The sequence below is a fragment of the Cervus elaphus genome, chromosome 16, assembly GCF_910594005.1.
Source record: "Cervus elaphus chromosome 16, mCerEla1.1, whole genome shotgun sequence".
Classification (NCBI taxonomy): domain Eukaryota; kingdom Metazoa; phylum Chordata; class Mammalia; order Artiodactyla; family Cervidae; genus Cervus; species Cervus elaphus.
In genome coordinates this window covers 32420039-32492127 of record NC_057830.1, presented here as the reverse complement: position 1 = coordinate 32492127, position 72089 = coordinate 32420039, and positions in this window count along the sequence as shown.

Here is a 72089-nt window from a genome sequence, read left to right as displayed (position 1 = left end):
GTCTTTTCTGTTCTTCCTTCATTTCAAAGTTTCCTTCATTTTGCCTTTCCTAAAAAGCTCCCTTTAGTATATCATGCAGTCATGTCAGCTAACAACAAACACTTAGCTTTGGCTTCTCTGCAAACATCTTAATTTTGCCTTTGTTTTTGAAGGATATTTTCACTGTATAAAGAATTCTAGTTGGCAGTTTCAGTCTTTCAACATTTTAAAGGTGTCATTCTACTGTCTCCTGGCTTCTACTGTCTCTACGGAGAAGTTAATGATGACCTAATTGTTGCTTTGTTGCTCCTTTGAAGGTGATAATTTCCTCTCATATGGGCTGCTTTTGAAACTTGAAGTCATATATGTTAGTCTATTTCTATTGTTTTCCAAATAACTATTAATAGCTCCAAATAGCATTTGCCCCCATGCTGCATGCTCAGTCACTCAGTAGTGTCTGACTCTACAGCCTCATGGACTGAAGCCTGCCAGACTTTGTCCATGGGATTTCCCAGACGAGAATACTGGAGTAGGTTGCCACTTCCTCCTCCAAGGGATCTTCCAGAACCAGGAATCAAATCTGCTTCTCTTCAGTCACCTGCATTGGCAGGTGGGTTCTTTACCACTAGCACCACGTGGGAAACCCCACTGTTTTCCAAGTAGCTCTTACATTTTCACCCTATAGTTCTCACATTTTCTATCTCTCTCTGTACTTTTGCTTGGATATTTTATTGGTATATCATTCAATGTGTCTGTCTACATGCCTGCATTTAATCTGCTCTTAAACATATATATTGAGTTCTTAATACCAGATGTTGCATTTTTCATTTCTGTAGCTTTTATTTGGTTCTTTTTTAAGGATACTAAGTCTCTGGTGGGGAAACAGTGGAAACAGTGTCAGACAATTTTTGGGGGCTCCAAAATCACTGCAGATGATGATTGCAGCCATGAAATTAAAAGACGCTTACTCCTTGGAAGGAAAGTTATGACCACCCTAGACAGCATATTAAAAAGCAGAGACATTACTTTGCCAACAAAGGTCCATCTAGTCAAGGCTATGGTTTTTCCAGTAGTCATGTATGGATGTGAGAGTTGGACTGTTAAGAAAGCTGAGCACCAAAGAATTGATGCTTTTGAACTGTGGTGTTGGAGAAGACCCTTGAGAGTCCCTGGGACTGCAAGGAGATGCAACCAGTCCATCCTAAAGGAGATCAGTCCTGGGTGTTCATTGGAAGGACAGATGCTGAAGCTGAAACTCCAATACTTTGGCTACCTCATGCAAAGAGTTGACTCATTGGAAAAGACCCTGATGCTGGGAGGGATTGGGGGCAGGAGGAGAAGGGGATGGCAGAGGATGAGATGGCTGGATGGCATCACCCACTCGATGGACATGTGTTTGAGTAAACTCCGGGAGTTGGTGATGGACAGGGAGGCCTGGCGTGCTGCGATTCATCGGGTTGCAAAGAGTCGGATACGACCGAGCGACTGAACTGAACTGAAGTCTCTAGTGAACTTCCATTTCCTTCTAGTTTCTTCAACACATTGATTGTAATAAACATTTAGGTATCAAGAGTTCAGGATGTTTCTATTCATGTTTCTCAGTACCTTTCTTTTTCTTTTTCTTCTGGAGCTCCAGTGATGTAAATATTAGCTCTTCTTTTTTTATTAATTCGTTTGTCCCACAGGTACCTGAGATTTTGTCCTTTTTATTAATTCATGTTCTCTTTATGTTCAGATTGAGTAAATTCTATTGATCTGTCCTCCAGTTCACTAATTCTATCTTCTGTAGACTCTATAATGAATTCATCCAGTGGGGTTTTTTCAGTTGTTACATGCTTCAGCTGCATAACTTCCTTTGGGTTTTTTATATAATTTCTACTTATCTGATGAAGTTTTCTATTTTTATTAATCCAAGGTAATTTATAATTGTTTTGAAGCATTTTCAGGTAGCTCCAACATTGGATTTGTCTCACTTTTGTCATCAGTTTTTTCTCATTTATGTTGTGATTCTCCAGGTTCTTGGACTGACTAGTGATTTTTTATTATATCCTGGACATTTTAAATACTGTATTTTGAAACTTTGTTGTTATTAGTCAGTAAGTCGAGTCTGACTTTTGTGACCCCACAGACTGCAGCATGGCAGGCTTCCCTGTCCTTCGCTATCTCTTGGAGTTTGCTCAAATTAATATCCACTGAGTCAGTGATGCTATTTAACCATCTCATGTTCTACCACCCCCTTCTCCTATTGCCTTCAATATTTCCCAGCATCAGGGTCTTTTCCAATGAGTTGGCTTTTTGCATCAGGTGACCAAAGCACTGAAGCTTCAGCTTCAGCATCAATCCTTCCAATGAACATTCAGGATTGATTTCCTTTAGGATTGAAACCGTATATCCTATTTAATAGGTTAAAATATAGCATAAGGGCTGGATGGGATGTTCAACCTCTCGCAAGGCAGTGCTGACAACACCCCAGCAAATAGAGGCCCTGATTCACATTGCCTCAGTGAAACACATTGGATGAAAGTTCAGCTGCCCCAGTAACTTCCCAGGGAAAGTGGACACTACATTAGATTGCTTCATTTTCTTCAAGTGAAGGTACAAGATCAGCTCCTCACTGGGCTTCACTAACATCAGAGAGGGAAGAAGCAGAGGGCCGACTCACAGCACTCTGTTACTGAAAAGAGAAGTAAAGTCCTAGATTCCCACTGGAACCAGAGGAGAGGAGGGGGCAAGAAGAGTGCCAATTAGTCCTGCATTTGCCAAGCTCCTTCAGCCCTGCTGATTCTAGGTAGAGGTGGACTCTGATGGCACTGAAGGAAAGGTGGTAAAACTGAATGGGGATTAGCTCTGCCTACTACTGCCTCATCACAACCCATTCTGTTGTGTGGGGGTGGAGGCTCAGGTCCCCACTGGATTCCATCAACTCAACCATGACCAAGTGATTTGGACCACTACCTGCTTTGACAAGCAAGGGATTAAAGATCAACTGCCCACTTAGTACATCCAACATCACACAATATGCCAGCCAAATTTTCACTACCTCCTTCTGCCAGATGGGAGATGAAAGATTAGCTGTATGCTCAGCTCTGCAGACACCACTTGGCAAAGGGAATCAGAGATGCCACCTGCTTCTGTGAGGGTTTAGAGCTTTGCAAGATAAACCTACTATACAACCCCAGTGAAACCTCAGCAAGGAGTTCAGCTTTTCCATTTGTGTCAGGTTAAAGCCCTGTCAAAAAGATTTTCTGTTGTTAGCTGTTCTTTCCTGAGTTCTTTGGCTAGGAGGAACATGCCTTGCCTATGTTGTTTAGCAATGCTGAGTTGGAAGCTTCTGCAATGTCTTATCAAGGATACATGGGCTGGTGGCGGGGTGATGGGGAACAAGGAAACCCAGGGAACTCACTATCTTATTGTTCCTTATAGCCCAAGGATTTTAGGCAGTCCACTGCCTTCTCTCTACTTTCAGAAACTTTGTATCCTCTGTTGCAGTATATCTAGGGTCTTTTAACTATAGGGGAGAGGGAGAGGACAAAGGAGGAATGGGCTAGTGTATTTTAGAAGAACTGAAAGCCCCAAGTCATTTGATTCTAGTTGTACATTTAAATAGATCAACATACAGCTTTTTCATATTTGGTTTCTAATCTGTTTTTATGTGGACTTCTCATTTAGACTTCTCAGTCTTCCTTGTTTCAAGTCGGAGAATGAAAGTGAAGTTTTTATAAGCTTTTTTTCTGCTGTCTCTTCCAATAAGAAGTGATATGTGGCAAATCAATTTTATAGGGGGGAAAAAAAAGGTTTGATTTCAACATTATAATTCCTGTGGTGTAAACAGCAGCCTCATGGCTGATTTCAGCTGCAGCATGGTGCCCCTGAATTTGGAAGTAGGGAAGGGCATACAATAATGGCTTTCATGAACCACTATGAACTGGCTGCAGGACACCATTGGCTGTGTGCCATTTTATGGACTTTACTATCTCTCTATTCCTGGAAGAAATTTTACAAAGTGTTTGATATTCTATAATTTTGATACAAAAATTGCAGACTTCCTTTATCACAATGTGTAGAAAAAATTGTATTTTCTGTCAGCAACATCCCTAATCCTAGAAAAGGCCTGTATTTGTTGGGTTAATATTTTAATAAACTACCTGGAATAGGGGACTAGAACTTGGAGCCATGCTTGAATAACAGTAAAATAGATTGTTGCTACATCTGAAGAGTGAGGGGAGAGCCAACTACTTTTGGTTTTGTTTTGTTAAGAGGATCTAAGCTGAGAACCAGAGCTTAACTCCTTTGGACAGTAAAGAGGCCTTGTACAAAGTTGGTGGACATACAGAGAATGAGTACAGAGAGGCTTGGATTTGGAGAATTAATCAATGAACAAAATGTCATGAAATTTCTCTTAGGACCTTTGCATGTGATATGTGATATAAATACTCTTTCCTGTTTTCCCACAGAATTTTCAGTCAAATTTACTAATGTAAATGGCACTGTACCTTTTATTTATTTTGGAGGGAGTGAAAACTAGTGTTACATAGAGCATTGCAGTAAAGACCCTATAAATGATGAGGCCCCTGCATGGGAGCTATGCAATTCCAGTGCTATTCTTCTATTTTCCCATTTTTAAGAAGTATGTTTTGCTCATTTTACTATATTTTAAGAATGGTATAGAGTTTTAGTGGAGTTCTATGCCATAGTCCTTCCCTGAAACCTTACTGCTTTGTCTTAAATTGGGACATAATCATATATTGATGTTCCTGGTTTTAATTAGTATAAGAGCTTTGTGACATTTTTCTTACTCTCCCTTCAAAAATATTTCTCCTACCACTAGGGCAGACACGCTCTTCTCTTGTGTGACTTTTTATCTCATCTCTCCTCTAGCACTCTGAATCAGCTATAATCTAATCCCAGATTAGATAGCAGCCAGTTAGCCTGTTAAAGACAAATCAGGTCATAATACTCCCCTGCTCAAAATCCTCCCATATTATCCAATCTTATCACAATAAATATCAAATCCCTTCACAGCCTACAAGATCCTCTCTTTCACCTCATTTGCTATTACTTCCTCAATCCACCCCTTCACTGCAGACACACTGGCCTCCTCACTGCGCGTGGAACACACCAGCATGCTCCCAACCCAGGGGCTTGTCTCTGCATGATTCACTCTTCTGCTTTCCCCATATAAACACAAAGCACTTCTGGAACCATGATAAAAGTAATGAAAGCTATGTATTTCTTGTTTATCATCAAGGAGTATCATTGTATCTCATTTTGTGTCTGCATTATGATTTGTGTCTGCAAGTTGCCATAGGGACAAATGTACTGTGCCTTCCAGGACCTTGTAGAATAGGCCAGCTGCCCCCATCAGTTGATTTTAACATGGGATTAATGGAGTGACGACCACAATGAAGTTACTGAGGCTCTCTTAGGATCCCTTCATTCCAGGTGGGTTCAACCATCATGTAAGAGCAATCTTGCCTTCAAGGCTGTGGGAAGAAATATCGGGGTGCCATACAGTGGCTTAGAAGCTAATTCTTTTCCAGTTTCCTGGCTCTGCTTACATATTTAGAATGAGCTTACCTATTCCCCACCCTGAACTTTGCCTGGCTAACCTTTAGAACCAGCTCACGCAGACCTTATCCATGAGAGTATCCTTGGTGCTTTGTAGTAAAGGTGTGCCTTTGTGAATGTTGCAACTCTGTCAGAGGTTACAAACTCAAATCAATTCAGGGTCCAAGTAAGTACCATAAATGGGTGCAATAGTGAGCTGGAGACCACAGGTGAATTCTACACAGGGTCAGATGCTGCTGACAACCACCTGTGTTCCTACTGAGGATTTGGCCCCAGTTTATCCAAGTCTTCCCATTTTTTAAGAAAAGACAGAGATCTGTATTTTACATTAAACCTGATTTATTTTCTGGCAACCATTCATTTTTATCATATGATAGTTACTTTCATAGATCAGAAATAGTCAAAAAATAATCTCATAGTATATGGTAGGCTGAATGCAACACCCCAAGATATCTCTGGGAAAGGGGTCTTTGCAAATGTGATTAAGTTAAGGATCTTGGGAGATGATCCTGAATTATGTGGGTGGGCCTTAAATGCCCACCATGCATGTCTTTACAAAAGGGAGGAGAGGTAAAAGAGGAGAAGGCAATGTGACCACTGAGATTGGATGATGCAGCCTCAAGTCAAGGAATGCTGGCAGCTACCAGTAGCTGAAAGGTTCAAGGAATATATCTCCTGCAGACATCTTGATTTCAGCCCAGTAAAACTGATTTTGGACTCCCAGCCCCCCAGAACTGTAAGAAGCAAGCTTGTGGCAATTTTTGCAGCAGCCACAGAGTAACCTAGTACATATGAGTTAACTCAGCACAATATGGGTTAATACACAAGGGTAAATGTTAAAATATACATGTAAGTATATATGAATGTGAAGGTGCATGAAAGCAATATGTAGGTCAAATAAAGCACATCTGCAAGATAGATCTGTTGCTCAGACAACTGATTTTGGTCTGTTTTAAACGGCTTATTTTAAGCTCTGCTTCTTATTCACCCTTTTCTTGTCTGGTAACTGGCACTGTGATCTACGCCTTCATCAAAATCTTTTTTATATCATTGCCAATGGAAAGTAAAGTATTTTTCAAATATATTGCTAGAGACCTTGTATTATCTAGAATCCCCATGCAGAGGTTTAAGAACTCCAAGTTTCTTTTACCTTTAATGAAATTCATTGACAGAAAAGTGACCTCAAGTTGAATTAGATTCAGTTTATGAAGTGCTGGATACTGATACACACAGTCAGGAGGAAGCAGAAACTGTAAGTAAAAGCAGAGGAGTGAACTGTTTCCAAAATCTGTTAACTGAACCGCATACATATGTAGGTCACAAGATTTTGCTGCCACTCCTGTTAAAGCACTTTGCTTCTGGAGCAGGCTTTCTAGCTTCTGGAAGTTTCTGATCCATGATCTCAGCTTTTGGATTTCCACGAGTTTCCATGTTTGCGTCCTTAAAATAATGTCTTTTCTTGGGCTGGCTTCAGTGTGTTGCTGTCAGTTGCAACCAGAACTAAATCAGTGGCTTCTCCAGAATAAATTCAGGAGTTTTCCTTCCACCATGGACTGCCATGTTCACACATACAGTCATTCAGTCATGTCTGACTTTTTTGCGATCCCATGGATTGTCGTCTGCCAGGCCCCTCTATCCAGGAGTTTTCCAGGCAAGAATGCTGGAGTGGGGTGCCATTTCCTCCTCCAGGGGATCTTCCCAACCAGGGATCGAACCTTCATCTCTTGTCTTCTGCATTGGCAGGTGGGTTCTTTACCACTAGTGACGTCTGGGAAACCCCATGGATTACCAGAGTGCTACCCAAAGTACCAATTCAGTGGAGACAAGAGGCTTACCTCAGAATGCGAATCAAGGCCTGCTTCCTTCATCAAGAGAGTCTCCTTGTGAATTTCTGGGACTCAAAAGTCTGCTTAATGATGTAACAGATTTACATTCCCTTGCAAGTTCTTTGTCTTGTTAATGGCAACCAGCAGTGTGAGGAGTGGCAGCCAGGTCCTCGACCTAACTTGAAGTAGCACTAGTCCCGAGCTTTCCCAGGGAGGGGAAATTCTTAGAGTGTAATTAGCTTCTCTCTCTCTTACGCTGCTTCCTCACAGAAGGCACAGAATGGGAGAGAGGAAAGATTTTGCATCAGAAAGATGCTTCCAGTCTGCACAAAATATACCATTTTCCTTTTAATCATAAGGGAATAATTTTTCTCCACTTAACCATCAGTTTTGTCCTTTGAAGTTGGATCTTGTGTTAAGTCCAATTTGCACAGAATGGTCCTCTAGGAAACTTTCTAATCACTCACAGGATTGGCCTGTTTCTAATGCAGAACTGCCGTGGTCCCTGAAGTGAATCACATGCACTTATTTGGTGCATTTACCAAAGGAAAACTTTTAAAAATAATTGAAAATCAGATTAACAAGAATTTAAGCAGAAACATGACATGACTTGGCTCTGCTCCCTATTCCTGGGCAGGAGGCATATATATTTCTGGGAGCGGTTGGGACATTTCTTTAAGGTTAAAGGAAGGAGCCCTCAGTCTGCTTGGCAAGTCTGTCGAAGTCTTTCACAACAGTGCACTGTCAGCCGTCTGAAGGCATCTGCTAGAGACAGGACAACTTTTTTTCTTTTTGGTCCAAATGAAACCAGGGATGGAAATGGCAATGAGTTAATTAGAAAGTATTCAGTTGAGATCTGCCAGGGTTCAGAATATTATCTTGAGCATACACATGTGAAGAATGGGATTAAATTCATTGGAGGGATTAGAAATAAGGAGAAAAAATAAATACCAGAACAAAAATAATAAACCGACAAAGGAGACATAAACTATATAAATGCCAAAGATATGTTTTCTTCAAACTCTGAAAATAGACGTGCTGACTTCTCTAGGAAACATGTATTTTAAACTGTTAGAAAACAAAACAGTATACCTAAAAGTAATAAGGAGGCAAGTGTTAAAAATGAAGACTTCTAATAGTGTGTTGTTATTAAGTCTCTCTGTGCTTCCAAATGTTTCATTAAAGTCTCCATTATTAATTAAAACTAAGAATGTAGCATGAAGTAGGCCAGAGGGGAACATCCAAGCTCCCAATACAGACCTGCAAAGATGGGAGGCCTCTGGGCTCCCTCCAGTTCTGATTCATGCTGCACCAGGATGTTCTTATTCCTACCTTGTCTAGACACATTTTTACATGGTATCCGCCTTCCTCATAAGACGATCAGTGGTGAACCTCAAAGATCCATTTATTTATCTGCCCAGTAAGTTTTTACAGAGCACTTGTTTATGTCACACCATACTTTAGATGCTGCCAATACTTCAGCGAACAGGTAAAGCAGGTCCCAGGCCCTGTGGAGCTTATATCGTGGTGTGATTCAAACGTGCCAAATGTACAAGAGGGCACACCATTCTAAGGATGGTGGCTCACTTCCACCTGCTCTGGGTTTTTCAGACTCTTGATTGTATTGTACATGGGGACCACTTTGTTGAGATTTATCTCTGTAACATCACTTACAAATGTCACTTACCATCACTGTATTTTTATTTTCAGACATAATGCAGTCATTCACAGTGAGGCAGGCCAGGCAGCAGAGTATCTGCCCACACAGTGCTTAAAGTGTTCTTTCAAGAACCTGATGTCATTCTGATACTCATTCCTTTGTCTGCAATTTGTTTTTCTTTTTTTCTTTCTCTCTATGCCGTTATCCTTGGTGTTCTGAAATTTTGTAATGATGCTCCTGAGTTGATTCTTCTATCACTCTTTGGAGACATGTGTCTTAGATCACAGAATTTTTCTGGTAAAATTTAGTTAGTAAATACCTCCTCTGTGTGTATGTGTAGGGGGTGTGTGTGTGTATGTGTGTGTTTAACTTTTATAATTCCTAATAGTCTGAAGGTAGTTTTTTTTCTGGTTAGATTCTTGCAAAGAACTGACTTATTGGAAAAGACCCTGATGCTAGGAAAGATTGAAGGCAGGAGGAGAAGGGAACGACAGAGGATGAGATGGTTGGATGGCATCATCAACTCAATGGACACTAGTTTGAGCAAGCTTTGGGAGTTGGTGATGGACAAGGAAGCCTGGCATACTGCAGTCCGTGGAGTCACAAAGAGTCAGACATGACTGAGTGACTGAACTGTACTGATTGAATTTTTTTTCTCTCATATTTTTATGTCATTGGCTTTGGATTTATCTTCTTGAAGATTGTCAAGACTTTATATTTCAAGCCTTTCACTAAATTTTTAACTCATTTTAACTTAACTTTGGAAGTCATCTTGTTCTTCATTCCATTCTGCTAGCATTTTATCTTGTTTTATTAGCATATATGAGGGCACACTCGTTTGCATAAATAAAAGGACAATAGTAGTAAGGTAGTCACTCAGTCGTGTCCAACTCTTTGCAACACCATGGACTGTAGCCTGCCAGGCTCCTCTGTCCATGGGATTCTCCAGGAAAGAATACTGGAGTACATTGCCATTCTTTTCTCCCGGGGCCAGGATTAAGGTGAAGTGATTGAGACACTCTCTCTTTTGGTGCCCAATTTAAGGTGACACCAAAAACTCAGGAATCAAACAAAAATAATTTCCCAGTATAATATTTTATAAAAATCAGCATGAAAAGGTATGACTAAAAAATATCAACTTATAAAATACATCGCCAGTAGATGTGCCAAGCCACATTGCAGTCAAAATCAGGAAGGAGACAGCAGTAATACTGACCCTGCCTTTACTTAAAACTGATATTTTATCATGTACTTTTTGCATTAATTTTGATTTTTCAAAATATTATCTTATTATTTACCATTAGCATTAAGTTTCTTTTAGCTTCTTGTAAAATGAAGGTTTCTAGATAATTATTTCACTGTGTTCATTTATGTCACCCTAGTCCCAGTCCTGAATGAATCCAAATGTATAATGACTTTATGATAGAAGTTTCCCATTCACATACCAGTTAATATGGAATATGATACAGTCATGAAAATGAATGACATGCTGATATATCTTACTACATGAATAAACTTTGATAATATTAAGATAAGTGAAAGGAATCAGACATAAAGGCCATGTGTCCTGATTGCATTTATATAAAATATCTAGAACAAGCAAATCCATAGAAACAGAAAGGAGTTTAGTGGTTGCCTGGGACTAGGGAGAGGAAGCATAGTAACTACTTATGGGTATATGGTTTCTTTCGAAGGTGATTAGAATGCACAGTGTTACAATTAGACAGTGGTTATGGTTGCAAAATATTGTGGGTGTACTAAAAGCCATCAATGGCAAATTTTTTTTTATTTATATCTTGTAACAGAAAGAGAAAGAGAGAAATTGAGAGAGTAAAGAGAAATAAATGGAAACAAGGTTTCATTTCACTTGAAGTCATTAAATACCTGTAAACTGCGAGCATATATTGTAACACACAGAGAAACTGCTAAGAAAACCTCAAAATAATATATTCAAAACCAGTATAAATAGTGTTCAGTGTAAAAAATTTTAAACAAATATTCAGTATAAAGAAATGCTCAAATAACCACACTGTATTTTAATTACTCTGTACCCATATGACAACCTGAAATAAATTCTAAATATATCAAAAAAGAAATGGGATAAATGTTTTGTCTTTGAGAGTTCAGTACACCCGTTCTGAGCTGCTTTTCTATTCCTGGGATTCTGGTATTATGGGATTCACAGCCAGGTCTTTCTACAAAACTGGGGTTCTTTTGGTTTATACTTAAGATGATATATCTAAATGAAACCTGTATCCAGAAGTTCAATCATACCTTTGATTCATACCCTTACATGGCTTTGATGAGACTAATTCCCACTCCTGTCCCTGAGAACCTTACCACTCTAAATGCACCCTAGGGATCAGCCGAATCACCATCCCCTGGGAAATGGTGGAAATGCAAGGTCTTGGGCCCCACCCTAGACTTAAAGAATTAGAATCTGCATCTGCATTTTAACCAAATCCCTAGGCTATTTGCATATATCTTATAGATTGAGAAGTCTGCCTTAAGGAGATAACTTGTATACATAAGAGATACTACTGTGGGGAAAAGCAAAGTGGCAGGGGAAAGGGAAGCCCATTCATGAATCAATTTCCATGAAATTTTCTTTACCTCTCAAAAACATGTGCCACACATGGATACCTTGATGTGCTTATGCTGAAAGGTGAATGGGCCATGGGAAATCATCCACAAGTATTCCACATGGCCCATTCAGGAGAAAGCATGACTCTGAGCTGATCCAAGGGAGATTGGCAAGAGTTCAGCTTGTGAAAACTCTAGACCAAATGGAGATGGGAGTTGTCCATGAGGGCACAGCTGGAAGAAAACATGTTTATTTCAAAAAAAGAAATGCCCAGGTGTCTAGGTAAACCCACAGAAGATGGGGACTCTGGGCTGCATAATGCTGTACTAACAAAAAGGACAAATTAGAAAAAAAAAAAAAAGTTCAGCATCCTTCCCCTGGAGGAAGTGGGAGTTGATGGCTTTTCTGGGAATAAGACACTACCAGCACTGAAATGTGGACATGAATTTGAGCAAACTCCAGGAGATAGTGGAGGACAGGCAAGCTTGGCATGCTGTGGTCTTCGGGGTCTCAAAGAGTTGGACATGACTTAGCGACTTACCAACAAGGGCTGAACTTACTCCTCGTGTTTGAGAGTAGACACAGTGAATCTAACCCAAGAAGCTCCATCAGAAAGTGTCAAAGTGCAGGAAAGGAGGCAACAGAAGATGCTCTCTAATGATGAGAGTTGGGCTTCCCTGGTAGCTCAGACAGTAAAGCATTTGCCTACAATGTGGGAGACCCAGGTTCGATCCCTGGGTCAGGAAGATCCCCTGGAGAAGGAAATGGCAACCTGCTCCAAAATTCTTGCCTGGAAAATCCCATGGACTGAGGATCCTGGTAGGCTACAGTCCATGGGGTCACAAAGAGTTGGACACGACTGAGCGACTTCACTTCACTAATGATGAGAATAGCTGAAAGAATGGGAAAGAAAATTATTGTGGTTAAAATATATTGTTCGGTCCTATCCCTTTCCTATGTGCTTAGAACAGGCAGAGTAAAATGTATCAAAGTGAGGAAGTTTGTTGTTGCTGCTGCTTTTTTTTCTTGGTCTGCTTACAAAACAGTATATATTCACTGTAAGAATTTGGAAACAGCCACTCAAAAAAACTAAAAACTATCTGTAATTCCATTACCCAGATTATATTTGAGTATCTATTTAGTCCTTTTATCTTAATTTTTATCATTATTTTAAAGGCTCTTTTAGGGGGGTAATTGCACCATGCCGGGATGCAAACATGAAAAAGTAAAAGTTCAAACCTTGCGGAACTGCATACGACAAAAAATTAAAAGCCCATCTTCACTCTCCTTCTCCCCGTCACCATCCCCAGCCCACTCCCCTAACCAGGACTAGCTATTTTTTAAAAGTCCTTTCTCTGTGTGTTTGCCTTCTTAAAGACACACAAAAGCATATTGTCTGCAGTAGTTTGTTTGCTACATATGTGGACTCATATTCTTTTCACATTGTTCTGCATCTTGCTTTCATCTTGTTTTTTTTTTTTTTTTGGCAGATTTGTTTTTCCTTTATTTATTTATTTATTTTTTCAGTGGGTTTTGTCATACATTGATATGAATCAGCCATAGATTTACACGTATTCTCCATCCCGATCCCCCCTCCCACCTCCCTCTCCACCCGATTCCTCTGGGTCTTCCCAGTGCACCAGGCCCAAGCACTTGTCTCATGCATCCCACCTGGGCTGGTGATCTGTTTCACCATAGATAATATACATGCTGTTCTTTCGAAACTTCCCACCCTCACCTTCTCCCACAGAGTTCAAAAGTCTGTTCTGTGCTTCTGTGTCTCTTTTTCTGTTTTGCATATAGGGTTGTCGTTATCATCTTTCTAAATTCCATATATATGTGTTAGTATGCTGTAATGTTCTTTATCTTTCTGGCTTACTTCACTCTGTATAATGGGCTCCAGTTTCATCCATCTCATTAGAACTGGTTCAAATGAATTCTTTTTAACGGCTGAGTAATATTATCTGAAAGAGACACGTGCACCCCAATGTTCATCACAGCACTGTTTATAATAGCCAGGACATGGAAGCAACCTAGATGCCCATCAGCAGATGAATGGATAAGGAAGCTGTGGTACATACACACCATGGAATATTACTTAGCCGTTAAAAAGAACCGTATGTTTTGAAGAGTGTTTCCATACTGGCCCACAGAGAGCTATCATGCTCATTAAATGGCTGCATAGGGTGCCATCATATGGATACATCCATATAATGATTATTTTATCATTCACCTATTGATGGATCATTTAATTATCCCTTTTTTTCAATATTATAATGGATGTGACCATGGCGTGTATATGCATGCCTCTGTATACACGTGCCACTGTTTGTGAAGGATAATTCCCTAAAAGAATTCCTGGTACAGTCTCCGCATTTAAATTTGGGGTAATTCTTTGCAATTTACCGTCAGGTTAGGACAATAATCCCATCAACAGTGATTAAGAGTATTCATTTCCCATACTCTCCTACTTTTCCTAAAATATTGCCAATCTAGTTGGCCAAGGCCACTATTTTGTTGGTTATGTAATTTGCTTGTTCTTTGTTAGGAATGAGATTGCCCAGACTTCTCTCATACATGTGTGGTCATTTTTAGTTCTGTGAAATAACTCTTTTGATCCAATTCCATTTTCCTAATGAGTTGTCTTTTTTGTAAAGATTTATAGGACTTCGTTATATACTATAAACCATCTTGTCCTGGTTTTTTAACCTTAATATATAATATTTCTGTAACCCCAAATAGTAGAAATTGATGGAATCACAACCTATTGGAGGTCGGAAGGAACCAGACTTGAAAGGGCTTTCATTCACTGGAGCTCGCTAAAGTCAATGAGCTCACGTGAGACTAATGGATGCAAAAAGGCTTCTAGACTAGCCATAAGTACGCATTCTCGTGATGACCACTGATGTTCCTGCGATGTATCTGTCAGGTTGCTGCTGGGCATGGATTTCTTTTGATGAGATCAAATGCTTTTCTTGTCTAGCACATAGACTCCATGATGGGCTGTTATTTTAAGGGCAGAAAGATAATCCCTTTGTCTGAAAAATGCATTTGTTTTTACCCCATCTCCTTTTTCAAAGTTGATCAGAGAGTGTTAACAGAAATGTTTTGAATAAAATAGAATTTTTAAGAGACAAGAGGAAGAAATTAAAGACCACTATAGCATTCAGAAATGAGTGCACAAAGCTTCTATACACAAGCTAAAAGCTATTGCAAATTGTCTCTAAAAGACCTCAAGTTAAAGTAGAGAGAAGCACAATCAGAGCAAGATTCACATTATCTATCCAAAAAAGACATCACTTCCTCAAGTAAAGCATAGTTTTTCCTAACACTGAAGGGTCATAAGAAAATACTATGTGATGGGAAGTCTACTATCCTTAACCCAAATTCCTAAGAGAGTCTTGTGTTTTCTCTCCATACCAGATAGAGTTGAAACAGCAGAAAAGTTGGGGAAGATATTTTTTTAAAAAACGAAGAGGGCTTCCCAGGTACTTCAGTGGTAAGGAACGTGCCTGCCAATACAGGACGCACAGTTCGATCCCTGAATCCAGAAAGATCCCACATGCCAGGGAGCAACCAAGCTAGTGCACCACAACTATTGAACCTATGCTCTAGAGGCCGCAACTACTGAGCCCATGTGCCAGAAATATTGAGGCTTGCATGCCTAGAGCTATGCCTCACAGCAAGACAAGCCACCGCAATGAGAAATCTGCACATCACAACTAGAGAAAAGCCTGTGCAGCGATGAAGACCCAGCACAGCCAAAAATAAACAAATAAAAATTTTTAAAAATAAAGATTGTTCTTTTAAAAAATTGAAAAAAATAAAAGCATATTTGAAATTGTCTACAATAAAACGTTAACAGCAAAATAAGCAATGGGCAGATAAGTGCAAATTTACATGTCTCACTCACTGCAGACTGTATCCATGATAGGAATATATAAAATAGATGATTAAAGGAGAAAAGACATAATTTACAAAAATACTCATTATAGGATTACTTTCAAGGATATTTTCTGCAAACACATTTAGAATTGAAGTCTGCTTTCAAACATAATTGTGCACTTCTGCTGTTGAGATAAAGGCACACATGCAAGGAAGATGCCTTGGTACCAGTGGGCAAGAGATACACATGAGAAGCCACTGACTGTGGTTTATCTGAAGAAACTGGCAGTGGGGGAAGAAACGAGGATACAATTTCCTTTTCTAAAACCAGTGCGAGCCCTTCTCTGCACTCCCTCCTTGATGCTGGGTGTGCAGGGAGGGAACCGAGCTGACTGGTCAACTCCCATCATAGAAATGAATGGGCCACGTGTGAAGGGCAGAGCTTTCCAATGTTGGGCAGAGCCAGCGGATGATGGAGTGGCACTGTCTTCTTCCCCTTCTTCCACCCAGGGGGCCCAGGATTGAGTTTCTCTCATCCATCAGGCAGGCCTGGAGTTACTGAAACGGAACACAATGCCCAGGGTACTGGGCTGGGGACAGCTCAGTGCCAGGAACTGAAGGAATTTTCCTGACATCATGGGGTTAAGATCAAAAACATGGGCGTGGCCTTGGAGGGCTATAGGCTCGCTGGACTCCATGTTTTGCTTTATCTTGAGGTGATGAAGGCCTAACTCAGGAGATCTCAAAGTGAGAAATGCGAACTCTCAAGCCCCAGCCCAGACTTACTACATCAGGGATGGGACCAAGTGACTTGCATGTTAACCAGGCTTCCAGGTGATTCTGACACATACTCAAGCTTGAGCATCTCGGGTATGACTTGTGGAAGGAAAAGTTGCTTTCTTGTGACCCAATCCATTTCACTCAACTTTTTTGTGAAGATGGGGGTGAGCTAAAAACAGTGTTACTTTATCTTCTGTTTCAGTTTATCTGGTTCTCAGGCATAATAATTCTTCTAGAAACACGTTCTGGGGACCTGTGTTATCCTGGCGATAATATTATCTAATAGTGATCTTACCCTGATTTCCCATAAAATTCATAAATCATCATCTCTAACACAGTTAAGCTGGAATATTTTTAGCCTAAAGAAGCTAGCCACAGCATAGTTCTAAAAAAATATCTGCAATTTGCATCAGTAAATGGTGTAAAAGCTCATATGTTGCTAAGAAAGAAAAAAGGAAGAAAAGGGCAGAGAACTTTCAAAATAAGATGTTCGATTTATTCAAGCTTGTGAAATAGAGAAATCCAGACTGCTGGTTAAGCTTGAAATAGTAACACTGCTCTCATCTAGCAAGGATTGAAGAAAGCATTTCAAAGCATGTTTCACCTATGTACATGAATCACAAGGACACGTGTTTCCCAGGTACCTGAAACTGGAGAGGGTTGAGGCCAAGTTCTCAGTAGACCAGGGCCAATCAAACAAAGACAAAACCCTTGTCTTTGATGTTCAAGGGTTTGGCTCCATAGATAAATCTGCAGTGTTAAAGCAAATGCTTCAGAAAGCAGCTATGTAAAGCTCCTGTCACAGTGCTCCTACCAACTGAAAAAGTGACTGGTTGCCTAAGGATTTTTATGGCTAAAGAGAAAGTGAGTGGTGGATTGAGCCAGGAAGTCACATAAAAGAAAATTCAGGCTCGTGATTTATTTATATCTATCATGCAGTTGCCAGAGCTATTAAAATAATGTCAAGGACACAATGATGAATTTAATAAGATATTGATGGTGGATCTGACAATGGGTTAGTGCCTAAAGTAGTGAAACGTCAGGGTAAAGTGCATTATGTGCTCCCTTGCACCGTTAAAGTGACTCCGGGTGCATGGGGAAGCTGTACTGAGACTTCTTTCAGAGGCACTAAATGGCTACTCTTCAACTAAAAGCTCTCCAGCTCTTATCTTGGCATGATGGATCAGGACTGAAACTTGTGCATCTAAGGGAGAAAAGAGAGAGCGCCCCAACAGATCTTAACAAGATCAAGCATGTTCCCTCCAATGTTCACTTATCTTTAACAAAGAAAGGCTTGTTATTAAAACATGAAATACTGAAATCAGGTAGATATTTCACAAAAGGCAAACAAAGCTCCAAATTTAGTTAATTTCTAACTAACTCTCCAAATGAATTGGTTTTTTGATTTATTTCCAGGCTTTGCTCAATGCAATCAACAGCTAATTCAATTTTTTTGGACTTTTAAAATATTTATTTCTTAAAAGCTAACACTTGCATAATAGGAAACCAAAAAAACACAAGAAACAAAAAACAAAGTCATCCATAATCACAAGCAACTTACCATTTGGTGTATCCTTCTAGATCTCATTTGTGTATTTACACAACTAAGCCTTCGTTTTCAAGTAATTAAGATGATACAGTTATGTATCATGTTTTTTCACACTTTAAAAAAGCCACTTTTGGGATCTAAGTTACCTAAAATACAGTTCAACTCTCAGGAATTTCTTCAAATGTATTTCCATTTTTTAAATTCTTTTGCCCTGAGCTATGAGAAAAAAAATAAATAGAGGTTTTAAAAGTTATCTCAAAACGCAGCTTCTTCAAGTTGCCTTTTGATCTTTGCATTTTGAGAGTTCTCAGAGTGCATTTGATAGGCTCGTTCTCTGTAGTCATGAAATTAAATGAGTAATTATCAAGTTTCTATTTTGCTTTGTGCTCTGTACACAGAAAAGTGTCATGACATCAGGAAAGAGAAATGAGGGTGAAGAAAGAGTAGAGGGGGGAGCAAGAGAAGTGAAAGAGATTAAAATCGAGAAGAAAAGAGACACAAGAATAGGATGAAGGCAAGGAGACAAGAAAGGCAGAAAGATAGACTGATTTACATAACTATTTCAAAAGGAAATGAGAAATCTAAACGTTTCCTAATTTTTCATGTCATTAACCTAAACCACCAATCAGTCAACTTTTAACTTATGTTGATTGTGAAGTCAAAATGAATGAAATATATCTACTTCTGAGCTTAGACCCTAAATCTTGAATTCAGACTCATGCTACAGCTTACATGGAGCTCAAAGTGACTTGTGGCTAAGCCATGTATTTCCAAAGTTAGCTGATAACATCAGTGGCATGTAAAAATGCCACCAAGACACAGCCTCCCATTGGTTCCATCACTCTACTTGAAAGGGGCTTGGAATGAAAGCAATCTTGTTAAAAGTTTTGAATTATGATGAAGGGCTTGCATTTGGCAATATACAGTTGATTTTTATTATTCACAGTAATTATGCTCTATAAATTTGCCTCAGATATACAATTAGCTAATATTGAGCCATTGCTTCTAAGGAAAACATAGAGTTAAGTTCCTGCAAGCCTGTGGTTACATTTTGATCAACCAATCAATACCTGATCTTGTTTTATGTTTCTCTATTTAAAGCATCTTACACAATGTGTGTGTGTGTGTGTGTGATTCATTAAAATTGAAATTTTGGTCAGCAGCAACATAACTCATCCTTAAGTGGAGTTATCTATAACACATACTTTCTCCATAAGGCACATCACACACTTCTTGTGTTAGACAACACTGCAGCTCTATGTTTGGGAGCCATTTTAAAGAGTGAAAACACCAATAAGAAGCACAAATATGCAAAACAAAACAAAACTGCAAAAAGAACATGTGTTTACAGTATAAGACCTGAAATAAGAAGGCAATGTCACCCTATCCAAGCTCAGTTAAAATGTGTTTTGTTGGGTGATTTAAATTTTTCACTGCTCTGCTCATGTCTGCAAATGACTACTCTAGGAGTATTGATTTTAGAATTACAGATAAATGTTAACCAGTAGGCAAATTTGCAAATAAAGAATCTGCAGATAATGAGAATCAGCTGTATTTGGTGTTACTTTCAATTTTTCCACAACCTTTCAAATTTTGGGCTTCCCTGGTGGCTCAGCTGGTAAAGAATCCTGCAATATGGGAGACTGGGTTCAATCCCTGGGTTGGCAAGATCCCCTGGAGAAGCAAACAGCTACAAACTCTAGTATTCTGGCCTGGAGAATTCCGTGGACTGTATAGTCCATGGGGTAGCAAAGAGTCGGGCATGACTGAGTGACTTTCAATTTTTATTCTGCCTTCGCTATTTGACTCTGGTAAGTCTACATGTTGGTCTGTTTCTTGAACTGTAGAAGGAGAATGTTTTTCTGGTCTCTTCTAGATATCTAGAACTATGTTTAAGTTCTTGCCTTTATCTTAAGTAAAATAAAAATAAAGTAAGTGTAGAGGAGACCGCATCATTGAAAATTTAAAAGAAATAAAAAGCTACAAAACTTGAAAGATAGATTGGAAAGTGAATTGGTGTTACTGGTGTTGCAGTTTACAATGCCTTCACAAACTTTACCTCACTTAATCCTCATTGGCACCAATTTTTGTCTGTGGTCACGCTGAGCAGCTTGTGGGATCTTAGCTCCATGAACAGAGACTGAACCTGGGCCATAGCACTGAAAGTGCCAAGTCCTAACCACTGGACCACCAAGGGAATTCCCATGACCACTTTATACTAAATGTTTTATAAGGGTTCCAAGAGGCTAAAGATGCATCCATGGTCAGACATCTAACAAGTCATAGACTAACACTTCAACCTAGGTCTTTAGGTTACTAATTCTCTCCACCTTCCTTGAATTGAGTGAAAAGAGGAGGCATGGCCATTCATAAAGTTTTCATTAAAATATGCACAGTACTATTTCTTATGCTTGCAAAGCCCATACTAGATGTTTCCCACAATCTTTGAGTTCCAAAATATCAACCCACAGGGATACACGAAGGTTGTTCTCACAGTCAAAGTGTGAGGAAGTATAGAGAGTCATTGAGGAAAATGTAAGGAAATGTATTTAGGGAGAAACAATTCTTGTTCTGGAATAAAATGAATTGCCTTGGCTTGTCAGGAACAACTTAGGACAAGCCTCCTAAAATCATTCAAAACTGTATTCTGACATGATCAGGCCTCAAAGGTGGGGTGTTAAATGGTGAACTAGACACACTGGAAGCCAATTTCTCTGACTAATGGGGGCAGTTGAAGAGCTCCTGTGGATCTTGCTCAGTAAACCTGAGCTGAGTTGCTACATCTGATTTTCCAAGAAAAGTTGGAAATTCTTGTGTTTGTGTGAAATCTCCATGGCAGAGACAATTGATGCTCATCCCAAATCTGTGAACTCCCCTATATTTTCCAGCCTCTGTTGCAGTCCAGTTGAAGCCATATGAGCAGTTCTATCCAATGGTCTATGAATCACTAGTATCTTTATGGGTCTCTCTCTCTCTCTCTCTTTCTCCTATTTGTCCATATCTCAAGGAAGATGGCTTGCTTGTATCTCAGACTCCTATTATCCTTGATCAGTTCCCTCCAGAAAGATCCAGATGCCTTTACTTTAAAGGTATCACACTTTTTTTTCCTTCTGAAATTTAGATGGGCCATTAGAATACATGGCAAATAGGGAGAACTGTGCCTCAGTATCCATTCTTGCCCTCTGCTATGCTTATGTGGTATTAGACTTTAGTCATCCACATAAAGGTTTAGCATAAAGCCTAATTTTTATGCTATCCTTATTGCTATGTGTGGGTCTATGACTGAGCCATTTGGGGGGGGCGGTGTTGTCTCGCCTCACTTTTGTTCATTCTTCCAGCTGGAAGCAGATGTCAGAAAGAACCGCACTGAACCATGTAGAGGAGCTATAGTGCCTTCCTGGCCCTGCAGAACAACCACCTCAGCCTTGGACTGCTTTTGTCCTGGTTGAGAAAAACTGAACTTTTAATTTGTGTAAGCTGTTCTTATCTTGGGTCTTTGTTACAGCAGTCACCCTGTATCCTAGATAATCTAACTCCTATCAAAACTCTTGGAAAGTCAAGTTAATGTGGCATGACCAAGTCATGAAGAGTAATGGACTTTGAAGGCAGATAGAAACAACACAGAATTTCCTTTGGCCACTCTCTAACAGTGTCTAGAAGTCTGAGATAATTAATATCTCTGAGTCCCGTTTCCTTTGCTTCAAATCTGAGCAGGAACCATACATCACCGGGTTCTTGTAAAGGTTAAGCGAGCCAATGTATATAAAGTTCTTGGCACTTAATAAGTACTCAACAAATGACCGTTGCTGTGTTTGAGGAGGCAGACACATTAAGAGGGTGGAAAAGAGGGTGGGCGTGGCTCTTTCTGCCTGCCTTCCTTGCAGTCTGGGTAAACTGTGAGTGCCATGAAGAAGCCACAGGCAGCCAGAGAGAAGTCCGTTTGTTCCATGAATTCCTAATCACATCCTGTTGTTCACTGCTCTCCTCTGAACAGAAAACCTTATCCCGTGGCTGACAGACATCTGGACCTGCTACACTGGGCTTATTCATCCAACTTTGTGACCTTGCTCTCTTTGCCTGAGTGGAGCAGAGACTCCTTCTCTGCATTGGACTGCAGGTGTTGATGAGCAAGAAACCCCATTTGAGGAAATATGGGCTATAACCCCTTCAAACTGAGTCAATGCCAACAGTCCCAACACACTGCCAAGTGCCAGAGTCCCTTGGAAAGTTCTGAATCCAGCTGCACATCCCAGATGTGCAGCCTGACCGGATGCCAAGCTGTTCCAAAGGCTCGAGGAATGTTCAGCTCCAAGGCCTGGTGGCCTGGGGCCAAAGCTTGGGGTGCCATTCCAGGGAGCAAGCAGCTGGGGAAACGGAGCATGAATCCCACCATAGAAAGAAACGCTTCTCTTTTGGTCTCCCGCCTGGCCAATGACACCACCTCAGTATAGCACCTGCCCTCCAAAGTAAGTCACCCATCTCAGGATTGGTATGGACAGCCAGGCTGGCCTTCATACGGACCGTCAGTGGCCACCTTGATAATGAGAGTCCACGTGCCCTGGGAAGGACTCTTCTTTCATAATCTTCCCTTGAAACCAAACGACAGAGCTTGTGCCTTCTTGTCTGAAGCCACTCCAAACACACACCTTTCCCTGTCTCCCTCCCTGGCAGGATATTCCCCATCTCGCTACAAAACCTCAGTCACGGTCCCGCCTTAGCAAACTGGAACTGGAGTGTTGATTCACATACTCTCTGTCTTGTGGATCAGATTCTGTTATGACCACAGTGAATCTCAGCTTCTGGTAAGCTTGTCTGGGGCTCCAACTTCCAAGCACAACCATTCTGGGTTCTAACACAAACAGGAACGTGACCTCACGAACAGGGTCAGTGGAGGATGTCTGCTAGTGAAAATAGACAAACATCCAAGACAGACGAGGAAAATCCAGAGAGAGGCACACAGACAATAAAAGAGGAGAAGTTACCGGTATAAGGGACAGAGTCAGACTCCATTTGAGTTTATTTCAACCCCAAAGTAGTTTCTCCTCTGCCGAGTAAGGAAGGAAGAACTCAGCAGGGGGAATGAAGTAAAGAGAAGCAGCTCAGAGCAGAAGAATTTCATCAGCATGTTCCTTCAGGAGCAACACTGATGTGTGCGTTTCCCAGACTCTGTCGTGCCCATAAAACCAGAGGCGCGGCCATTTCATTAGGAAAACAGAAGCAGGCAGCCTGGGTTACGCAACCCTCTGGGCCTTGTCTGCACGAGGGCATTTTGTTTCATGTGGCAGTTCAGTATTAACCGACAAAAATCTAATTTTAAGTAAATAATGATGTTTATCGTGTTTTTAATTAACAATGAACTGGGTCTCAAGTCCAGCTCTCACCAAAGAAAAGCACAAGGAAAATAAAATCCTCAGAGGGAAAAAACTTGACAGAAACTATGGGCCCAGAGTCCTGTGGTCAGTTCCTATTTTCCCAAAGCACACAAAATCTGTGGATTCTCTGAGTTCAACGAATTTGCTATCACTCTGTGTCCAGAGTGGCTCTCTTTCTGAAGTTTCCTCTGCATGTAGGCAGACACACTGATGCTTGCCCTGTTTCCTGATGTTCTTTTTGGGTAATGTCAAGGGTCTTGTGAAATCTCAGTACAAATTCTTTATACACACTGTTAGTCGTTCAGTCATGTCTGACTCTTTGTGACCCCAAGCACTGTAGCCCACCAGGCTGCTCTGTCTATGGAATTCTCCTGCACTGCAGGCAGATTCTTTACCATCTGAGCCACCAGGGAACAGGTATGGTGTAAAAAAAAAATATTGCAGGGAGCAAAGGTTCCTACCAAGCTCTCAGCCAGCACAGACCACTTTCGAGTAAGCTGGGGTCAAAGAAAGGTTAGGAGGAAGCCTCAAGCTCCCTGAGGAGTCGGGGCGGGGGGTGCTGTGGAGGTGGGATTGTCTTATTTACTGCTGGCTCCTCTCCTGTTAATTTCTAGCCTCACAGCCTCCCCCATGAGCTGGACTTTGACTGTGTGGAGTCTGCCTGCACAGTGCCTCATTCCCATCATTTCCAGGAGCTCTTCCCGGTAGTGCAGCTTTCCCTAAATAGGTATGTGAGGTGTGTCCCCATTATCATCAGCTGCCTAGAATGCTATGAGCAGGAGAGAGGGAGATCGGCTCACTGGAGTGATCACGGAGCACAGCAAGAACCTCCTTCCATCCGTTTCCACATCAGGGGTCAGTGAAGCGGCCGGACTGCATACATCCATTGTTTATAGGGTGTCATATGCACCATTACGGGCTTCCCAGAGGCTCAGTGGTAAAGAATCTGCCTACAGTGTGGGAGCTGAAGGAGACATGGGTTCTATCCCTGAGTCGGGAAGATCCCCTGGAGGAGGGCACGGCAACCCACTCCAGTATTCGTGCCTGGAGAATCCCATGGACAGAGGAGCCTGGCCGGCTACAGTCCATAGGGTCGCAAAGAGTCGGACACGACTGAAGTGACTTAGCGCTGATGGCAAGCGCCAGTAAATACATTCGGGATTCTACCACATGATGTGTCCATTCCTAAAATGTCCTCCTTCCTAAGGGCATTCATTCATAATTGAGATTTGATTGGCATGCTGTTGACAAATGAGTTACCTGCCATGAAAAAGATAAAGTAGAGAGAAAGACCATTGCTTTCAACTGTTACTCTGAAAGATGACCTCAGTTTGGGCAGGGATCCACCTGCAAATAGTAGAACCATCAGCCTCTGGAGAGCTCTTAAATGCCCTTTATAAATAAATAGGTTTAACATTCAAAGCCAAGTTTCAAAAGAAACAGAGGTTCTCCCAGGCTCCAGATGCTGCTTACAAATAAGACAGTGGACCCTGTAGAAAAGCAAGAGAGAGATGGTACATTTCTTGCTGTACTGAATGAAATGTCCACGATTGCCAGGTAATCTGGAGGAAATTTCAAGGCCAAGGTCACTGTGAACTCCTGGAACAGTCAAAAGACTTAAAATTGGAGTATTAGACTGAAATGTTTTTGAATCCCAATGCTTCATAAATGACATAAATGATGTCACTCATTCAAATCTCCTTTTCCTCATCTATAAAGTGATTCTAATAATACACATATAAAAGATATTATCAGAGAAAATGAGTTTTTTAATGTCCTCAGTCCAGTGACTGTTAAGAGCTTGTACTAACACATCTTAAATCTCTGTCCTCTCTTGTCTCCCCTCCGCCATCAACCACTGGCTACTTAGGTAATCTCAGTGACAGCCATCAACTCTTGTGACAAAGACATTGTGTAAGAGAATATGAAAATTTCAAAAATAGATTCAGCCCCTAATCTTTAAGAACTTGTAATATTATAAGGACGATAAAGTACATGCACTAACATACACTGATACAGAACACAATTAGGTGAGTTGTGTTATGGGAAGTTCAGCTGAGTTCCAGTCCCTTGGATGTGGAGGCAGAGGGTCGTTGACAAACAGATAAACTGGGTAAGTTAAAATCAATAATAGAAGTTGAAATGTTTACTGAAAATACACACAGACATAGTTGGTCACATCCATGTAACATCTGCCTATGAAACCTGATACTTGGGAAAACACATTTTGCGTTTCATGTACACTCAGTTTCGGCACTTAAGAAAGAGAAAGAGGATTAAACTCGGGAACTTTAGCACTCAGTTAAACAATAGGGTGTAAAGGAAGCTCGGAAACAGCTCACTTAGGGGTCTGTTGTTGTTATTGTCTATCATATCTTTCCCACAACAAGGGAGAATTATATATGGGCAGAGAGGAAGTACAAAGTTTAAGAGAACATCAAGAATCTTTCTGTCACACACACACACACACACACACACACACTTCTGCCTTAAAAGTATCCCACTTGTTTTAAACCACTGTCAACACGATCGGATTGGTCCATCTGGAACAAGAACTTGCTGCTGCTTCAGGTCTATCTGTCCCAGAACTAATAAAGAGCAAAGCTTTCTGGTTCTGAGTTACTTCTCAGTGGATTGAAGTAGGTGAAAATTCATTTAGGCTGGGGCAAAAGGTAGTTCTGGGAGCAACTTAAATTGCCTTAAAGATGTGATTCTAATGGCTGTTCTCCTCAAATAAACTTCTGATCCTCCAGCATACATCCCAAAAAGGAGAGCTTGGCTACCAGTTGGCATTGACTAAGTACTGAAATTATACTCAATCCAAGGAAATACAAACTTTAACCTTTTGTGGTCAACTATGTTCATAATCTCAAAAAATGACCTTGGAAAATAAAAATAACTTATAAATTTTGTCTCTCTATACTTAGTTTTCTTATTATGTTTGGTTTTCTCTTAAAATTTCAAATTAAGCAAATAATGTTAGGTATCAATACATATTTATTTTAGACATTTTGAAAAATACAGAAATGAACAAATAGCTAGATGGGGAAAACTGCAAGTTAACTACACAAAGAAACCAGGGTTGACATTTTGCATACTTCCATACTTTCTGCTATACACATTTTTGTATAATTAAGACAATATTTTAAATTTACTTTTTGATGCTGTTTTTAACACTTAGTAAAATAGCATAGGCATTTCTCCAGGTTATTGAAACATTATTATATATTTGAAAGCAGTAGAGACTCTTGGTTAAAATAAAAGGGTGAACTTCAATTCAGTTCAGTTCAGTCGCTCAGTCATGTCCGACTCTGCAACTCCATGAATCGCAGCATGCCAGGCCTCCCTGTCCATCACCAACTCCCGGAGTTTACTCAAACTCATGTCCATTGAGTCGGTGATGCCATCCAACCATCTCATCCTCTGTCGTCCCCTTCTCCTCCTGCCCCCAATCCCTCCCAGCATCAGGGTCTTTTCCAATGAGTCAACTCTTCGCATGAGGTGACCAAAGTATTAGAAGGAGTTACTTACCCTTCCTAGTTGCAATAGCAGCAGTTGCCACAGGAAGTTCAAGGTGAATCTCAGGACAGACTTAGAATCCCACCTATAGTCTTAGAGAAAGAAGACCCTTCATCCAAGCTGTCCTTTCTCAGAAAAAGAACAGTATGAGTTGAAAGAAACCACATTGGAGCTCATTAAACTGGACTTTTACAACCAGCTTATGGAAAAAGAAGGACTTCAAATTATCAAATCCAAGTTCAACTTCTTTATTTTATAAACAGAGACAAACTGAACCCATAAATGATAGTGTCTTATACAAGCCCCACAGAATGGAAGTTTATGGAAGACCAAAATGCCGAAGACATTGATTCCAATCTCCTTTCCTCTGCATCTCCTTACCTTGTACTCACCTTATCCTACATCCCACATTAGTACAGAAGAAGCATTCACCACTTATTATACTCACCTCCCAGAGAGATGAGACCCAGGTAGTTAATAACTACAGAAACCTTTTGAAATCTGTAAAATGACCAAAAAGGGTAAAGCTTTATCAATGATGTTGATGTGATGTTGATATGATGATTATTGTTCCCTGGCTACTTAGGATGGGGATCCATACAACCATTTATTTATTTATTCACCTCATTTATTTATTCATTCAACAATAGTATTGAGTATGTCAGTCAAATGGTTCTAACCATGGATATGGCAGAGAACAAACAGATAACACACTTCAGGAGTTAGCATTCTAGGGGAGAGATGAGTAATGAATAATAAAGAAGTTATAGAGTATAATAGTTAATGATAAGTGGTAAAGAGGATAAAATAGGCAAAAATAAAATATTCAGTGTTCTGGGAAGGGGATTAAATGTTAGGTGGTGTGACCAAGGAAGGAAATCTTGTGCACAAACGAGAAAAAGTCATTCTGGGGAGAGGAAACATATTCCTGAAGGCATGAATGGCATATGGTTTTGAGACACAGGGAGGAGCCTGATGTGACTGGAGTCTAGTGAGCAAAGGAGGAGCAAATGGGGTGAATGAAGATATGGCAGGCAACCAGATGACGTAGAGTCATAGTGTTAGTTGCTTAGTCAAGTCTGACTTTTTGTGGCCCCATGGACTGTAGCCTTCCAGACTCTTCTATCCATGGAAATTCTCCAGGCAAGAATACTGGGATAGGTAGCCATTTTCTTCTCCAGGGGATCTTCCCAACCCAGGGATTGAACCTGAATCTCCCTCATAGAAGGTGGATTCTTTCCTGTCTGAGCCACCAAGGAAGCTCAGGGCTTCTGAGCAGAGGAGTCGTGATGTTTCCTGTCTTCAGTTTTAAACAGCATCTTTCTGACTTTAAGCAGTCATCTCTGCAGAGAATAGACTCAAGGGAAGTGAGAGTTAACTCAGCAGGCCTGGGTTGCTCAAATCCTGCACATTCAACAGAAATCTGGCTTCAAAAAAAAGATGCTTTTGTGGGGCTCCTGGGAGATAACTTCTGAGCCCTTGGAATGCTCTGTTTAATAAGAGTTTTGTTGTTCATGAGGGTTTAAGGCAGGCTGTACTAGTTTTAGCAGATAAGAGGACTGCAGTCTAAGTAGCTGGGATCACTCACACAGATGCTGTATATGTACATGACTGACCCACAATAAAAGCCTGAACACAAGGCTTTCCTAGTTGAAACAATTCACAAGTGTAGTCACACATCATTGTTGAAAGAATATTCAATGTGTCCTGTCCGACCCCGCCAGGAGGACACACCTGGAAGCTTGTGCCTTGTTTCTCCTGGACTCCACCCATGTGACTTTTCCTGATTTCCAACTGCATGCCTTTACTATAATAAACTATATCATGAGTATAACAACTTTTCTGAGTCCCGTCTGTCCCTCTAGCAAATCGCTGAGCCTAAGAGTGGTCTTGGGGCCCCCCACACACAGTGGGAGGCAGTTGAAAGTAGATAGGAGGGGGATACATTAATCCATGTGTGAAATAGTGATGGCTTATCCACCATGATTTTGTCTCAACAGTGTCCTGGTGATTTCTGTTCAATCTTTGGAAGATTATTGATAGGGAAAAGATAACTTTCATTAATGGCAATTGACATTATCCAGGATCTCTTTATTAAGAGGTATTTCTGGTCAGTGAATGCTTTCTATTTTTCCTCCAGGGAAGACGTTCTTGAGAAACTTGGTAACTCTAAGTGCCAAGAAAAAAACACCAAGATTTCTTTGTTTCTCTGTGAGTTAGCAGGTCTGCATCTGTCAGCAGGTACAACTGTAATTGGAGGAGCTCAGGAATAAGGAGAGGTTTGTGCCACTCAGAACCATCCCTGATTTCCATTTTTCCCACATGGCCATTAGTCACCCCATCATCATTCCAAATGAGTGGATGAGACAATGACCTTGGGAGGATCATTGTAGAAGATGGGAGAATATGAGAAAAGAGATTCTTAAGCTTCTACTTGAGTGAGGAAAAAAGATTTGTTTAATTCTAGGTCATTGTATTTATTGTAATTCTTAACCTAAAATATGTATACCATCAATGGAATATGTTAATAAACTGTGTCAATAGGTGTTTGTGATAAAATAAAATGGGTGTTTGTGAATAAAACCTAAGCCTTTCTACGAAGTTAACGTTCTACTGTAGGACTTTGGGATGAGGAAGGAAGGGCATAGTGTGCTTCACACAGCTGTGAAGCTTTGGAGAATTTAAGGGTCTTTATAGACAGGAGAGTAAACTTTTTCTCTAATGAGTTCAGTTTATGTTTGGGAGACAGAAGGCACAAATGAAGCTATTGGGAGGAATCTGCTTCCTAGGTTCTTTGACTGCCTGGATTATGATCTTTGTCTACCCAAAAAGCAAGGGAGTAGGACCAGAAGAAGCTATCCTTGGCAACTCATTGCATGTATGCAGGAAGAGACATGAACCTACAAATTAGCCAAGCCTTGGATTAAATCCTATCTCCACCACTTACCAGGAGTGTGACCTCAGGCAAATTAATTAGCATCTTAGACCCTCCCATTCTTCCATTATTAAATGTGGATTATGTTACCTGCCTTCAAGCATCAGTGTATAAGATTTAAATTATATCTTTAATATATAATAATATATTGCAGGCAGATTCTTTCCCAGCTGAGCCACAAGAGAGCTTGGCTTCTGATAAGTTGCCTATGGTGAGAATTGGCTGATGGAATCTTTGGATAGTGATATTTAAAATCCAAGGTGAAGATTTTGCCCTTCTCTTATTAATAGTTCAAATGTTCTGTAAATTTCACTAGATACAAAAGACTTGGTGGTACTCTGAGGGAAGGAAGGTTTTGGAGTGATTTCCAGCATGAGGTAAAGGAGACCAGAAAGACCTAAAGCCTGCTGCTACATTGGATGCTGTGTGGACTTACCAAGAAATCAACAGCTCCCCAGAAATCTTGTGGGATACAGGGAGGAGTCCCTCCTGGACTGTGGGATGGGGGCTGGGATTGTCTTACTGAGTCATACTAAGATCAAAGGCCCCAGAAGTTTGAAAGATTTGGATTGCAAATTCTGGGGTTTTCTGAATAGAACAGTTTGTTTTCATAAGCACTTGGTAACTTGGTAAAAATAATACAATCACTTGCAAATGCTTTTACTCTGCATCTGCCTGTGTGAGTGAATGAGTTACACCTGCTCTCGACACTGATGGGTATTCTGTGATAACCCAGGGGCTTCACAGCTCAGAGGGCAAACTGGATCAGTGCCCTAGGGTCTCTTTGGGGGTTCTGAGGGCTGAAGTAAGGACAGTACATGTTTCATGCACAGGCTAAAGGGCAGGTCTTCCCTGCTTATTTGCAAATAGCTTGATGAGAGGTTTAAAAAGCAGTGACTGCAGAATCCATTAGCCGAGTCTACAGACTCTTGAAACCTTCCCATGCCCAAACCACTGAATTCTATTTCTGGATTTTCTTTCAACTCCAACTAAAAAATTTTTAACCCAGGCATTCTTGACTTGTCCCTGAATTTCCCACATCAGAATCCAGGCAAGTGTCTCAAATAGAAATGTCAGTTAATCAGTGGAAAACTTTCCAGGCAGAAGATAAGGTTTGGTGGTTTTAGAACAAGTGAAAGAGGCGTTGTGAAGAGTTTGCATAGCTGATGCTGAGGCAGAATAGAGGTTCACCCATCACAGATTCCATATTTGGCAGCTGGAATCCAGTTGTAGGGTCTTTGTCTTTCAGAGTTCCATAAGATATGCACTGCTCAAATGAAGAAAAATGTGCACTCACTCGTTAAAGGTAAAATAGGAAAAGATTCTTTACTTCATGAATTCCTGTCTGAAACTTCGCTGGCACATGTATGATATAAGGTGTCAGGAATATTTTTGAATTTTACTTTGGCTCTTTCTCATCACTAACATACAAATTGCTATGAAGGAAATGCCATATTTTGTTCAAACACCATAGCCTTCTGTTTTAGGGAAAAAAAATTTAGAAGGTTATAAACCAAGCAACAGTTTCTATTTGGGCTTTTTTGGCAGAAAAATAAAGGGGAAAGGAGCTGGGAAATATATATTTGTTAGCCTGGACTGAGGCAGAGGAAGGATCCTTTAATAAAACCCATGTACTACTAAATCCTGCCTGGAAACAAAGAAAGATATAAACAAGCCATGGCTTACAGTTTCAAAATCCAGTAAATTATATTTATGGTTGTGCATTTGTCAAGATAAGTAGCTAATGGTAATCCAATAAGCAGATAAGAGTAATAAGAAGCAGTGATGCAGGGCAGAAGTCAGTCTCAGTGATGGGGATGCCGTTTCTCATGTGTGGTCCTGAAAGACCTCATCAAATGTTTTCAGATGGGGATGATGGTCAGGTCATGGGTGGGCAGCTGGCAGAAAGTGGGCAAGAAAGGTCATTTTTGCTTGTAGCCTTTCAATAATGACAGAGCACTTACCATTTTCTAGTTTTATCATAGATGAAGGGATACATTTTATAAGACTTAATCTACAGCAATACAGAGAAGAGATTTATTTCTGCCTTGAAGAGACTTTCAGCAAAGAAAAAGTAGGGCAAGAACCAGCATTTTTTAGAAGAATACTGTACCTAGATAGCAGAATAAGCACAAAATACATTTTCAGACTCTAGACTAAAATAGAAATCCTAGCAATTGTCAACCTCCTAAAATTTGCCCAGGACTGATTCTAACAGACTACTTTAGATCTACATCTGTTGTGTTGTGGCTAACAGGAATAGATTCAGCTCTAAACTCCGTGGTGTCTGAGGTGCTCTGTTCTCCAGGTGGCCTTCTGGCAGAGTTTTATGGATGTAGCAAGATGTGGAGGAAAGGGTCACTGTGAAAGCAACTCTCAATAGTCTAGTCATATAGTTACAAACCAGACATGAGTGTGAACAATCCCACTGTAGGAAGTAAAGAACCTTTCTTCAAGTTAAGTCTGATCTTTGTCGTTATGTTGAGCCAGTGGGTAGGCAACCAATATATTCCTGTCTTCATGTCTGGGCTTCCAGCCGAAACATGCAGTCCCATCAGGGAAAGCATCAGTGCCCATATTTGACATAAAGAGGCTGGCTTCACAACAAGGCCAAGGCAGGGCTGGCCACACTTCCTGCCTGAGCCCTTGTTGCCCATCTCTGTGCATGAGGGCTTGGGACTTCAGGTTCTCAAAGACCAATAATGGAGGTGCAAGCAGAGCACTTTCTCAATGACTTCCAGAATATTTCTATTTCACAGTAACCAGTGGAAATCTCTAGTTTCTCAATTTTCTCTTGTAAACATTGAGTTATTCTTCCAGAAAATTCTAAAAGTATGCAGGCTAAAAGTTTCCACTTGAGCTCATTTACTTTAGTTGTCAAACCCCATTCAGGGCAAGTGGAAACACATAGGGTTTGCTGTGAAGCTAACCTGGATTCAAATTCTTGCTCAGTCACTGTGATCGAGAGATTTTTCATCTATGAAGAATGATATTTACAGTGCAAGGTGGTTACAGTGATTAGAAATCATGTGTGGAAAACACTTGGCATATAGAACACGGTCATTTAACAGGAGCTATCACTAAGCTGTACCATAAGCTCTATCATTAAGCTCGGCATTAAGCTCAGACTGAAATTACTGAAGTAGATGACAATTATCCTACACCTAAAATTTTCTTGAAATGTTTCTTTAAAGTCTGATTTGCTGGATTTATTCATAAGTAATATTATCTTATGATATTAGAAATAAATAGCACTACAGTTTACAAAGTATTTTCAGTTATTATCTCATATAATTCTCACACCCATTGGAAAGTTTTATTTCATGATAACATTCACTTTAGAAATAAGGGAACTTAGAATTAGAATAAGGAAACTGCTTACGGTGATGAGTACCTTGGCAAATATGGGTTTCAGTGACGTCAAGTTGGCCAGAGCAGTGGTCAAATTCATGCGCACACTCATTCTTTTATTAAACAAACACTTATTGAATCCCTACAGGCCCTGGGCTAGGTGCTGAGACTACAACAGTAAGAAAAAACTCAGAGCTCCTGCCTTCAAGGATTTTATGTTACTACAGGGAACACAGGCATTAAACAACTACATTGGAAAATGAACAACCTGATTTAAAGATGACAAGAGCTGAACAGACACTTTACCAAAGACGACAAACGTATGGCATGTAAGTATAAGAAAAGGTGCTCAACAGCATATATCATCAGGGAATTACAAATTAAAACAATGAGCTACCACTACCCACTCATTAGATTGACCAAATTCAATACACACACAACATCAATCACTGGCAAGTATGTGAAGCAACAGGAACTCTCATTCACTCCCGGTGGGAATGCAAAATGGTACAGCCTCTTTGCAAGACAATTTGACAGTTTCCAAATAGGTAAATAAATAAGCATATTTTTCCCATATGATCAAGAAATTGTGCTCCTTTGTATTTACCCAAAAGAACTGAAATTTTCTGTTCACACAAAAACCCGCACACAGATGTTTATAGTAGCTTTGTTCGCAGTTGACAAAACTTGGAAGCAACCAAGATGAACTTCATTAGGTGAATGGATAAATAAATTGTGGTATACATAGACAATGAAATATCATTTAGAGCTTAAAACAATGAGCTATCAAGCCATGAAAAGATATGGAGGAACCTTAAGTGCATATTAATAAGTGAAATAAGCCAATCTGTAAACTATATGTCATTATGGAAAAGGCAAAACTCTGGAGACAGTAAAAATATTGATGCTTATTGGTGGGCTGGGGAGGAGGGAATGAGGGGTAGGCAGAGCACAGAGGATTTTGAGAGCAGTGAAAATACTCTGAATCATACTATCATTGTGGCTACGTGTCATTATAAATTTATCACAAACCTTTGGATGTACACCAAGAGTGAAACCATGCAAACTGTGGACTTGGGATAATAATGATGTGTTGACAGAAGTTCATCAATAGTACCAAGTGGTCACCCTGGGACAGGATGTGATGGAGGAGAGGTTGTCCATGTGTAGAGGTAGGACATGTCTGGAAATCCTCTGTACTGTCTGCTCAGTTTTTCTGTGTACCTGAAACTGCTCTAAAAATGTCTATTTTTAAAAAAGAAAACTTCAGTGATTGTAGAAAATGCAATGAAAGGGATAATGCAGAAACCTTAGTAGTCTAATGTAGTCTTGCAGAGTCAAGAAAGAAGTTCACAGGTGATCTTTGAGCTGAAATCTGAAACATAAAAGGTGAAAATATCCCTAACTTGACAAACTGAGGTCCTTATATAAACAGCATGGTCCTGATAAAGGACAATAAATGAAATCCCCTTAAGATTATCATCATAGACAGCAAGTAATTCTTGTTGTAATGATTCCACTTGTATGAAGTGTGTGTCAGATCTGGGAGAAAAAAAAAAAAAAACATGAGAAGGGGTCAAATATTGTCATGGTAACAGAAACACAAAGAACCCATGCTAACGGGTTTCCAATAAGCAAGAACAGACTGCATTCAGCGAGTAGCCTTCCGTGAAAGTTGACATCTGTTACTCATTTGTTGATCCTAGGTTTGGAGAAAAGCACAGTAATTGGAAATACTTTTACATTCTGGGAAAATATTGAGTGGAAGAGCTCTTAGTGCTTCTTAAATATTGGTCCATTACTTTTAACATTTAGTACAATCTTGTTCTCTCCACTTAAAGAATGGGCAAGAGAGTTGGGCAATATCTAGATTCAATAATTTCAAAGCTACAGAAGATCAAAGACAGTGTCTCGCTTACGCTAGGAGAAAGGAGCTCTCTTTTCATTGAAAAGACATCTTTTGGGTGCTTGGAAAGAAATAAGAGAAAATGTATACTAAGGAGGGGATGAAAAGTGAAGAATATTCAGGAGATAATAGCATTATTAATATTTTGCTTTGGGAAAAATGAGGAAAAAATACCCACAAAGCCACCTATATACCTATAGATTATAATGTTCAGAGTAAGGATATTGATATCAAACAGACCCAGATTTGAGTCCCAGTTCTACCTGCTGACTAGCGCTAAGACTTTAAGGAAGTTTCTGAGTCACTCTATAATCCAGTCTCATCTGTAAAATGCATTGTCAGACCTACATTATGGGCTTTTGGGAGAATTAAATACTTCAATATACACACAGTTATTATCATGGTATCTAGCGCATTATAACCACTCAGTGGATATTAATTGTATTGCTATTTTTAATGGATTGACTAGCTCCCCCATCATAACTGTTTTACTATACTTCAATCCTGTTCATCTTTTTTTTTTTATTTTGTATCGGAGTATGGTTGATTAACAATGTTGTATTAATTTCAGATGTACAGCAAAGTGATTCAGTTATACATACACATGTATCTATCTTTTTCAAATTTTTTCCCATTTAAATTATTACAGAATATTGAGCAGATTTCCCTGTGCTACATTCAAAATAGATAACCAACAAGGACCTGTTCATCTTTAATTCCCATTGGACTGCAAAAGCTTTAAGAAAGTTCTAGAGGAAAGTAAGAATCCCTTGGTGAGTTGCCAGATAGTGGAGAGTACAAAGGTAAATGTCAGCCAGGGGTAGTTTCCTATCTCTGAGGAGCTCCAGTTTGGCCCGTGGGTGATCTTGGTGTCTAGATGACCCTGTAATTCTAAGATGTGCTGATGCCTTTGTTCCCCTTTAATATTTCTTTCTAACCCATGGAAAGCATCAGAATTGCTGGCCAGCAATTCTGGCCTCCTCACCTGTTTTCATCCACTCACCTGAGTTGTCATCCATCCCCTTTGAGAAAACTCGAGTCATAGCTGCAATATCTAACAATACTGGCTTTGCGTTCCCAAAGGCTGAAACACGATGTCACCCAACTACTCTTTATGTGACCTTGGCCAAGGCCGGGTTACTTATGCAATCTGGATTTCCAGGCCCCCATCTCTCCAAGGGCCCAGGAGGGAATCAGATGGCCCACTCAACCTGAGTGATTGGGGAGATTTCAATAAACAGATTATGTACAGGATGTGGGCAGGGTTTGAAGAAACCTGTCCCACACTTGGTACCTGCGTGGATGCTAAGTCACTTCAGTCATGTCCGACTCTTTGTGACCTCATGGAGCCTCCAGGCTCTTCAGTCCATGGAATTTTCCAGTCAAGAATACTGAAATGGATTGTCATTTCTTCCTCCAAGGGATCTTCCCGACCCAAGGATCTAACTCACATCATCTCCTGCATTGGCAGCGGAGGTCTGTACCACTAGCGCCACCTGGGAAGTCCCACGCTCAGTACATATGCTCAGCATATACACTTATATATGCACGCAATGTTTGCTATAATATCAGCCTTTCTAATTTTAAGCTTTTGGTTTTTAGGTTTGGGATTAAGTGTTTACTCACTTCACATCCCTTGGCAGAGTTTTAGCAACTAAACTTCAGCCCATCCTTCCCAAACCTTATGTAATCCATGAAGTACTGTCTGTACCCGCCCGCCCCACCCCCCACCCCCCCACCCCCCCGCCAAAAAATGAAAGTGTTAGTCATTCAGTCCTGTCTGACTTTTTGTGACCCCATGGACTATATAGCCTGTCAGGCTCCTCTGTCCATGGAATTCTCCTGGCAAGAATACTGAAGTAGGGTGCCATTCCCTTCTCCAGGAGATCTTCCCAACTCAGGGGTCAAATCCAGATCTCCTGCATTGCAGGCAGATTCCTTACCATCTGAGCCACCAGGGAAGCCCAACTGTACCAAATCAGTGGTAAATTTCTAATTATGCTGTCTGCTTAGAGGGAAGAACATGCCAGCAACAACTTTTCCAGTTACCAAAAGGGTGACCTATCCTTAAAGGAAAAGAAGACTCAAGGGCCATAGCATTCACAAGAATTTGAGCACCACAAATAATGGAGCAAATGTCCAGAGAGCACCGATAGTTTGATCTTTGGAAGGAGGGCTTTCTGAGTTTACAAACAGGCAGGCATCTGTTAGCCAGCCCAGGAACAAACCTCTGCTCTGGTCAGCCAGTTTCACAAACTTAGTCTTAAAAACAACCAATAAAAGGTGCCAATCATTCTACTTAACTATGTGGCTAACCATCTATTATTAATCAGAGCACATACTTCTAGAAGAGTAAATGGGGTCTCAAAGAGCTGAGCTCAATAAGCCCCATAATGCAGTCAAACCCATGCTTCATATCATGTGATAAATGGGATGATTGATCGGAACCGCACACAAAAGATGAAGGCTCTCTCTTAGCTCTTTCAGACTGTTTTCTCCTCCTGCATGCGCATGTCTGAAAATACTAAATGGAAATATATGTTCATATAAGAAGCAAGTATATCTTTGTTTTAAATGCTCCTTTGTGAGAGATTAAACCCGGGTAGCTTGAAAAAATCAAGAAAAGGAAACTTGCTGAACATTTCTGCTGTGTCATTTTTCAACTATATTCTCTGTAATAAGAAGAGATTTCTGGTCGGGCTAAGTGCTGCAACCAGATTGGAAATTTAGGGCATCTGTACAATTATGTTCTGATGTGATTGGAAAAGCATCTTATGGGTCATGAGATGTTTTGGTCATAAACATATTTCAGAATGCAGATAAAAAGGCAAAGTTCTGGTCTCCCAAAATTAGCTAAATCTTTGTGCCTTCACGATAAGATACACAGCAGACTGATGTAACAGCAGGAGAGTGTGTGATCTGACCACACCCTTTAGGGAAACACTGTCTCGTCCTCATTTCTGTTCAGTAGTAAACTCCAAATGGCACAACCTCGTTAACATAACCTCTCAGTCACTTGATCAAGGGACCTCAAGGTACTTCACCAATGTTAGTCTGCTGACTTCAACAAAAGCCTGAGGCGGTCACCAGACTCTCCGTTCAAGTCGTTTCAGGTGAATTCACAGATTAACATAAATTTAGTCACTACTTTAGAGCCTGAGAAGTGAGTTCTTACTCCACTCCCAACAGGGCTTCCCTGATGGCTCAGCATATAAAGAATCTGCCGGCAATGCAGGAGATGCAGGTTTGATCTCTGGATGGGGGAGATCCCCTGACAAGGTACTACCATTAGGGTATCAGGCTTTTATAACATAGTCAGCTCAGTTCAGTCACTCAGTTGTGTCCAACTCTTTGCGACCCCACGGACTGCAGCACACCAGGCCTCCCTGTCCATCACCAACTCCTGGAGTTTACTCAAACCAAGTCCATTGAGTCGGTGATGCCATCCAACCATCTCATCCTCTGTTGTCCCCTTCTCCTCCCACCTTCAATCTTTCCCAGCATCAGGGTCTTTTCAAATGAGTCAGTTCTTTGCATCAGGTGGCCAAAGTGTTGGAGTTTCAGCTTCAACATCAGTCCTTCCAATGAATATTCAGGACTGATTTTTTTTAGGATGGACTGGTTGGATCTCCTTGCAGTCCAAGGAACCCTCAAGAGTCTTCTCCAACACCACAGTTCAAAAACATCAATTCTTTAGCACTCAGCTTTCTTTATAGTCCAATTCTCACACCCACACATGACTACTGGAAAAACCATAGCCTTGACTAGGGGGATCTTTATTGGCAAAGTAATGCTCTGCTTTTTAATATGCTGTCTAGGTTGGTCATAACTTTTCTTCCAAAGAGTAAGCGTCTTTTAAGCATAGGAGATGATCTAATATGGAGCCATGGTTGGGAACCACTACTGAGGTGAGGAGTTTCACCAAGAACTGCGCCTTTCAGGGGTTTTTGCTTTGGAAAGACCCTGCTTTGCTAATAAACAGCAGATTGTAGTCTGATGGAATTTTAAAGAAGTTATTTGATCCAAACTTTATGGTGTCTCATTTATGCCTGATGACTGTCAGTCTTGCACTAGGGTTGTGACTGAGGTTTTTCAGACTATGGGCAATGGCTTACTAGTAGGGGATGAAATAGATTTAGATGGTTGCAGCTGACAGAATAAATAATTTAAAATGAATAAATGAAAGAGAATCAAAAGCATGTTTTGAAAATAAATGAAATAATCAAAAACATCAATTCACCACAAATAACAAGAGTATTACTTTGTAAAATGTTTTTTCTGTGTGTGTGTGCATGTATATAAAGTTGTTTTTTATCCTGATGTAAAATGTTAAAAGTTCATCTTGATAAAGTTCATGGTCAAATAAAGTGTGTAGAACTCTGACATGTAATGCTAATATTTGTCCCAAATGTGAAATGTATCTCTTTTGTTTTACATGAGGAATCTGGGGCTCTGAAATATTTCATAACTTTCTCCAAGTTCACCGAGATACACCAAGGGACAGTGATTCAGAATTCAGGTTCAGCCCTGTGTGCCCACAAAGCCTAAACTCTCTCTGTTACACTAAGATGCCTTACTACCATCTACCACCCAGGCTTACACCAATATCATTGGCATATCTTTAAGTTTTCTCTTACGTTGATGCACAAACTAGACAGACAGACTGCTAATAGAGTAAAAAAAAATCTTAAGTCTTTTCCCTTTAAATTTCTATCAAGGGAAGGAGGCTCACCTGCTTTTTTTTTTTTTTTTCCATTTATTTTTATTAGTTGGAGGCTAACTACTTTACAATCTTGTAGTGGTTTTTGTCATACACCTCTTTTTATTCCAGGGCGTCTCACCCTTGGACTCCAGGTTTCTCGACTCCAGGCTGGTTCCTCCACCTCCTATCAACAGAGAGTTGAAGAGCACCTTATATTGTCCTACCTATGATAACTCCATATGCCCTTACAGATGATAGCTGGGATGTCCTCAAGGAGAACAAATTCACAGCAATCTAAAATGGTAATGGTTCATTCTCTCTGAGGAAGCACAGGTTCCCTTAAAATATTCAAACCCAGCAGGTTTGAGCTGTGAATATATTAAGCAGTGCTGAAATGTTTCTTAAGTAAATTCACTACTGAAATGTAACACACATATAGAAAAGGACTTAAATCATAACAGCACAGTGCAGTGACTTATTATAACCTGAAAATACTCATGTAAACATCACCCACATCAAGAAAGAATGAAGTAGGGCACCTAGAAGCACTTCAATGCCCTCTTCTTGTCACTAACTCCCCACATGAGTAACCAGAACCCAGACTTTTAATCATAATTTGCTTATTTTGAAGTTTTTTTAATAAATGGAATAATCATGTTCTTTAATTCCTTTGTGTCTGTCTTCTTATATTCAACACAGTATTTTTAAGCTTCACCCATATTGTATGGTTATAATTTGTCTATTTCCATTGACATTTAATATTCCATTACATTAATATGCAACAATGGGCTAACCCATTCATCTATTATGGCCATTTGGATATTTTCCAACTTGAGCTCTGAGCATTTCAGGGCTGCTACGAACATTTTGCTAGACATCTTTTGGTGAACATATGTTTGCATTTCTGTTATTTATTAGGAGTGGAATTGCTGGCAAAGGTATGCATATGTTCAATTTCAATAGTTCTTGCAAAAGAGTTTTCCAACACTATACATTTTTCTTTCCTATCAACAGTGTTAGGAAAGTTCCAGTTGATTCACACCTTCACCAAAACTTGGTATGTTCAATCTTTTTACCCATCTAGGGCTAAGGTTGAGTGTGTGTGTGTGTGTGTGTATGTGTGTGTGTGCACACACGTGTGTGTGTATGTGTGCGTGTTCATGCACATATGTGTATGTGCGTGTGTCTGCTTCAGTTCAGTTCAGTCGCCCAAACATGTCCAACTTTTTGAGACCCCAGGGACTGCAGCATGCCAGGCTTCCCTGTCCATCACCAACTCCCAGAGCTTGCTCAAACTCATGTCCATATATTTCTTTTTCAAAATCAATTTCACTGTGATTTAATTTACATAGAATGAACTAAATTCATTTAGAATATAGAATTCAATGAGCTTTGACAGACGCTTACACACATAAAACCACTGCCTCAATCAACACAGAGTATTTCCATATCCCAGGTTTCCTCATGCTCCTTCTTCATTTTCTAGGAGAGAGATTAGAAGAGGAAGGGGTTTCCATTCCTTGTTGTGGGGTAACTTGCTCCCCAGGCTCCAGGAGACCAGGAGATTTTCTTTATTGCTGGATGAATGCAGTTTCCACAGTGCTGGGTTCCTGTAGGTCACAACTTTCCCCAGCTCTTGACTCAGGCAATCCTGGAAGAAGACCCAGAGAGCAGAGCATTAATCACATTAATTGTATTTAAACCACCATATGGCCCAGTAATTTCACTATTAGGCATATATCCTGAGGAAACCAAAATTGAAAAAGACACATGTATCCCAATGTTCACTGCAGCACTATTTACAATAGCTAGAACATGGATGCAACCTAGATGCCCATCAACAGATGAATGGATAAAGAAGTTGTGGTACATGTATACAATGGAATACTACTCAGCCATAAAAAGAAACACATTTGAGTCAGATCTAATGAGGTGGACCAAGCTAGAGCCTATTATACAGAATGAAGTAAATCAGGAAGAGAAAAATAAGTATCATATACTGATGCTTATATATGGAATCTAGAAAGATAGTACTGATGAGTTTCAGGGCAGCAATGGAAAACAGATATAGAGAACAGACCTATGGACACAGGGGAGGGGAAGAGGGAGAGGGTGAGATCTATGGAGAGAGTAACACGGAAACTTACAATACCATGTGTAAAATAGATAGCCAATGGGAATTTGCAGTATGACACAGGGAACTCAAACAGGGGCTCTGTGACAATCTAGAAGGTGGGATGGGGAGGGAGATGAGAGGGAGGTTTGGGAGGGAGAGGACGTGGTTGTACCTATGGGATGATTCTTGTTGATGTATGACAGAATCACAACATTCTGTAAAGCAATTAACCTTCAATTAAAAAAAAATAAATGAAGTGGCAAAAAAACTATATTTAATTTCAGTTTATTTCAACTTAAATATTCACAAAGAGTTAATGACTACCATGGTGTACAATGCAGGTTTCAATTTTACTAAAAGTTTATATCAGAATTATTGCATGTTATACAAATATCTCTCCCTGTTGTACAAATGAATTTCATGAACTACGAGTGTCTTAAGGGCAGATTCTTGACTTATTCAGTACATTTCACTATTTCTTTTTAATCAGAAAAGCAAAAATCAAATTATTCATTCAAATAATCTTCTTTCTACAAATTTTCAGTAATAATCCTGTGGCAAATCCTTGACTCTTTCTGTGATTTGTGTTAAAACTTCAAGCTTTGGCACGCAAAGACTCTTTTCTTAAAATTGAAATATAGTTGATTTATAATGTTGTGTTAGTTTCTATGTACAGTAAAGTGATTCAGCTTTATATACATCCATGCATACAACTATGTGTGTGTATTCTTTTTCAGATTTTTTTTTCCCTTAGTTGATTATAAGATTTTTTTAGTATGGTTCCTTGTGCTGTACAGTAGGACTTTCTTGTTTGTCTATTTTATATATTGTAGTTTGTATCTGCTAATCCCAAACTCCTAATTTAGTTCCCTCCTCTTTTTCCCGTTTGGTAACCATAAGTTTGCTTTCTAGGCAAACAGACCCACTGTTGACTTTCATCTCTGGGTCTTCCCATCTGTGTTATGGTGAGCAAGCCCATTAGTCTCCCTAAGCTTCAGCTTCCTCATCCATATACCTGGAAAATCAGTAGATATGAAACCTATTTAATGAGTTTCTGACACATCCTAGCCCCTAAACAAATGTGTGTTGTTGCCCACAAATCACTTGATCTATTGAACGGTGCTAATAAACACCCCATTCCATAAGATTTTATTATTTTACGAACCCTCTGGAAAGCGCAAAGCATTATAAAAAAATGTGAAGTGTTGCTCCCCGTGTTGGGCAGGAGAAGAAATAGTAATAGACATGAGTTGAGGCCTCTGAAATAAGGTACAATTCATATTGAGGGAAAGGGGTCAGAGAGCTGTGACTATGCCAAGCAGCAGCTCCTAACGGGGTTCCAGGGGAGAACTTCTGCCAAGTTCCAAAGAGTGGGTGGACGAAGAGAGAGAGGAGGTAGAAAATGGGGGGTGAGCATCAGCTATGATCCAGGTGTTGGTTATGTGCTTTATTGACAACAGTGTTCACTGCTGTTTATTGATTGTCCGATGGAACTCTGACCAGAAACTGTGCTAAAACATTTAATCCTCACATACAAAAAAGCACTGTTGTCCCCATTTTACAAATAAATCTAAGGTTTAGTAGGAAAAATAACTTCCCCAGGGCCACATAACTAGCTGACATATGTGTCCAGTTCAGTGTGATTCCATAATATATGCCCTTGACCACTACATTCTGTATCTCTGCTTCCAAGTGCTTTTCCCCTTAATCCTCTTGAACTCTGTGAAGTATACTTTGCCACCTTTTATAGATGGGTTTTATGTTTCAGAGTTGAAATAACATGTCCCAAATTCATAGATATGGAATTACACTTGGAGAACTAGGGTTTGGACCCAGCTATTTTGGCTCCACATCCAGGACATTTTCTATCATACTAGGTAGTAGTGGTGAAGATATTAAAAACTCACATGATTAAGACCTACTATATGCCAGGCACTATTTTACACATTCTACATGTAGAATTCATTTTATCCTTATGCAAAAGTTTAAATTTCTTCATCCCCATTTACAGACAATGAAAAAGAAGCTCAGAATGGTTAAGTACTATGCAGGGGTGCATAATAAATACAGAAGTTGGGATTTGAACTTGAGCATTGTGGTTCCACAGTCTCTTTTTAATCACTATGTTAGAAGCAACCTCAATGTCAGGGTGTCTCACAGGTGGGCTAACCTCTGGGACTACGCAAATGCCTGTGGGCAGGATTGAAAGCCACAGCATGAAATAAGCATCTGCAGAAAAGAATAATAAAAAGGAAAACTGCAGGTAACAGAGTCTGAGAAGAGCAGCAAGCTCATTAACCAAGAAGGACTGTCATGGATTTTTATGGTCCAAGGAATTGCTTTGCTTTAATTCTAACACACAAGACTGGCCTTGCTCTATCAACAGTGGAAATCACTCACATCTAGAATTGACATGAGAAACTGATTTATTTTCATTGTTCATTACAGCAATTCAGTGCAATTTATTTAGGACCACTGTCTCTCACTCAGAGGGAAACTCATAACGCAAACACATTAATCTTGGGAGACAGTATCTTGGATACCAGCAGTTTGGATAATTAGATTGTTACTCTCAGCATGCATGGTCTGTTATAAGCAACAAAGAAGCTTATCAGATTCTAATAACCCTTGGTGAATATTTACAAACTACTAAACACAAGGACATTCACAATCCCCAAATAAAATTCCAAAACTTAGATTCTTCTTTGCCTCTCTTGTTTGCCAAGGGGAGGTCTAATATATATTTTCCTTTTGTAACTGAAAGGCCATATTCTCTCATCAAACGTCTGGCTGGAACATTTTTTATTGATCCTCTAAAGGTTCTTCATTAAAGAAAATTTGAAATTAAAAACCGTGAGTAGTGTGACCTTGAAATCACTAGGGCTTAGGTTCGAAGTCAAGATCCATCAAATATATTGTAAGTTTCTATTGATTTGTGTAAGTTGAACCCTCAGACACCTAGTGACTTTCAGCCAATAGAATCCTCCATTAAGTGTCTCAGAAAATAATGGTTCAGATAATGGAGAGGCCTTGACACAAAACCTCAAGCTTAAACCACCCTCCTAGTTGAATATGAAGAAGCATCTGAGATTGATAAACCTCCTGCTATATCCCCTGGCCAACAACAAGATGCGACTCTGTCTTCGACATGGACAATAGAATATATATTTGGATACGTGCTCAAAGAAAGTGACTGGGCCAGGAGGTCAAACTCTCAGAAGTATAAAAGTCAACCCAAGTTCACAAACAGCTGCTGTACTTCAGAGATACTGGAAATTATGCCTCCTTCTTCTGTGCTTCCACTCTCTGATCTACATTTTACACAACTGAGTTCCATTCTACTACCATGATTTTGTGGATATGACTTAGATTTTTTATTCATGTGAGTTACCTCACTCCTCCCCAGTGGACTGAATCTTTGCCCTTCTCTACCACTGACATCACCTATCTCTGACCTCAAACAGTTGCTGACCGAGTGTAGAAATCCAGGTTGCCTATGGATTATCATTTCTAACTAACTCAGTTTATTTATTTTTTTTGCACAGTGTTCTATTAACCAAGGAGCTATGTGGCCCCAAAGATTGTCCTCAAGTTCTGTCTTTCAGCAAGTGGAGGAAGATAAGGCCAAGAGGTCAAGAGGATCCTGCTGCTGCAAGGAAATACTTGACAATACTGATGTAAGGGAAATGGCAAGGTCTGAAGGAGTTAAAGCTGTTCTACATGCTTGTGCTAAGAGTACCCCTCTCAGGCTTCTGCCCTTCCCCTCATGTGTTTTCATCCAAACATAAAGATGTTATTAGTCTTTCCTCTTGCCTTGTCATTGCCACACATGTTATTGTTATTGTTTATAAAACCTGCCTCCCATTTCCCATTTCCTGTTTGCCCTTGTGTCTCCATCTAAGCCACTTCCCAACCTGGAATGCTCTTCCTCTGCCAAGATACCTCTCTTGATAGAGAAGGATATCCCCCTCTGTGCTCTCCCAGCACAATGCACATGCATCCCTGCTCTGAGCACAGGGGATTTATATGGCAAACAATGATTCTCAGCCCAAGATGAGCCAGGATTTTAATCCACCCTGTGGGTCCCTTTTCCTGACCTTTAAAAAGAGTATGATGATACTTCACTTGCCCATTTATTGTAAAAGTTAAAGGAAATGACATATATAAAAGTGTTAGGGAGAGCTTTCACCTTACAGGCATTTTAAGAAATCAACACCCCTTCCCTGTACACAGCTTTCTTCCCTCCTGACTTTGTGCTGTTACAAAACAAGAAATGGACCTCAGTAATAGTTTAATGGACATAAATATTATTTATTGACAGTTTACTATATGTAACACGCTGCTTGTGACACTTTACCTTTTTTAGCTAATATATTCTTCATGAGATATTCATGCGTTCAGTTCAGTTCAGTCGCTCAGTCGTGTCCGACTCTTTGTGACCCCATGAACTGCAGCATGCCAGGCCTACCTGTCCATTACCAACTCCCGGAGCCTATCCAAACTTATGTCCATTGAGTCGGTGATGCCATCCAACCATCTCACCCTCTGTCGTCCCCTTCTCCCCCTGCCCTCAATCTTTCCCAGCATCAGGGTCTTTTCAAATGAGTCAGTTCTTCCCATCAGGTGGCCGAAGTATTGGAGTTTCAGCTTCAGCATCAGTCCTTCCAATGAACACCCAGGACTGATCTCCTTTAGGGTGGACTGGTTGGATCTCCTTGCAGTCCAAGGGACTCTCAAGAGTCTTCTCCTACACCACAGTTCAGAAGCATCAATTCTTTGGCATTCAGCTTTGTTCATAGTCCAACTCTCACATCCATACATGACTACTGGAAAAACCAGAGCCTTGACCAGACGGACCTTTGTTGGCAAAGTAATGTCTTTGCTTTTTAATATGCTGTCTAGGTTGGTCATAACTTTCCTTCCAAGGAGTAAGCGTCTTTTAATTTCATGGCCATAGTCTACCAGCTGCAATTCATGGGTTAGGTTCTATTTATTAGTCTCATCTTGAAAAAGAGAAAACTGAGGTGCAGAAAGCTCATGTAACTTGCCCAGCTTGCTTTACACAGAGAGTCAAGTTGAGATTCAGTCTGGGTTGTGTCATCTGAACTCAAGCACTTATCTTAGGGTGTCAACTTTAGTGACTGATCATTAAATATGTGCTGAAAGTTCAGCTCAAAATACCGCTTCCTTTCTCAGAGTATTTCAGCCCACAGTGACTTCGCTTTTCTCTGGGCTCCCTTTTGCTCTGTTGGTGTTTCTCATTAAGTGGTTAATCACTTTCATATTCAGATGTTTTTCATTTCTTCACCCAGCCCACCCCAACTAAATTGTAAGCTCCTGACCCAGCACCCAGTAACTTCTAAATAAATATGGATCCACTGGATAATGATTGACATGACCATCATTTATTATGGAATATGTAAGTTTGAATATGTATGATTTGGCATGCTGCGGTTCATGGTGTTGCAAAGAGTTGGACACGACTGAACAACTGAACTGAACTGATTAAAACAAAATAAATTTAAATGAAACAGTAGTATTCATTCATTCTTCCATTCAACCATCAAAGTACCTACAGTATGTTAGACAAGCCAAGAAAAATTATGGACTTTGAAATGAGCAAAAAAGTTTTCATTACTATATCTCCTCTCTAGCACGTCTTTTCAGGGATTTTCCTCTGCCTTTTGTTGACTTTGAGCTATTTCACAACTTTTTAAGTTGAAGAATACTGATAATCATGCAAATAATTCTTGTCCACAGAAATGCAAATAAATTATGGCTTGTGGAACACAACTGATCATTGCCCTGTGGATAGGCTAGTTTTATAATAATTTTAAGGTTCATTTCATTTTCCCTTTCTGCCTATATATTTCTCATTCTTTGAACATGCCTTGAAGTTGTTGTTTCATCTTACTAATTTCTTCATTAATTAATTAAAGTTTCTGATATGAGTTCACTTTATATTTGCTTTATTTATATCTACTTATATTTGAAATTCATGGTTTTACCATTTCAAGGAAAATATCTGTTTATAGACATTATAAAGTGCTCAAAATGAAATGCCTATCCAATGTCCTAAGTAAGCATGCAAACTTCCAAACACAAATCTAGATTCTGTCTCTTAACTAAAGTTTCTACAGTCTCTTTTCAGTTTGGAGGAGATATTTTTTAAATTGAGATATTTTTACATACTGTGAATTTCAACTTTTAAATTACACAGTTCAGCGGGTTTTATTATATTTAAAAGGTTGTGTAACCATCACCATTATCTAATTCCAGATCAATTTGATCACCCCAAAAAGGAACCCCATATGCATTAGCAGTCACTTCCTTTGGCCCCCACACTGATCCCAGGCAAACACTGATCTACTTTCTGTCTCTATATAATCCCCTTATCTGAACATCTCCTTTAAATGGAGTCATAATTTGCATCTAGCTTCTCTATCACTTAGCATGATGCTTTCAAATTTCACCCATTTTACAGCATATATCAGTATTTCACTCCTTTTCATGGCTGAATAATATTCCATTGGGAGGATATGAATGTTTATGCATTCACCTGTTGATGGACATGTGGGCTGTTTTCATTTGGGGGCTATTATGAATGCTGTTGTTATGATCCTTTGGAAATAAGTCTCTTTTGTGGATGTATGTTTTCAACTCTCTTACCTAGGAGCAAAATTTCTGGGTCATAAGGTAACCCTCTTTAACTTGTTGCAGAACTGCCAGACATTTTTCTGAAGTGGCTCTCCTGGCAGCAACATAGGAAGTTTCCAATGTCTCCACGTCCTCATGGAGGAGACTTCTTTTTGCAAATAGTAAAAGAGGAATACCTGAGAAAGCAAAGCCCTGGAAAGCAGCTAAGGTAACACTTGAGTCATCACCACGATACACGTCTCACAGGCCCCTGCGGAAATGCTGTCCTCCGCTAGAGCTGCTTGGCTCCACTGGCTCTTTCTCTAAGGGATTACTCTTGCCCCATACTCTGCACCCTAACTATGATAATTTCCAGCTGAATATTAGCTTTTGCGTTTTCTCATTGATATTTTTGTTGGGCTCATAGGAGGAGGCTGGGTGATGTTATTCCTGCCCCAACTCCAACTTAACATAGCCAGACCTGGAGACTACTGGGAAATATGACAGTGGTCCTGTCCTTCAAGTCAAATCCTCCTGTGGCTGACCTGATTGGCTATACCATTATCATCATTTTAAGTCTTGGGAGCCCTAGGACTAAATTTTACTTAAATAGGATAGCTCTTTAAGCCAGCACAGTGCTAAAGCCCAAGCTAGGTATTAAGAAAATTGCTCTGTGGGCAAATATGAGTCCTAAGAAAATGAGAAACCCTCCAACATTTCTCCAGGCAGCTTGCCAGTGCCTGTGCCGTGGCTGACAGGTAAGTGTGGGAAGTGGAGGGAGAGAAATGTGTGTGGGCTGGTCAGAATCTGTGTGAGTTCAAGGATGTTACTTTTTGGCTGCCTCTCCCAAGGCTTAGGCTGTGAGTTGCATGAGCAGCTGAGCATCCCAGGCTCCTCACACCCATCCCGTGGCTCTTGCCAGCTCAGTACGTGTTTCAGCCAGTCTGTCTAGGATGGCAATCGAGTTTGCTGCTGGAAGGCTGAGCTTTGGTGTGGTTTCACACCAGGCCTCTCAACTGTGCCCTTTAAAGTTTCATCACTCCCAACCAGCTGTTATTTCACTGCCTGCGGTTTTCTGTCTAACAGTCTATAAGAAGATTAATAGTTCCATGGCTAATGGGATCATGATTTTAACACAAGATTGCAGCCAGCTCCAAGGGACTGCCGATAGAATTCTCTTGCAAGCTGAGGGGTTCGTGGGATTTTGGAAAACTGAAACTGGCTTCCTCAGAATGCAGATTCTATTTCTTTCTGAGAAGGTAATAACAAGGGTAGCCAGGTCCTGCATGTAAATCTCCTGAGCACGATAATAATTTCATACCAGTTATGACAGATCAGTTCCCCTCAGGCCTTTTGAGTCTGTCTTTTGAGCCAAAGAAATAAAAGAATTCATTTAGAGCAGTGGTTTTTCAGCAAGGAGAGCAAAAAACAGTTTTTTGCACATTGGTCTTTTTAGAATACAGATATTCCCAGGTGACGCTAGTGGCAAAGAACCCACCTGCCAAAGCAGGAGATGTAAGAGACACAGGTTCAATCCTCAGGTTGGGAAGATCCCCTGGAGAAGGGAATGGCTACCCACTCCAGTATTCTTACCTGGAGAATCCCACAGACAGAGGAGCCTGGTGGGCTACAGTCCATAGAGTTGCAAAGAATCAGACACAACTGAAGTGACTTAGCACACATTCCCAGGTTATTCCATGGTTCTCAAATACATCAGCTCCTTTGCAGGTGGGTCCAGTTGGTTCAATAGTCACCACTATTGATGCTCCCGTCTCTAGGAGATGGAATCCTCTGAGCCCAGCGACCGTCCTCTCTTGAGTCCTGCCCCAACCTCCTCTCCACCAGCTCTGCTATCATTCCCTGTGGAACACCTTTCTGTCTCAGGAACTACTATTTGGGCTTATCAGTTTCCTCGTTGTGTGTGCCCAGTCTCCTCATTTAACTTATAATGGAAGATGATAAAGTAATAAATACTAATTGGGTAGCTGTGTGTGTATTTGATTTCACTTAATCTTGAGAAATGAGAATTATAATTCCCATCTTACAGGTGATGAATCTGAGGCCCCATACAACTTAGGTCGTTTGTCCAAAGTCACACAACTCATGGTCAAGCTTAGATTCAAACCCCAGTTTGGGTGATTCTCAATCCCAGGCTTGATCCAACAAACTGCATTTGGGGATAAAACCTATAGAAATGTCATGTGTCTGAGTTCTCCAACACTATAGTGTAGTTGTCTTGCTCTGTTAAAGGTTTACGTTCTCAAGGTTTATGTTCCTGATGTGGGTTCTCTGACAGATATATAGATGTATCCTTGGACCCTAGAAGCCATGCATAATATATCAGGTCATGTCAGGTCAAAATGAGATCAGTACTATAAGGTCATAAACAAAGACATATTTTTAAAGCCTAAACTAGCTTGTCATGAGCACATCTTTCCATTTCCAGCTAGATTCTAACCAAACGATGTTAGATTACATTAAGCCCTACATATATGGGAAAACCCATTTTCCCCTAAACCAATTAACGGGGTCATCTTTCGCAATTATCGCTATAATCAAGCTAATGTGTTATTAAGAAGACTGAAATAATTGGTTGTGATCTGGTTACTTTGGTCAATAAATAATTGAATTGAGTGACCATTAAGGAAAATTTAATCCATTTCTCTGCACTGAGTCAGTCCACAAATATTCAGTGTGGTGGAATATGAAGCTATATGTGCTGAATTTTAGAGCTAATAGGAGTGTTCTGATGTCATTTGCTTCAACTTTGCAGGTAAGACCAAACACCAGGCTGCTTCTCTGCACTCTTCTTTATAGTTTCCAATATGCTTTATCGGTGTTCTTTTTTCGTTTGTTGAGATGCCCAATGCTCCCTCCCAACTTTGTTCATGCTAACTCCTATTAGCCCAGTTATTTCCTAGTCATCCTTTGAATCTACATTCAATTTTAATAAGAGAAAGCTGACCTGAAGCCCCCTAACGTGTATTCTTATAGCATCAAAATCTCCCTTTCATAGCAAGTATTCTAGTTGTAATCTGATGTCTAATTTCTATCTCTTCTGCCGGTATGATAACTGTAAAGGGTAAGAATCAAGGGCTCTGGGTTTTGGTTATTTTTTTTGGAGGGAGGGAGTTTTGTCTTCATTATATCCCTAACCTCCTCCAGAGTGCAATCACATAGTAGGCGCTCAATAAGCGTCTGTAGATTGAATGACACTATGAAGGCACGAATAAACGAAGGGTAAAGACAAATAACATTTACTGAGTGCCTGTGTGTGTGTTTAATCCTCACAACAATTTCTTGAGAAAGGCATCACACCTATATGTTTTATCAAAAGAGGTAACACACTTCAAGGGGTTGATTTTTTTCTGCCAAAAACTTGAACTCAGACTTATTGTAATATCAGTCTGTAAGAATGTGAACCCACTGCTCTTTCCACCAAAGCCTTCCTTTATATTTTAAATACCACTGCGTCCTGCATCCCATTTTCACTTCTTAAGGGGGAGCTCAGGTGTGAGTTGCCTCTTGGGCATTTCCTGGATTCCTAGCCAGTGCCACCGCACATCCTGCCTCAGTAAGCATCTCATTGTTGAAGGAGCTTTGTTACTTGAAACACTGCTTTCTCTGTGAATTCCACTTCTGCTTTTCCTTCTCCTAACAGTAACCCACAGGCAAAGGAATGGTCTGAGGATTTTTCTAAACCCTATGCCCAAGCCAGGAGACAGCAATATGGTTCTTGATGTAAATTTAAAACAAGGACAGAAAAGGTAATTTTTTGAGAGGCCATTAGGAGAAGCATTATAGACAGAAAGGCAAACCCTAGAGAATATTTATATGAATGAAGTTTATCTTCTAACCAGGGAATATGTTAATGGACGTGCTGCTGCTACTTAAGAAACAATAAAAATGCAACCCAAAGTCTCCTAGCTGCCCCCAGGGATAGGCAAGCCTTGGGCAGACAGATTACACACTCCTCTGTGCTCAAACTCCTTCATGGGAAGCATCTTCCAGGGCTCAGCATTAGCTCTGCCCACATCAGCAAGAACCACAAGCTATTTTTATGTGAACTCTGACTTTTTTTTTTTTTTATGGGTTTTATGCTTGTTGTTTTTTTTTTTTTTTTAATTTTTTCAGTGGGTTTTGTCATACATTGACATGAATCAGCAATAGATTTACACGTATTCCCCATCCCGATCCCCCCTCCCACCTCCCTCACCACCCGATTCCTCTGGGTCTTCCCAGTGCACCAGGCCCGAGCACTTGTCTCATGCATCCCACCTGGGCTGGTGATCTGTTTCACCATAGATAATATACATGCTGTGGGAGAAGGTGAGGGTGGGATGTTTTGAATGAACTCTGACTTTTAAAATGTCTACAAAGTAATGAAAAATTTATACAAGTATATATGGGCTATCTACTTGCATCTTTCTAGCTGTTGGGCTATAGAGGCAAAGTTGAAAGGCTATCTTTAGTGATGGGACTTCTTCTCTTATTGGATAAATTTCCAGGGTTCTAGGTCTACTTGAAGACTCTATATTTATCATGAATACTTTTCCTCTTTATTTCATGATCTGTTTGAGTCAAAGATTGGTTCCCAAGTAAATTAGATAGCTTAGGAGACCCCAAGACATCCTCTATTTGACCACGGTTGTCAGATTAAGCAAATAAAACTATGGGATACTCAGGAAAACATTAATTATTTTGAATTGTCCATGCATTGTAGATTGAGAAAAAAGAAAAATATTACAATATATATATTTGATACTAAAAAATTATTTGTATTTTATCTGAAATAGCTGATAAGTATCTAAATTACATACTTCTTTAATAATATTTCTCTGCTGAGTTGGCTTTCCTGACAAATTACTTATTTTGCAGAATTTGCTTATGAAATTTCTTACAGTTACAGTCTAGGTTCCCATCACATTGTAACATAGTGGTCACATCCAACTTTTTTTTTTTTTTTTTGGTCGATTGAACATTCTATATTGAGAAACTATGCTCAAATTAACATTGTATGCCAGTATACTGAACATGTGCATGCATAAAATTAACAACTGTAAGACTTGCTTTTATAATCTGATTTTTTTTTTTTAAGCACACAGTGCCATCTTTCAAGGCATAGCTTGCTTTTCGATTCTTCAGGAATACATTGAATCACTTGATCAACAATTTTTTAAATATTGTTCACTGACAAAAAACGAAAGAGCATGATCATCAAATTTCAATCCCTTTTTCAATACTACACATACTATAAAAGTATTTAGTAACATCCATATAACAGAATTGAATTTTTCAAGGGATAAAATCCATTTCAAAAGATAGTCATGGCAAGTACTGTAATAATTATCCACCTCAAGTCAGATTTTCTTATTCTGTTCATAAGTAAGTTTGTCCTTTTAAGAACAGCCTTAATACTTGAAGGATAAGTTTTTTTTTGTTGTTTTTCTTTAACACATTCAGTGAGTTTCTTCAAGTGATGGAGTCTTCAATAATACTGTTTGCTTTTCTCTTAATTTGCATAATCCTACTGCTAAAGAGATATTGAAAACTGTAAGTGATAAGAAATAAGTAGACTTCCCTTAATAGATTACTTAAAAGTCAATAGGATTTGGGAGGAGGCTTCCCTTCAGAATTAAAATATAATTTTAGTGCTTTGAATATACTGAGGATTCTCTCAGTTGCATTTGTCAAAAAGAGTCAATGGGCTTTGGGAATGTGAGAAGATTGAAAAATACTAACTGACAACAAGATCACAAAAATCCTTTAATTGCTCAATTCCAACCATACAATATGACTTCCCTATAGCTCAAATGGTAAAGAATCTGCTTGTGATGCAGGAGACAAGGGTTCAGTCCCTGAGATGGGAAGTTCCTCTGGAGAAGGGCATGGCAATCCACTCCATTATTCTTGCCTGGAGAATTCCATGGACAGAGAAGCCTGGCAGACTATAGTCCATGGGGTGGCAAATGGTCGGACACAATTGAGTGACTAACACACACACACACAACTATACAAATACCAAAGTACAAAGATTTCATGACAATTACTTCAATGTCAACAGAAAGAACATCAAATGCTGTTTGATATCATGACATAGAATATGGGCATGTCAGCTAACACCTTCCATAGAATCATCTATGTTTTGCTTCAACACTGATTTCATGTTGTCTGTGCTTGTCTTCAAGTATTTACTAAAATTGGTATTTATATTACCTCCCCAAAGGCAGTAAAATATTTCTAAGTTCTAACTCAACTTGAGAGCCTTTGCAAAAATTTGTTATTATTTTGAACTCTCATCTAAGTGGGATTTTATTCACAATAGTCTTATAAGCAAGTCTTTTTAAGACAATACATATATGTATTTATGTGTGTGTGCGTTCAGTTGCTCAGTTGTGTACGACTCCTTGCAACCCCACGGACTGTAGCCTGCCAGGCTCCTCCATCCATGGGGTTTTCCAGGCAAAAATACTGGAATGGGTTGCCATTTCCTACTCCAAGGAATCTTCCTGACCCAGGGACTGAACCCAGGTCTTCTGCATATCGTCATTGGCAGGCAGATTCTTTACCACTGCACCACCTGGGAAGCCCACAGATATATATACTATATATAACATACAGTATTGCACAAACAAAGGAAAATTTTTCTGCATTGTGATTACTTGCATCCATGGCTATGCCTTAAAAATAATATATCTGATAATCTCTATAATTATGAATAAAGCTAGAATATTTTTGACAAATATTATTGTAGACTAAAATTTGCTTACAATTTTCAAATCTGAAAATACTTCTAGAAGCAGCTTTTGGACTTCCCTGATAGCTCAGCTGGTAACGAATCTGCAGGAGATCCTGGGTTGGGAAGATCTCCTGGAGAAGGGGTAAGGTACCCACTCCAGTATTCTTGGACTTACCTCGTGGCTCAGATGGTAAAGAATCCACCTGAGACCTGGGTTCCATCCCTGGGTTAGGAAGATTCCCCCAGAGAAGGGCATGGCAACCTACTCCAGTATTCCATCCTGGAGAATCCCATGGACAGAGGAGCCTGGCAGGATACAGTCCATGGGGTTGCAAAGAGTTTGAGCAACTAAGCCGAGCAGGGCACAGCAGTCCCTTCAAACCCTTCCTAGGGGCTGAAAGACTAATGATGATACAGTGCAGCAGGGGCCATCTCTCACTTGCCTTCCTGGGAGGCTGTCACCAGCTGGCTCCTCAGTGCCACCTGGATTCTGACAAGGTCTGAGCCTTTCTGTCTCACTCCCACTTAGGGTAGAGCTGCAGGCTGCTAAATGGCTTATCCGCAGCAAGAATGGGCTTTTCTGCACCTGGATGTCCCACCATTCCTGGTGTAGTGTCCAGATCCTTTTGTTCTACTGCTGCCCTATTGACCAAGGGACCCAGAAAAATAGCACATTTGCTCCTCTTGCTTTTGCTATCTCTTGAATAATAAGCTATTTGAATATTACAAGGGATCATTGTTTCTGTACCAACCAAATCTGTCAGCCTTGCCTGACACAAGCCCCATGCTAAGTCTCTTTCCAATGCAGAGTGCACATCCAGTTCATAGGAAACTCTCAAGCATGTCTTTGGATGCACTGAGAGCTGGGGTTGATTCCAAGCAAGGAGCAACTCTCTTTTTCTCTACCATCAAAGCAGTAAGACAAAAATATCGATCATCTGTGACCACAGTGATGCTGCATAGCAAACAACCCCAAATCTCAGTGGCTTAAAATAACAGTAGCTTATTCTTATACCTATGGATTGGTTGTAGCAGCAGGTCTGTTCCATGAGTCTTTCATTCTCCTTAGACCAGGTGGCTAGCCAGGCATGTTCTTCCCATGACAAAAGTAGAGACACTGAGAGACATGCCCAATCATACACATTCCAAGCTCTTGCTTGAATCAGTTGTTAACATCCTACTGACAAATCAAGCGACATAGTAACAGTGATGGCTCAAGACATAGGAGAAGCACACTCCACCCATGGCCATGGAGAGGGAAGGACTTCTTTTAATGATAGGCTAATTTTCCACAAGAGAGTTCCAGAAAAACATCTATTTCTGCTTTATTGACTACGCCAAAGCCTTCGACTCTGTGGATCACAATAAACTGTGGAAAATTCTGAAAGAGATGGGAATACCAGACCACCTGACCTGCCTCTTGAGAAACCTGTATGCAGGTCAGGAAGCAACAGTTAGAACTGGACATGGAACAACAGACTGGTTCCAAATAGGAAAAGGAGTACATCAAGGCTGTATATTGTCACCCTGCTTATTTAACTTATATGCAGAGTATATCATGAGAAACACTGGGCTGGAAGAAGCACAAGCTGGAATCAAGATTGCCAGCAGAAATATCAATAACCTCAGATATGCAGATGACACCACCCTTCTGGCAGAAAGTGAAGAGGAACTAAAAAGCCTCTTGATGAAAGTGAAAGAGGAGAGTGAAAAAGCTGGCTTAAAGCTTAGCATTCAGAAAACTAAGATCATGGCATCTGGTACCATCACATCATAGGAAATAGATGGGGAGACAGTGGAAACAGTGTCAGACTTTATTTTTTCGGGCTCCAAAATCACTGCAGATGGTGATTGGAGCCATGAAATTAAAAGACACTTACTCCTTGGTAGGAAAGTTATGACCAACCTAGATAGCATATTAAAAACCAGAGCCATTGCTTTGCCAACAAAGGTCCATCTGGTCAAGGCTATGGTTTTCCCAGTGGTCATGTATGGTGTGAGAGTTAGAGTTTAAAGAAAGCTGAGTGCCAAAAAATTGATGCTTTTGAACTGTGGTGTTGGAGAAGACTCTTGAGAGTCCCTTGGACTGCGAGGAGATCCAACCAGTCCATTCTAAAGGAGATCAGTTCCGTGTGTTCATTGGAAGGACTGATGCTGAAGCTGAAACTCCAATACTTTGGCCATCTCATGCGAAGAGTTGACTCATCGGAAAAGACCCTGATGCTGGGAGGGGTTGGGGGCAGGAGGAGAAGGAAACGACAGGGAATGAGGTGTCTGGATGGCATCACTGACTCGATGAACATGGGTTTGAGTAAACTCCGGGAGTTGGTGATGGACAGGGAGGCCTGATGTGCTGCGATTCATGGGGTCGCAAAGAGTCGGACACGACTGAGTGACTGAACTGAACTGAATTTTCCACATCCAAGAACCACTCTGTGTTTCAGGCTCAAGGGGCACAAAACCAGCTCTCAGATTAGCTGTTACTGTCTCTCTCTAAAGAGAAAGCATCTGTTGCTCCTTATCTTAGACACGGTACTAAGCATAACTCTTTTCAAAGAAACCCTTGCCAGAAATCCTCCCCTCATCTCCACTTATCTAGACATTTTTATAATTCCCGTGAAGATTAGGGGTATAATTGACTTCTGATTCCCTTCTTGGAAGTCCTGCAGGGCAGTGCTTTGCAACTCACTTCAATATCTAATATTCAGTGCATAAGGGCCACTACCACACCCTTCATTATAGCAACTTCTTACACAACCAAAACCTGGGAATGCACACTGCAGATGACCAACTTGGGGGCTTGAAAAAGCAAGTGTAACTCCAGTAAAACAGGGTGTTTGCCATCTCTCTTAATAATCAATCTCCTGTTGGTTAGATTTCGAGGAAAAAAATAAAGAAACAAACATAAAGCTGCATAATCAGGAATCCTGGAAAAAGTCCTAGAAAGAATGAATTTTCAGTGATGTTAAATCCTCCAGTTAGTATCTTTCCTGGTTTTGCCACCAATGAGAACTCATGTCCCCTCTCTTCAGGCATCATCTGCCCAGAAATTAATTTTCATTGTGTGGCAAGTATATAATTCAATGGAAAGCCATCTCACTCTATTTTCTACCTAAAACTCTCCTTCTAATTGTTCTTATATGTGTATAAGAACAAAACTTTCTCTCTCCCTTTATTGGTGGCTCTTTCTCACATTGAGTAAAAAAGAATGAAGCATTAACAGCAGTCAAAGGGAAGAAGAGACAGAAATATATTAAATAAAAGAAGTACCAGTGTCTTCATCAACCATACTTCAGGATATTAAGCAGTTTGGAATAAGCCATACACTATAAAAATTGGGATGCAGCCTAAGCATATCCTTCTACAGAGGACTGGTGCATTTTGACCGTGTCAAAGACATATTAATTAATTAACAATGGACCCACTAAGATGATAAATTCGATTAAAATTTTTTGAAGAGCTAGGTATTTGTAGGCATTTAAGAAAATAAGATTAAGATTGCTAGGTGAATGCCTTACAGGGTTATCTTTTCAACTGGAAAAAAAATTATTTGCATCTCAGCAAGACTGACAAATTAACATTAACTTCACAAAATATGAGTCTTTAATTAACAATAGATAGCAGAGCCATGAAAGGTACATTTCCAAAGATAAATGGTCCTTGTTGGGCTTGTTAAATCATACCTCAGTACATTTTTAGAAGTTCATTTTGTACTCTCTTAGCCATAAACAAGTTTAGGATAGTTTTTCTCAAAGAGGATATCTGGGCATGTTTATGCATTTGTGGATGAGGTTTGTTGAAACTCTATTTGCAGAGGGATTGAGGAGCCTCCTGGGAAAACACTCATGCTATTGCCACTGGTGAACCGAGCTGTGTTTGGGCAGATCTGGCAGTGGCCTGTCAAGGGCAGGTCAGTGGGAGCAATCCTCTCTGAGTGCTGGCAATAAAGGGATACACTGTCTGTAGAGGATTTAGAACAATAATATAACCAACTGAAAGTTCATCTGCTTTTGATTATCACCTTGCTCTGGCAACTCTGAACAACATGCATGATAAAATATTCATCCTATTAGGGCAGACCACTCCCCCCTCTCTCCTCATTGGTATGGAACTGATGTTTGGGCACCAACAGGAAGATATCATGGAAGTGTGTGGCAGTCGGCTAGAGGAAAGAGAACATATTGTAAGGGAAGGTAAATTAGATTAACTGGAAAACAAACTTTTGCCTCGCGATAATCTGATCTGGCAAGGCATTCTGGGTACACAATTGTTACATGGCTTGAATTATTTCTCCCCCAAATTCATGTGTTGGTGTCCTGTCCCCCAGTATCTCACAATGTGACCTTATTTGGAAGTAGAGTCATTGCAGATGTAATTAGTTAAGTTCAGATAAGGTCGTTAGGATGAGCCCTAGGCCATTGTGTCTGGTGTCCTTATACATAGGGAAAGTTGGGACACAAAGACAAACACACACGGGGAGAACATCATGTGAAGATGAAGGCAGAGACAGAGGGAAGGCTTCTAAAGCCAAGGAATGCTAAAGAGTGCCAGAAAACCCCCAGGAACTAGGAGAGAGGCATGGATCAGATCCTTTCTCACAGCTCTTAGAAAGAGCCAAACCTTGATCTCTGACTTTAGCTTTCAAAACTCTGAGACAATAAACGTCTGTTGTTTAAGCTGTCCAGTCTGTGGTTCTTTGTTCCAGCAGCCCTGGGAAACTAATTCAGTGGCCCTAGGTTTGCTGTAGAACTCATCACATCCGCAGTGCTTGTCTTAGTGCATGGTGGGTATCTACCAAGACCACAGCAGTTGGGCATGACAGTCTAAGTAAATTTTGCTTCAATATATAAACCTCTTTATAGCTTATGAAACCACTTCCATCCTTGTGTGGTAAATTGGCCAAGTATTTCCAGAGAAGAAAACTTAGTTTCAGAGAAAGCAAACTACTTACTCAAGAACACAGAGTTTGCATATTGATCCTAGGGCCAGGGCTCTTGGAAAATGCCTCCTTTTTTTTAACTCTCTCCTTGCATGATGACTGAGTAATCTCCTAGATCTCCTAGGATCTGGAATAGAATTATAATAACATAAATATTCTTTCTCTTATCTAATCAGAAAGCTAATGTATTTATCTCAAGGGCTGGGCAGGTTTATGCTAACTGGACAGTCCATGCATTTGGAATGACTTCTACAGGATTTATATACCAGCCAAAACTGAGTTGTCCAGTTCATATGCCCCCACACCTTCCCACAGGAGGCTCTAAGAGGATGGTAGAAGCACAAACACCAGGTGAGTATGTATGTACTTATTTATAAAGCTATTAGGTTGAAGAAGTTTAATAGGGATTATCTTCACTAAAGCACAAATTATCTTTCTCCACCATAGGAAATCAGTCGCATGGCTTCTCTTGTTCAATTATTTCTCATTAATCAGGATCTAACTTAAGGGATTTCAGAGAAGGGATGTATTAATGTCAGGTGTACTTATTGAACAAATCTCCCTGGGAACAGTTGAGAGTTGGGACTGGGAGTTGAAGTTAAATTTGATTTAAAATATGGAAGTAGGATATGCAGGTGGGAAGAAAATAATGGACAAATGCAAGTAGATAGTCTATAAGCTCTAGTTCTGATATAATATCATACACTATTATCTTTGCAACTCAGAATTTTATTCAGTCATTCATTCATCAAGTATTTATTACATACTCATTAAGTGCTAAGCACTGTTCTATAAACTGGGACTCAGCGGTGAGTAAAGCAAAGTCGCTGCCCTCCTGAGTCTTATACAGGGGTGAGGAAGACGGATAATACACCAAGAAGCAAATACAGTTGTCCTCAGTATCCACAGGGAATTAGTTCTAGCACAGCCCCCAGATACCAAAATCTGTGGATACTCAAATTCTTTATATAAAATGATATCATATTTGCATATAACTTATGTGTATCTCCTGTATGATTAAAATCATCTGTGGATTACTGGTAGTACCTAATACAATGTAACTGCATGTAGATAAATGCAAACTCAATGTACATATTGTGTAAATAGTTTCTGGTGCATGGCAAATTCATGTTTTGCTTTTTGGAACTTTTTAGAATTAAAATATATTTTCAGTCCTCAATTGGTTGAATCCAAACTGAAGATGCAGAAACTGTAGATAGGGAGAGCTGAGTGTATGCCTACATACTGGGTAGTAATAATGGCTATAAAGAAAAGTTAAGCCAGGTAAGGAGAAGTGGAACCTCTGTTGTATTTGTATAGTAATCTGAACAAAATGAATCATAGAGATGTGTAAATATCTGAAAGAAGAGCTTTTGAAGCAGATAAAACAGTAAGTGCAAAAGCCCTAAAGCAGAAGCTTAGTTGACATAGGAAGGAATCCAGGATGGAAATGCTCAATGCATAATGACTGATTAAGTGATCAGGGACTAGCATATTTTGAGTACAAGTTTACATTGTGTAATAAAGGGAGAAAGATTGTCCACAGCATATGTTATCTTTAATTTTTGTGTTTACTGCATTTTTAGCCTTGTATGTCTTTTGAGAAATCATAATGCCTTTTGAGAAATCATAACGAAAACATAAAAGCTTTCATTTATTGAGTTCTGTCTCAGTGTTCAACCCTATACTAAGAGCTTTACAAACATGATCTCACATGATTTCACTTTACAACAACACTTAAAGGTAGATATTATTATTCCCATCTCACAGATGAGAAAACTGAGGTTGCAAATGTTTAAACGGCTTTCTTAACTTTGTAAAACTAGAAAAGGAGCATGAGGATTCAGTGAGGCCAGACTGATTGCAAACCATTTGACTCTTAAACACAAAACTTACCCTTACAGGTCAAGTTTTGACTTAGAGGTTGCATTTTATCTGAAGAGAATTTTTTAAATATGCAGCTTCTGGTATTATTCTCAAGCTTCATAATATTTGAGGTGGAATATATTCCCTCTCAGGTTCATTCAAAATATACTTCTTGGTTGAATGGGTTTTCTCTCCCATCATTACTGTATGTTTTAACTCTGCTTCCTCTGAGTATGTTTGTTCACATGTTTGTTAAGTTTGTGTTGACTGCTTACTGAGGGCTGGATGCTCTGCTGAGGCCACAAATTAAAATGAGGTGGCCCTAATCTCGATAAGGCCCAATCCCCACCTATCGGCAAAAAGGCAACGTTGTGGGTTTGGGGCAGATCTCCAAGGATCCTACCAGCAAGAACAAGATGTTACTGTCAAATTAAGCAGTTCAAGGATAGATTAGTAAAGTACATATGGAGACCTTTTGTGACTACTTAGGTGTAGGCAGAATGTAGGGAAATTGCAATGGACAGAGCAGGACCCTGGTGCACTAGGGAAGCCAACCCAATAGCAAATGCAGGCATTTCTCATTTCTGCTAGGATACCAAACTGAGTTTGCATGAGATTTTCTGCTTTGAAAATCCTGCCAAATCTAGTGTGTGAATGCCCCTAAGATTCTATTTTTGGTAAATGAAATTGCCCTTAAGAAAATGTGTCACATTTCCCCCTTGCTCCCTTTTCTATCAACATAAAAAAACCTCTTGCTAACAGTAGCCTTCAATGATTTCAGTTACCTTTAATGGAAAACCCTCGAGTGCTTTTTGTTGCCATTTTCAGCTTTCCCTAAAGCTCCACTTTTATGCCAATGAATTCTCTTCTTAAAGTAATCAACTCATCTATTTTTTGCAGTAAACAAAAGAAAGACTTGTGTTTTATCACTAAGATGAAACTTCAACTCAATTCAACTTCAGTGTCTCTCCATTTCAGAGACATACAGAAAGTATTGCTTTCAGGAGAGTATTATTTATCTATTGCTGCCTAACAAATTACCCTCAAAACTTACAGATTTTTTTAAATAATCATTATCTCAGTTTCTATGTATCAAGAACTCAAGAAATATTTAGCTGGATACTTCTGACTTTGAGTCCCTCATGATGCTGTATCAAGATGTCAGCTTGGGCTGCAATAATCTGAAAGTTTGACTGGAGCTAGAAGATCAGCATGCAAGATGACTCATCCTCATGGCTGTTGCCAGGAAGCCTCAGCTGTTTGCCTCAGAAGCCTCTCCATGGACTGTTTGATGTGCCCTTAGGCCACCATGATGTCTTCTTTCAGAGTCAATAACCCAAAAGAGAAAAGCTGAAGTTCCAGTACCTTTTACAAAGCTACATGCCATCACATTAACATATGCTAGTCACTAGGTTCTCACACTGATGAAAAGGGGACTTAAACTCCACTTTTTGAAGAAGTATCATAGAATTTGCAAACACAGTTTAAAGCCATCACCAGTAGTATATGGGTTCGCTACTCATGCACCCATTAAATCAAAAGATTTACTGTTGTATGTCAATCCCTTATATTTTCTTATCTCTTAATTTCAACTGATCGCACTAGCCTGTGCCACCAGCCTTGGTAGTCTTTGGTCATTTACTAGAGGAATACTTTTCATAATTAGGAAGCACATAAAAGCAAAGGAATAAAAATAGAGCCATATTAAAGAGGGACTATATTTATCATGATAAAGCCCAACATTATCATCAAAGAAGGACTTCACCAAGTGCTCTGATGAGTAAGAGTATAAATGCTGGTTTCTTTACAAGTCTAGCCTCTTGAATGGTTAATTGAATTTGTCAGTTTCTTTAGGCTAAGTTTAATAAAAAGATTTATTAATAGATGTGTGAAACAACATACAAAGAAGTTGCAATAATTTTTAGGGAATCCACAAAATCAGGCCACATATTTGCAAGATTCTGGATAACGGTCCTTCACAAAGGGAAAAGATAATTGAGGAATGAAAGAGAAACATTCATGGTGACCAATAACCCAGTAGGATGGAGTGTGGCACTTACGTTCCTGTGTTCCATTTTGGATTCATTGCAGGTTTTCATGACTGTCTCACCCTCAACCAAAACCACCACCCCTAACATTGCACCATTAAGTACAATAGCAATGTGCTTATGTTGACCTGGAACATAAAGAGGTACAGGCTGGTGAAACAATGCATTGGTGGAATGAGACCGAAGGTTAATTTCAGTACTTTTTTCATTGGCTTGTGCAGTGAGAAGAGTATCTCTGATTCTCCCTTCTGTCTCTAAGATCATAACTAAAACAGTTCTTTTATTTGGCTTCCCAGGGAATAAGAATTAAACTTGCAGAAACATGATTACAAAGACTTTACAGACTGTCACATGGAACTTCAATGCTTAAAGGAAAATTTAACTTAGCAAATTCAAGTCTCTGTGATATCTACAGCTGTCTAATCAGTTACCTTTCTCAATCTATATAGCCATTGTTTGGACATATAAAATACTGGTTCTGTGTTTGCAGTTAAAGAATAAAGAGTAGCTAACATTTCTGATCAGTGAGGCCCTACCTAACCCCAACTTAAAAGTTAAAGCCACTAGGGGAAATATTGGTTTATTAATATAAGGTATGTTAAAGTGGGACCATTCCAGTCTTAATTTCAACCCAAGTATTTCTAAGATAGGTTCAGTTTATCAAAGTAGATGTGGGAAAAACACTCAAACACATAATTTTCAAAGTAACGATAGAAAACAAGATCCATCATTCTTGACCCCTTCAGCAATATCAAGGTTATAAAAACTATACATTGTGTGAAGTAACAGGGATATTTCTTCAGAAAAAGCTGTTGTCATCCTGAGTCTCTAATTCTCCCAGAAAGGAGGGAGAGGGATATTACCTTCCTTACCTAAAGTCCAAAGAGGAGGCTTTCATAAGACCACTTGGACAGTTTCAAAGAATTACTTTTTCTCTAAAGTTGCAAACGCAAAGCTAATTTCATTCTAAATCATTCATAATTTCATCCATAATTTTGATCAATGGCTTCTAGACATTCTGATTTTGTAAACGGAGACTGTCTCCATGACTTAAAGTTATTGAGAAGACATCTATTACCTAAGAATGACTGAAAAGTCCAGGGACTTGAAAAGTTTTCATTCTGTGGCTTTATAGAATATTCTTATACAAAATACACTTTAAAGGTAAAGAAGAAGAAAAAAAATCAAACTCGTGTTTCATTACATATGTTTAGCATATCATTTTTATATATAACAAGATCAGTGACTTTCCCCTGTAAAACTGGACCATCTCTTTCTGACTGGAGATGCCAATTTTCACATCAGACTCCTAGAATTGAAAGTGTTCATTATGATGACTGTAGTTGGGGTGAACAGATTTGAGCAAGGTTAACCACAAATAGATGTTCATGAAGGTAGAGTTATCATGCATTTTTAAAAGTTCTTACCAACTCACTAATGTCTTTAGTTCTGCAATTAGACACTTCTACCACTTATGAGTTTACATCTTTTTAAATATGAACTACTGGGAGTGCTTCCTCCTTTCTTGCTTTCTTATCTTTTATCTTAACTGATTATGAGAATGAACACATTAAGTAGGTCTCATCTGCCCTACATAACCAATTGTAAATGAGTTTGTTAGATCCATTATTCAAAGGAGATTTTAAAAGGAAGAATGAAAATGAGGATATGAAGCTGAGAGAAAAGAAAAGGAGATAAGAGATTCCTTAAGGGCAAAAAACTGTTCAATAGACAAAAGATATATTTTATTTGCTGAACAATATTGTCTGGGCCTGATAATGGAATCCAGTAAAGTTTACTATGATCCACCTCGTGGACTACTAGACAATCACTCAGATACACACCCATTTAAATAAGACCATGGCTACTGATACTGTTAATGCCTTTCAAATTATTTGATGTCAATGAACTCTAGGCATTGTCTCAATAAAATGCCTTGTGGAAGGACTTGCTGGAGTAGATAGAAATTTTTTCTGTGAGGTCTAAAAGGAAAATAATTGTACAATGAGCAAGTAAATGGAAGGAATCAAGATCTCTGTCTCCAAAATGACAGTAGACATGATGACATGAGGCATCATCACTTCTCATGGATCTAAAGCTGGAAAAGATCTCTCAGTATTTGGCATCCAAACGCAAGTCCTCCTTTTTGGCACTTCCTCCATCCATAGTAACTGTGAAAGGAGTCAAGTCGCTCTTAAAGAACCTCCTAAAAGGCCAGTGGTGGTATTGGTACACAGTCCAGAGATGAGAAAGATTAGACTTCTCTGTGGGTATGTGGAAATCCTCATTTATCACCTTGAGGACAATGGACAGATCCCACTTAAAATGCAGTTTGAGAGACTTAAATGGGATACCCAAGGTTGGCATTTTTTCCATTGCTATTTCCTAGAAATCAGAGTCATTAATCAATGAAATAGAATGACTATAGAATGACTGGAAACAAATCACCAAGATTATCTACTGTCGCATTCTGTGTGTCTCTTCTTTGTCATCCCCTTGGCAATAATTTCATTCTCTATCTTAGCAGTTTCTTTGGCTCCAGTGGAAGGCTCATGTCATCTCTGAAGTCTGTTGTCCGTTGATTAGGACCCCGGAACCAACTGTGTCAGCTTTTTTGGCTCAAGATTCTGGCACTGTTCCCTAAGTATAAAAATGGAGTCAATTTGGCACAGAGATGAACCAAGGTTTGAAAGGAATACGTGCTTGAAACTGGAGTGGGGTTATCCTGAGTGTATCATTGGGTTTACCGACATTACAATACTTCTTTCACTTCAGTGGTCAAGGTTGAGGGTGTGTTCCACATTCCCAAATAAATTATGTCTCAGATACCAGCTGGGTATGTTTGTGATATAGATGATGACAGTTCCCTACCCTCAATCATTCACCTCAATTTGCACTTGGGCATCTGTTACACATTTGATCTATTCCTTTTATTATTGTTATTATTGCTCCATGTCAAGAAGAGTATGTAGACCGAATATTGACTTGCCAGAAATAATAGCTAAAAAGTGCAACTTCACACTATGAGAGAAAGTGATTTGGCACAAACCTCAGGGTTGGGGAATAGGAGTTCACTGAACAAAGGTCAACATTGAGCAGCCTTATAAAGAAAAGGGAAATTTTCTCTATAATAGTTAAATTATCCTTCCTTGAGCAAAACCAATCTAGCCAAAAAATAACTGGAATTCAGCTACAGTTAGGTTGTTCTCAGAAATGAAAACAATGTAAGTGAGAATTTTCTAAAGTTGTTAAGAGGTATGAAGAGATTAACTAAAGTTAGAATTGGAAGATCTAGTGGACTGCTCACATGAACTTTGGGTTGAAGTTAGGGGCTTCCCTGATAGCTCAGCTGGTAAAGAATCCCCCTGCAATGCAGGAGACCCCGGTTCAATTCCTGGGTCGGGAAGATCTTCTGGAGAAGGGATGGGCTACCCACTCCAGTATTCTTGGGCTTCCCTTGTGGCTCAGCTGCTAAAGAACCCACCTGCAATGTGGAAGACCTAGGTTTGATCCCTGGGTTGGGAAGATCCCCTGGAGAAGGGATAGGCTACCCACTCCAGTATTCTGTCCAGGAGAATTCCATGGACTATACAGTCCATGGGGTCACAAAGAGTCGGACAAGACTGAGCAACTTTCACTTTCACTTTCTGAAATGATTAAACCACAATTCATAAACTGTTACAGTAGAGGAAACCCTGGAGGTGATGGCGTTCAACTCCATATTTTGCAGATAAATAAATAGAGACACACAGAGGTAAAGTGGTTGGTGAAGGTCAAATTGAAATATTGGCTGAGCTGTAACCAGAATCCATTTCTCACCCCCTACCCCCTCCAAAAAAGTCTTTACACAACAGCTGCTTCATATAGAGAAGTTAAGTTCAGTTGAGATCAAAACACTTATTTTGGATTATTTTTATCAGTCAAGGTCCATTTAGAAAAGCAGAAATCATGCTAAGTGTTTGAAAGAGTGGATTTAATACAAAGACTGGATTGTGAAGTTATTGAAAGAGTGAAAGAACAAAAAGAAGTTGCTGGAGTAACCAGATGTTAGAAACTTCAGGAAGAAGTTACTACCCCTAGGACTGAGAGAAGTAATGTCTCTCAATTACTTGACATTCAAAATCGAGGAGACAGGAGGAGAGAGCCTTCTGCCTCCCTATCTCAGGATGCAGAGCAGAGTAGAAATGTCTATGTATGCATCAATCTACTAACTACTTTATTCTGGAAATGCTAAAATGAATGAGGGAGGCAGATTTTCACTTTGGTAACCAAAGGAAGATCTTTTCAGAATCACTGTTAAGACCTGATTTTGTTGTTCAGTTGCTCAGTCGTGTCCGACTCTTGTAACTCCATGGACTCTTGTAACATGCCAGGTTTTCCTGTCTTTCACTATCTCCTGGATTTTGCTCAAACTCATGCCCATTTAGAACAATGAGTAATAAGTTCACCAACCCAAAAAGATCCCCAAAATTTGAAAGGTAATTTTAGACATGATAAGTGCTAAAATAAAAATATAAAAGGGTTATCTAATAGAAAATAATGGGTCGGGGTAGGTTGGTCAAGGAAGGTCTCTCTGGACAGGTAGCACTTTAAGTAAGTCCTGGTGGAAAAAAAGGAATGAGCAAAGGGAAAGTAAGTGCAAAGGCCCTGAGGCAGAATCAAGTTTAATGAATTCAAAGAACAAAAAGAGAGCCAAAATTGATAGAGTATAGTCTGAAGGCAGAAGGGCAGCCTAGTAGATTAGGTTGCATTTAGAAAACACTGATTTTCCTTACCCCATCTCCATGGGCAGAGTGTATTTTCCTGTCACTTGATTTAGATCTTGGTCATGTGACTTGCTTTGACCAATGGTATTTAGCTGACACGACATGACCAAAGATTTTGAAATTTTCTCATGTAGTTGTGCTTATGCTTTTATACTCCAGCATTTTACTGTAAGAATTGCATGCTTAGAATAGCTGCTTGTCTAATTAGGATAAGTGACAGTGAGCAAATCTAGACACAATTTGCAGCTTGGAGTCAACCCTAACTAAGTCCAGCTTAGATCAGCAAGCTCTAGCCAACCTACTGGTGTTATTGAATGCTTATTATTGTGTGTTACTGAAATGTAGTGTGCATTATACAGCAGCAGCTAACACACTGGTACAAAATAAAATTAGAGAAATACTCAGAGGCCTTGAAAGCCACGGTAAGGAGTTCGTATTTTTGAGGATTTGAGTTTTTTAACATAACTATGGGGCTCTAAAGCAAAATTGTGTTTGTTAAAGGAAAGAGTTCTGAATAGCAGAGAGATGTTGACTTTAGCTCTCTGAATTAGAAAGTGGGGGGAAATATGAAGGTATAAATGACAGCCTCCATTATCTTGATAAATTATACCTCCATTCAATCAAAAGTGCAGAAAACTAGTCCAGTTCCAGGCAGATGTCAAAATATAAGGAGACACAATCTGCTTACAATGTGTGAGATGTGGGTTCAATCCCTGGGTTGGGAAGATCCCCTGGAGGAGGGCATGGCAACCCACTCCAGTATTCTGGCCTGGAGAATCCATATGGACAGAGGAGCCTGGTGGGCTACAGACCATGGGGTTGTAAAGAGTTGGACACGACTCTTTGACTACGCACAGACACAGTCTGATCAGACAAGACTGGTGACATTGTTTTTGGCAGCACAGCATGGAATAGGTGGAGCACCAAACAGAGCAGGCATTGTGTCCAGGAAAACAATAAAGAGAAACCCAATAGCTGGGAGGTGCCTGGAAATAATAAGACAGGAAATAGGTTCCAGGCAGATGATCTAAGAAGGTCAGGCAGGACAGAGGAGCCCCAGGTTCCCAGCTAAGCTTCTGGCCTCAGAAGGAGCCAGAATGGCAGGCTGAACCACAAAGAGATTCAGCATTTGAAAGGGCTGAAAAGTGAACGTGTGAAAGTGTTAGTTGCTCAATTGTATCCGACTGTAGACCACCAGGTTCCACTGTCCGTGAAATTCTCTAGGCAAGAATACTGGAGTGGGTTGTCATGTCCTTCTCCAGGGGATCTTCCTGACCCAGGGATTGTACCCACATCTCCTGAGTCTCCTGCATTGGCAGGTAGATTCTTTACCATCTGAGCCATGAGAGAAGGGTTAATCCTAAGATTTCTACTGAAGTCCTCAACGCTTCAGCCATCTTGCCAGGAGCAATCAGAGGCTGTAGGAGAAGAGTAACTAACTACACCAAGGGGCACTGGCAGCATCCTGTTCTGTGTAATTCTCTGCCAGCAGCTGCCTTTACAGTCTTGAGCACTTTTCTCTTCCTTATGTTAGGTAGTTAGAATAGGAAACAGGAGTCCAGAATGGCAGTGGCTAAAAGACAAGGAATGGAAAAGCCCGCGAAAATAGAACAAAAGAAGGTCCGAGGACCAGATTGAGGACCTCAGGTAGAACAAACAACACTCCTGGCTAGCCCAATTTACATAGGGCAGGCCCAGGAGGAGAAAAGACATATAAAAAGAGGAGCCAACGGGCTGGGGGTCTCTCTCTCTCTCTCTCCTGCGTGCTGGGGCGCTCTTCTCTTCACATCTTTGGGTCAACATGCTCTCGCGCCCTGAAGATGGATTTTCCTGCTATTTTCTAAATAAAATAGAGCTGTAACACAGAGGTGTAACACTCATTTGTCTAAGAGCTATAAGACGTTCTGTTCGAGACCTGAGAGCTATAACACGGTCTGTCCGACACCCGAGAGCTGTGACACGCTGAGGGCTCTACTGTCTGTCACTCCAAATCTTTGCTGTGATGAGACAGAACCGAGGAGCATACACTCTCCTGACACTTACTTCCAAGTATCTTTTAACCCTATGCCTACTAAGAACATCTTGCTTTCTTTGGTGAACTACCCATCTCTTTCCAATGCACTCAATTCCAGCTCATCCCAGTTACAGTGTTAAGAGCAGGAGTTAGGTACAGCCAATCACAGCTAAAGAATGTTCTCCAAGGCAAGGATATACAATGGAAAAAAGACAACCTCTTTAACAAGTGGTGCTGGGAAAACTGGTCAACCACTTGTAAAAGAATGAAACTAGAACACTTTCTAACACCATACACAAAAGTAAACTCAAAATGGATTAAAGATCTAAATGTGAGACCAGAAACTATAAAACTCCTAGAGGAGAACATCAGCAAAACACTCTCCGACATAAATCACAGCAAGATCCTCTATGACCCACCTCCCAGAATATTGGAAATAAAAGCAAAAATAAACAAATGGGACCTAATGAAACTTAAAAGCTTTTGCACTACAAAGGAAACTATAAGTAAGGTGAAAAGACAGCCCTCAGATTGGGAGAAAATAATAGCAAATGAAGAAACAGACAAAGGATTAATCTCAAAAATATACAAGCAACTCCTGAAGCTCAATTCCAGAAAAATAAATGACCCAATCAAAAAATGGGCCAAAGAACTAAACAGACATTTCTCCAAAGAAGACATACAGATGGCTAACAAACACATGAAAAGGTGCTCAACATCACTCATTATTAGAGAAATGCAAATCAAAACCACAATGAGGTACCATTACATGCCAGTCAGGATGGCTGCTATCCAAAAGTCTACAAGCAATAAATGCTGGAGAGGGTGTGGAGAAAAGGGAACCCTCTTACACTGTTGGTGGGAATGCAAACTAGTACAGCCGCTGTGGAAAACAGTGTGGAGATTTCTTAAAAAACTGGAAATAGAACTGCCATATGACCCAGCAATCCCACTTCTGGGCATACACACTGAGGAAACCAGATCTGAAAGAGACACGTGCACCCCAATGTTCATCGCAGCACTGTTTATAATAGCCAGGACATGGAAGCAACCTAGATGCCCATCAGCAGATGAATGGATAAGGAAGCTGTGGTACATATACACCATGGAATATTACTCAGCCATTAAAAAGAATTCATTTGAACCAGTTCTAATGAGATGGATGAAGCTGGAGCCCATTATACAGAATGAAGTAAGCCAGAAAGATAAAGAACATTACAGCATACTAACACATATATATGGAATTTAGAAAGGTGATAACGATAACCCTATATGCAAAACAGAAAAAGAGACACAGAAATACAGAACAGACTTTTGAACTCTGTGGGAGAAGGTGAGGGTGGGACATT